We start from the raw sequence: 72,089 nt of genomic DNA on the forward strand, positions 1-72,089 counted from the left end.
TTCAAAAAACTTCAAAATTTCAATGTAAATTTATGTGCAATAAACTGAAATCAGCTGCGTTTAGAATCTTTTTAAGCATGTTTGGATTGACTTAAAAAAAATGATTTTTTGAAAATTGTCGTTGTAAATCAGGGGTGCTCAAAGTTTTTGAATGGCGGGCCAAATTTGAAGTTCACATAAGCTTGCGGGCTACATGAGAAAAAAATGATTTTTAAAATTTAAATCTATAAAACTAAAAAAAAGTGTTAGAAAACGAAAAAATAAACAGTTTTGTACAAGAAAGCCAGCAATCAATTGGAATTTTTTTTATTAAAATCTGAAGATCAAAAAAAAATACCAGCAAAAACATTATTCATCTGCTTCTCATTGCAACTTTCATTACATTAGTGAAAACACGATTGTTGAAATCGTGATTTCACAAATTTAATGAAAATTTTAAAGTTCTATTTAAATTGATTTTTTTATTTATTTTTTATATATGGGTAATTCTCTACCAACTCACACGAAATCGGAATAAGTTGCCTCGACCCCTCTTCGATTTGCGCGAAACTTTGTTCTAAAGGGAAACTTTGGTCCCTGATCACGAATCCGAGGTCCGTTTTTTGATATCTCGTGATGGAGGGGTGGTACGACCCCTTCCACTTTTGAACATGCGAAAAAAGAGGTGTTTTTCAACAATTTGCAGCCTGAAACGGTGATGAGATAGAAATTTGGTGTCAAAGGGACTTTTATGTAAAATTCGATTCGTGATCAGGGACAAAAGTTACTCCTTAGGACAAAGTTTCACGAAAATCGAAGAGGGGTCGGGGCAACTGCTGTGTGAGTTGGCGGAGAATTACCCATATATTTAAGAAGAGGTGACACAAATTTTGTAAAAGTGTGTCATTTATTTTTTAAATTTTGTGCAATCTTAATTATAAATATTTTTTTAAGGATTTTTCGAAAATGATTCCTCCAATTGTAATAAAATTTCAATAGATATTTGATGCAAATTTTGACATAATTTACTCTTTTTAACCACATTTAAACCTGTTACGAAACGTGTTTAAATAGGCATAAACTTAACTTTAATTTCCAGGAATTATAAAATTACTTAAAGTGAAGACTTCCATCATTGCCATGATTTTTCGTTCAAAGATATAAATTTTGCGTCCCTATCAATATTTTGACAAAATTCCTTCTACTAGTTGTTTAGAGTAGTGCCCTACACATGCTGATTCCTTTTGGTAACGATTATCCTTGCAAAGTTATGTAAATCGTCATTAATCAATGATTGCCAACTAGGACGTCAGTGATTGTAGTACAACACTATATTTTTTAAATTAAATTTTGTTTGAAAACAATATTTTCAAAACATTTAAATCAAGACTAAGATTTGAAAAGGGCCAAACATTCAATATTACGCCCTTTTTAAATGTTTGTCTTGTTTTAAAAAATTCGAAATTATTTTTTTCGAAAAGATAGGAAAATTTCACGAATGTTTCATACTTAAACATTGTAAATTGAATCATTAGTTGCTGAGATATCGACATTAGAAAATGGTGGGTTGTTTGGGTGAGACTTAGAAAACATCAATTTTCCTGTTTTTAAACCATTGCATGGCAATATCTCAGCAACTTAGGATCGTATCAACAAAGTTCAAAAATGCAAAATATAGAGAATTTTCTCAGTTTTTCAAAAATATTGTTTTCAAAACTGGGCAAACATTTGCAGTAATTTAAAAAATTAAAAACTGAAACTATTCTCAAAAAATTCACATAGAAATAGATTTAACTTGAAAACGGTGCACTTTATCAAAATTTTACTGAAGTACTTTTTGATTGCAAATTTGATATTAAATCGAAAATTGAAGTTGTAAAATTTTGGCGATCTACATTTCGATTTTATGAAAAAATCAGTATTGATTCAAAAATTCATAACTTTTTCAAGGGTTTTTTGCACAACCTGAAATTTCTGAAAAGTTGGCATTTTATGTCCTCTAAACATATCAAAAAACAAAAAAAAATAAAAAATAGTGTTCTTTTGCAAATCAAGTTTTAGTGACAAAAAGTTAAATAAAAAATCACCAATTTTTTTTACCGTGTATCATATTTTTTCTGTGTAGTCTATATCCATACCTACAACTTTGCCGAATACACTAAATCGATCAAAAATTATTTCAAAAGATACAGATTTTTGAATTTCCATACATCATTTTTGGATGGACAGCTGCCAAATTTGTATGGAAAATTAAATGGACAAACTAATGATGCAAAATGGCTTCTTTGGGCAAACCGAAGGCACCAAAAAAGTTTCAGTCGGATTAAAAAATACAAAAATTAAAATTCTAAAAAAAGATCGATTTCGTAGAGAATTGCTCAAATGCATTTTAAAACACTGTTTCCATTCAAATGTTGAAACTAAGGCTTGTTTATATTTTTTTTGCCTCCCCCCCCCCTCGACCCCGGACAGAGCCGAGGGACAAAAACTTTGAAAAATATTTGCATCGGCCTAATGGCCTGAATAAAGAAAATTTTCCCAGAACCATCATGGCCAAACAGTGAAACTCGAGTAGCACTTTTCTAGCACCATTAAAATGATGTTATCCAACTGTCTAAACTTCTTGATCAGGCATAATTTGTCTTTCCCCTCTGAATGTCTCGGAGTGAGATCCCTATCATCTGTCCAAATTAAATATACATTGTATAACCTTAAGATGGAAGAACCTGGAACCAGTTCCAAACTTACGAAAATGACGACCATAAAGCAGCAAAAAATAAAACAAATTTGCCACAAAACAGCTTCTGGTTTCGCTCAGAACATCCCAACCGGACATGGTCGGGTCAGACCCTGCGAAAATAAAGGTCACAAACAGTAGCCCTCCAAGTTGTGACGATTACAAGCAGTCCGACGAGACGCAAATCTTCCCAGAATTTGGGATCTCGTAGCTCTGACCGAAAGCGACCTTCCCCATTAATCAAGACCTTAAAAGCCTTGTTACATCACTCCCGGAAAGGAGAGGAGCAACAACTTCAACACCACTCTGACGAGCTGCAAGACTGACTGAACCTGAAGGGGTTTCGATTTCCCAATTATATGATTAAATTGTCATTACGGGCAGTTCTAGTGGGGAGACAAAAAGTGCCGAGGGGACAACTCAACTGCGTTTAATTAGCGTGTTCCTGAAGAGTGTGGAGGCCAATTATTTCGCCTTTTCACGAGTTCAATTCAACCCTTTCGGCCAATTTGTTAATGGCAAAGGCTGTGGTGGAGCGACTGGAGGTTGGCGGCATTTGAACTCAACAACAATCATCAATGGGCTTGGGCACATGTTCCAATCATTAATGCATGGTTGCACCCCAATGCTGGTTGTAATTGTCCTGGTCGGTTAATTGGGTTGTGTAAGGCAAAATCATAAGGTTAATTCGATTTAAGCTGAAGCTCTTACGCTTATTCAATAAACAATGCAACACTTTAAAAAATCCGAAGATGATAAAATGATAATAACCTGGGCAGACGGTAATAACAAAATTAATAATATTTCAATAACAAATCCTGTTAAAATAACAAAAAGTGTTATTATTTTATCCTGAAGTTCAACTTCAAGAAGAAAAAATAATAACAGTTTCTGATAAAATAACAAAATTTGGTATTGAAGTGATATTATATTGAAAATGTTTAATAACACGCTAATAAGAGGAAATGTTAAACATTTCAAAAACTCTCTTAATAACAAAATTTGTTATTCGTTCGGTATACTGACTTAGAAATAAAATTACCATAAATCGCACAAATGGAAAAGTTTGTAAGTGTCCATAACAGAATCTGTTATTATTTTTTCTTTTGTTAAATATGATCTTTGGGATAATTATGTCTTATTTCGTCGGGGTCATTATTTTGGCCATGAAATGGGGTCCTTCAGCTAAAATTATTCTAAAAAGTTGAAATTTTGGAAGTTGATTTTTTTTATTATTTGATATACCCCCTAAGGGACTTTGCTAAAATTGGCTAGAACTATGGGATAATTTTGACCAATTTCGTCGGGATCATTATTTTGCCCATGAAATGGAGTCCTTAAGCTGAAATTATTCTGAAAAGTTGAAATTTTGAAAGTTTATTTTTTTAATTATTTGATGTACCCCCTAAAGTATTTTGTTTAAAATTGTTAGAACTATGTTATAGTTTTGACCAATTTCGTCAGGGTCATTATTTTGGCCATGAAATGGGGTCCTTAAGCTAAAATTATTCTAAAAAGTTGAAATTTTGAAAGTTAATTTTTTTAATTATTCGATATACCCCCTAAGGGATTTTACTAAAACTGGCTAGATCTATGAGATAATTTTGACCAATTTCATCGGGGTCATTTATTTCACCATGAAATGGGGTTTCAAGCTAAAATTAATCCGATAAAATTAACTTTTGAGAGTTCATTTTTTTAAATTTTTTTATATTCCCTAACGGAATTGATTTATTTATTGAGAATTTTTAAAGTGTGAATAACAAAAACTGTTATTATTTTCACAGAGCCAGGAAGTCGCAGCTGACATTGAAGTTCGAGATGGAGTAAGACCTCGGAAACTGCATCGGATTCAGCAAATTTTCAGCAACTTTCACTTGGAGTCGGAATCTGTGAAGTCTGGTATTTTTGGAGAGCTGAAGTCGTCGTTGACGTCATATCCTGCATCCAGAGTCGGAGTTGTCTTCAAAGTATGGATTCAAAGTCGCTTGGAGGTACCCGACTCTGCAACCCTGACTAGTACAGAGGAGTTATGGCAACTGCAGGTTTATTTGCAAATTACAAATAAACCAAAACAATAACTTTTTTTTGTTATGGAGACATACTAGTTCAATAACATTTTTTGTTATTATGCTGCTCTACCTCTCCGCACAAAATAACAAATCTTGTTATTCCTTCATGATTCCTTCTGTGTTATTGGTTTGTTATTGCAAAAACAACATAATAACAGTTTAAGTTATTCTTCGAACAAATCTTTGTTATTGATTTTTGTTATTTTAACAACTAATCCGATCATCCCAATAACATATTTTGATCTTCTCATAATATCAAAAACTGACCTTCCCAAGTTATTTCCGTCTGCTCGGGCAGTTAAAATTTTTGGTCAAAAAAGCAAATTAAAAAAAATCTTTCAGCCGTCAAAAACTGAAAAACAACCTTAAACAGCATCTCACGGAATAAATCACAACCATGTCGTAAAGTTTATTGCGTGCTAATAAAGTTCCAATTTCCCAACCAAAGCAGCTACCGAGAACTCCCTCCCGAATGGAAATAAAACCACTCATCAAACGTTTAGCAGAACCCAAAACCGCTTCCAAAGAGTGGGGTAGAACGGGAACGTGTAAAATTTCACCTTAAAACCTCTCCGGAAAGATCCAAAGAGCTCGAGATAAGTGCTGCCACACTGCCAGTTGTGCCATAATCAACTTCACAACACCCCACTTTGCCAAAAACAACGAACCAACCAACTCGAAGGGGGTGGGAGTAATCTCCCCCTCTTCCAGCTTCCCGCACCCACCCTTGAGCTTGGGTGGAGTCATAAATTTTGTGCCGTTTTTTGGTATGTAAATTAAAATTCAAATCGGAGTGAAACCAGAAGCCACCGTCCTACCGTTCGTCGGTTGGTTGGAGTTCGGGTCTTCCCGGAGAACGTGCCTTATCGCGGTGGCCACTTTTGCACGCCACAACATTTGGAACCTCACCCCTCCCTCACATTCCCCATCCAACGTAGGGCACGGGTTTGGCAGCACGAGAACCTGGCAACACTGGCCCCTGCTAGCAGGATTATCCTTAACGACCTCCCCGGGGCATGTCCCCGTTGATGAAGGGGTAATAATTAGTTGTTGGGTTGGGGTGATTGTGTGGGGATCCAGGTTTGGCCACTATAAAATAATACCATTAAGAGATGCTAATCGGGTTCGCTAAAAGGGGTTGAAAATAGGGGGTGGCGTTGTGAAAATTGATTGTTTTATTACCACCTCTGGGTTGGTTTAAAAGTTAAGGGAATAGAGATGGAAGGATTCGTGCTATTTTGAAAGTTTATTCTTCTCATTGGATTTATAAATTATTGTAAATGTTTTCGAAAAAATAAGAATACTCTAAATTGCACAAATATTTACTACAAGTTTAACTTTCAATTCAAAACCAATCAAACACTCCCTCTAATGAAGCAAAAACAAACTTTTCCACGCTAAATTGAAATATAACCGTTTTTCGCTCTACCAGGGATCTACACGCCACTGCAGATGATCTCTCTTTTACGATCTCCCTTATAGTTCAGTCACAAGTTCCTTCCCAAAGAGGTGGGTACGACCGCTTTTACGACCGATTCGTTCAACTGTTGTGAGCATTCCTGGCTGTGCCAACCCCAAAGAAGAAACGCCATCAATTGAAAGGCAATAAAATTTTAATATCAAAATCATAATCAAATCACGTTTAGCACATAAAACCCTGGTCTTCTCTTCTTCAACTAAAATTATTTCTCCCCGCGGGCGAAAGCGAAATGTCAGATGTCAATGATTCAATTTCGATTTTTCCTCCCGCGGCCACGAAATGCAACCCATCAGCGAAATGTGCAACGAGTTGAAACTAATATTTTTATTATATCGTTTTTGCCCGGGTCGATTCACCTTAACCGGTTCAGCGCATGAACCTTTGCCGGGCGGGACAAATTGGAATGTTTTCCAATAAATTTTCGTGCCACAAATGAAAAACGTGCTGCTCGAATGGTGAACGATTTATTTGTCCGAGGATTGTTGGTTTATCAATTGTGGCGACCGTAATTTAAGTGACTTATTTCGTTCCGAGGTTTATCAGCAGGAAATCAACTAAACTATACAAATGAACTAACTATCTGCACCGATTTCTAGAAACTGACTAAGCGCAAAAATTAGAATTCCATCGACTCCTGAAAAATGCACAAATTTAGGCATCACAAACACACCCAAAAATGTCCACGTGAAGCAGCTAACAATTAGATGAACACAAAAACCAAGATCTGGTGCGATGAAACCCGCACATGACTTTATCGTTGAGTTTGCATCTCCAGGCTGAATCATTCTCTTGCGAAGCTATTTAACCCTTGAATGCAGTTACATTATTTATTTTCGAAGCATGAATTTAAATTTAATGAATTTTCAAATTCAATGTATCCTTATTCCTATAAGAATACTTTTTTCGGTTAACCACATATTTCAAATTAAATCAAAAATTTCAAATAACTTCATATATTTATTTTTTAATTATATTTCATCTAAAATTAATAATTGAATTTCATCGTTATTTTTACCACGTGATTTTGCTCGAATAAAAAAAATCCAAGGCAATCCTAATTTGGTCCTGCGCCTTCTCAAATCTGATAAAACGTGGTAAAGGGACCAATGCTGATTTGTCAATATTTTTATGCAACAGTAAGAAAAGATTAAAAACCATTTCTGATCACTTTTGTTTGTTTTAATGCCAAAATAAAAACAAAATGGACAAGAACATTTTACGACCAACTTGGAACAAGAAGTCAATAGTATGAGTTCTGTCGAGAAGGGCCGCCTACTCGCCCCCCTTCTAATGTATCCTCGTTGTTTATGGATAGCTCCTTAAGAAGAATATTCTATATTTTCTCCGTATATGAATACTATCTCTAAATTTTTTGCAAGGTTAATTTTTATTGTTTTTTGCCTTCCTCACGTTACTGAGGAAAGGCTATAAAATCACTCGAAAAATGAACTTCTCAATTAGACCTCCTAGACCCACCTTCATGTATACCTATCGACTCAGAATCAAATTCTGAGCAAATGTCTGTGTGTGTGGTGGGATGTTGATCAAAAAATTGTCACTCGATTATCTCAAGACTGGCTAATCCAATTTTGTCCGTTTTGGCCTCATTCGATCCGCCCTGGGGTCCCATAAGTCGCTATTAAAAATTATGGAGTTTAGTTAAGTACTTTAAAAGTTATACTTAAAAACGATTTTAAAAAAAGTTCGGAAGATTGTAAAAAGGGTGGTTTTTGTAGTAAAACCCGTCATGCTATACATTTTTAGAAAGGTATTTAAAAGACCTTTCCAACGCGCCTAAGACATTGAAGATCTGACAATTCTATCAAAAGTTATAAGCACTTAAGTGTTATTTATACGCTTTTTGGAGGCCGGATCTCAGATATGTTGATGAAAACGTTGTCCGGATCTCTCATGCAACCTATCGTTGGATAGGTATTCAAAAGACCTTTCTAACGCGTCCAAAACATTGAAGATCTGACAACCCTATCAAAAGTTATAAGCACTTAAGTGTTATTTACGCACCTTTTGCATTTTGGATAGCACCCTTTAAATGTGAGGAAGGCGCCAACCACCTAAGGGTGGATTAAGTAACGTTTTTTTACTATTTTCATATAACTTTAGAAAAACATGTTTCACTTTGAAAATTTAAGGCTGGACCAATTGTTAAAAAAAGAAAGCTTATTAGATTCCTTCCGAGTTTATGTCCCTGGCCTCTGACGAAAGTCGAGGTTTAAGGAATGCTATAACCATCAAAGTTGGGATAAAACTGTTCATACAAAAACGTCTGCTCTAATAACTCGTCAGGGTTAACTCGGATCGTTTGTCATAAAATTTTACATAAAAATCTTACATTTGACAATGATCCGACACATTTAACGCCACTTTTTGGTGGAATTTGTAAATATTTGGTTTTCCCCATAAATTTTGTCGATTTTTTTCCATTCAAACTTTCACGATAAATAGTAGCTCGAAATTGGCACAGTTACTTATTTTTACCTAAGGCCAGATAAAGATTTTCAAAAATTTCAATTTTTCTTGTCACTCTATTGCTTGTCTAGTCCATATAAAATTGATTTTTTTTATTTTATTTTTTTTTTATTTTTCAACATTCAAATAGTCCTCGCCAAGACGAGATATTTGCAATTTAGTGACCAAAAGTTCTAACCCTTTTCAAAGTTGTTTTTTTATTTAACATCGATTTGAGCAAAACTATGGCTACTATTTTTACAAACGGGAAGGCGTATTCTTTGGTTATTTTTGTTTTGCTGGTTTCAAACAGATATTTTAAAAACAAAAAAATCAAATTATTCGTTCTACAGCATTGTCTTGGCGTTCTCGATTGCGAGATTCCTACTCGAAACTAGGTGTCCGAAGGTTTGGTTGTTGAGGCAACTGCAAACTTCTTTTTACACCTTAGTTTCCATCCACCTCGGGATTCGAACTGACGGCCTTTGGATTGTTAGTCCAACTGCCTACCAGTGACTTCACCGAGGCAGGACCCAGGGAGACGATTCCTTTACCTGGACTGAGCTAACGACCTAACCTTTTTAGGATAGTCCGGGGCCAACATTTACTTCCCCATCCGACGGAAGGTGTGGTCAGACAAATCTCATCTCGAAAAATATTTTTATAACATTTTATGTAAAAAAAAAACATTTTTTTCATTGTGACGTAAATGCCAAAGACATTTATACAGCTTTTTAAACATTTACAAATAACGCTCAAGATGATCAATGTTTTTGAAACAATAGTTTTTTTCACGAATGAATTTTCAAGGATTTCTTTTTTTTGCACGCACTTGATCAAATAATCTTTATGATTAATTGATGTTTAAGTCACATTTCGAAAAATATTCGAGTGAATTTTATGAATAATACGCTTCCTCTTTTCCTTTTCACCGATGAAATTTGAACAACTCATTTCAAACAAACATTACATTTGCTCACCCTTTCAGGCCTGATATATGACCCAAAAATCAAATTTTCCAAAACTAGCCTATATTTTTTGTATTACCATAAGAATCATTTTTCCATCATTAACTTAAAAAAATATTTTCACAAAAAATCAGGCTTGAAAGGGTTAAACAATGTTATCATGTATTCTTTAAAATATTGGATGGTTATCTTTGGAATTATTTCTCATGTTGATGGTTTTGGAATTTTTTCGATGTAAATAAACTTGTGGGGTGAATGAATTTATCAAAAAATGAACTACTTTTTAGAAAAAATTATAACGCTACTCAGTCAAACAATTTTTAAACTGAATTTCTGCAGATGTAGGTGTTCGTATTTAATTTCCAATATTTTTCCAAAGGCAAAGTTGTAGTAATACACAATTATAAAAATAAAATGTTTCAAAATTATTTGCACCCTTGAGGGTTAAATACACCTCAGCGTCCCAGAGGCTGGGGCGCAAAAATGTTCTGGAGCAGAAACTGGACATCACAGGTTAAGAATCAGGAGGGGTATCTTGGGGAAGGAGGTCCAATTCTTCCCAGCCAGCGCGGTTCGCGCAGCAGTCGCTCGATCCTTTTATTCATGCACACAAACACAGCCTCAAACGCGAAAACATCACCATTAGCAGGCAGTCAGCAGCATCAGAGTGGCGGAGAAAATGAAAATGTAAAAGAAACAAATTCGAGAAGGAGTGATTCTCCTAAAAGGGTTGAAGAGCGAAATTGTCAACATATTTCTTCATGGCAAAACTATTTTTACTTCAATAAATATTTGAATTAAATCATGAATATTTTGAATTTTTCAATTTTTAACAAGTTACAATACTTTTTCAAAAAGTTTAAAAAAAACTCGTCACTCTCCTCCCGGGGGCTGCCGCGGTGATGCCGTCCAAAAAGAGGCAAAATTGTGTATCGGAAAAATTTTGATTGTGAACATAACTCAGGGAAAAATTTCTCAACTTGGGTGGTCCGATCTTGTTGCTGTTGCTGTTGCTGTTGGGGGCTCTTTGGAGTAGTGGTCTTTGACTCTGACCCGTGCGGCACGAAACAGCATCATTTGGCAGTGGCGGAGAATGAAGAAGTTGGGGAGTCGAAGTTGGTTGAAGTTTGGAGTGTTCTTCTCACAGTCTTCGCCAGCAGCAGAGAGAGAGCTTTGTGTCACTTATCTTGTGGGGCTTTTGCTCTTGCAGTTTATGGTCTTATTTTTGGTGAGATTTGGTGGAGCGAGTGCATGCAGCTAACTAGAGGGATCTTAGATGGCTTTTAAGGTTCACAGAAAAAAATAATGTAAATTTGGAAGCTATAATTTTGGAAGGTTGAATATTACCTCTTTTATGATATAATTTTACCTCAATTTAGACTGGAAAAGTGACATTACACCAGAAAAGTGGTAAAATTACACATTTCCAGAGGTAAAATTACACCTTTTTTTCTGACATAAAAGATGTACCCCTTCCCAGATGTAATATTACCATGATTTTTTTTTCTGTGTTCATTTAAGTAATTAAAAACTGTAGAAATTGATATAAACAGCACAGATTTTCGAAGATACCCATTCATATTTTTTGTGACAAATTTTTATGGCGACTTATATGAACGAAACTCTAGAAAATGTGTGTTATACAAATTAAATAAACTAAAAAAAAATGTAAAATAAAACCAATAAATCTAGAAGTCACCCCCTAACAATCGCAACAAAAGCCGCGGGTAAACCTGGTAGGACGAAAAATAATCTCTTTTTCAACAAGCGAATATGTTCACAATGCTAATAGATGGGATCTTTGGGGCCATTCAAAGACCTTCCCCGGGTAACAAATTACGGCAAACGTGTATTATGAGCTCCCACCGAATTCAGCTCCGATTACCCGATATCAATCTCTTTTTTCAGGATTGTTGGATGGTTGTATTTCTTCGGAAAAAGCTTTTTCTTTTTCTTCTTCATCCAAAACCAAGCAAGCGTAGGAGAACTAATGATCAAAGCCAGCGTTGAACTTAACGAATAAATTATGCATTCATCTCCCTTCTGCTCATGGCTTGCTGCCGTTCACGCAAATATGATCATCAGCCGAGTCTCCGTTTCTCAATCCGTGAAGTGGTGGTCATTTTTCAAAAAGGCAAGCTCCACGCTGGTGGGGATCACGTTCTAGCTAGATGAAAAATTGACCAACTGTTAAGTCTCTGTCCTCTTATGATCCCTTATTAGCTGGTGCGCGTGACAGGTCTCTTCATAGAACTTCCCCAACTCCGTTTAGCTTAAGCCGCCTAATTGATCATAATTTTGATCGTTCCATTTGTCTGGCTAATAGTGATCATTTTTTTTTTCTTCGAAGGTATCGTTTACACACGTGTGTGTCCCCCAAGCAGAAAAGGGTTTCGAATTTATCGGTGCCAGATCAAATGGCTCGGCAGAGGTTGGACAAATGTGATCAATCTCTATCACGGTCCACGTAAAGTCACAGCTTTTGACAGGTTTGGATTTGATCGGGGTAAGGCGATAGACGACGAAGCTGTGAAATCCTAAAATGTGTGACATTGATGATTGCGTCCAGATCAAGATTGGTTGTAATGGATGATGTGTGTAATCACTTGAGTTTGATCGTTGGTGGCACAATAAAATAAAACTCCACTTTGTTAAATTTGTCGTTAGAAAATTTCAAAAAACATTTTTTGCAATTACTTTGTAAAACTGCTTTTACAGATGAATTTCCAGATCAATTTTCAGTTTCAATGTTAACTGGAATTTAATCATTCTGCTCACCTTATAATCAATATCAGAAGAAAAAAATCAAAATCACATCAAAATTACTAACCAAACTCATCGCCAGCAATCCCGCTAAGCACCATAATTCGCCTCAGCAACGGTTCGAGCATTTCACCAGCATGACTAACAGCCACGATCGATCTCTGAACGTGTAGAGTTTGTTGCCTGTGCATAACCCATTATAATTTATAGCTTTATTCAGCCGCGCGCGAGTTCGCTCATAAATAAATGCAAACAAAACACGTTCACAGTTTCTTCGCCAGCCATGGTCCTGGTGGATGTTCCGCGTGATACCGCACATCAGAAGGGTCGATTGGATATAATTTTTGCAATTTCTGGCCTGGCCTGGCTTGTCGGCATGACCGGCTGCTAAATGGTTTGCTGAAAAGTGGCGAAAAGGTATTTCAAGTCCCCGTCGTCGTCGTAGTCGTTGTCTTAGTTGGGTAAAGTCCCTGTTCGATAGGTGCGCATATTTTCGTGATGAAATGCTGTGGCGGTAGCAGCAACTCCCAATGGGGGAAAATCTCTGCAAAGTTAAAATAACTAAAAACATAAAACATAAAACATAAAACATAAAACATAAAACATAAAACATAAAACATAAAACATAAAACATAAAACATAAAACATAAAACATAAAACATAAAACATAAAACATAAAACATAAAACATAAAACATAAAACATAAAACATAAAACATAAAACATAAAACATAAAACATAAAACATAAAACATAAAACATAAAACATAAAACATAAAACATAAAACATAAAACATAAAACATAAAACATAAAACATAAAACATAAAACATAAAACATAAAACATAAAACTTAAAACATAAAACATAAAACATAAAACATAAAACATAAAACATAAAACATAAAACATAAAACATAAAACATAAAACATAAAACATAAAACATAAAACATAAACATAAAACATAAAACATAAACATAAACATAAAACATAAAACATAAAACATAAAACATAAAACATAAAACATAAAACATAAAACATAAAACATAAAACATAAAACATAAAACATAAAACATAAAACATAAAACATAAAACATAAAACATAAAACATAAAACATAAAACATAAAACATAAGACATAAACATAAAACATAAAACATAAAACATAAAACATAAAACATAAAACATAAAACATAAAACATAAAACATAAAACATAAACATAAAACATAAAACATAAAACATAAACATAAAACATAAAACATAAACATAAAACATAAAACATAAAACATAAAACATAAAACATAAACATAAAACATAAAACATAAAACATAAAACATAAAACATAAAACATAAAACATAAAACATAAAACATAAAACATAAAACATAAAACATAAAACATAAAACATAAAACATAAAACATAAAACATAAAACATAAAACATAAAACATAAAACATAAAACATAAAACAAAAACATAAAACATAAAACATAAAACATAAAACATAAAACATAAAACATAAAACATAAAACATAAAACATAAAACATAAAACATAAAACATAAAACATAAGACATAAAACATAAAACATAAAACATAAAACATAAACATAAAACATAAAACATAAAACATAAAACATAAAACATAAAACATAAAACATAAAACATAAAACATAAAACATAAAACATAAAACATAAAACATAAAACATAAGACATAAACATAAAACATAAACATAAAACATAAAACATAAAACATAAAACATAAAACATAAAACATAAAACATAAAACATAAAACATAAAACATAAAACATAAAACATAAAACATAAAACATAAACATAAAACATAAAACATAAAACATAAAACATAAAACATAAAACATAAAACATAAAACATAAAACATAAAACATAAAACATAAAACATAAAACATAAAACATAAAACATAAAACATAAAACATAAAACATAAAACATAAAACATAAAACATAAAACATAAAACATAAAACATAAAACATAAAACATAAAACATAAAACATAAAACATAAAACATAAAACATAAAACATAAAACATAAAACATAAAACATAAAACATAAAACATAAAACATAAAACATAAAACATAAAACATAAAACATAAAACATAAAACATAAAACATAAAATTCTAACCAACTGCTTCCAAGATATCAGCTTTAAAAAATATTTCTTTATAAAATGCTTTTTCATAAATATTTACAAAATTGCAAAACATTTTTGAAAAAATAATCTTGAAAACTGTGCACTTTACCAGAAAAAACTTAAGTCAATTTCGAATGAAATTTTGGCCGTGTAACTTTTAAGAATTCTACTTCTTGTTATGAAATGTCAAATTAATATCAAGATTTTTTTTTGTGTTACTATTTTTTGAAAGGAAAAATCGTTTATAAAAAATATGTATTTTTGGGATTCAACTTCAAGTGTTAACAAGTCATATGAAAATTGAGAATTTTTTTCTATACAAATATTTTTTCATAAAACTTTGCTCACGACACCAAAGAGATAAGAAAAGATTTTCAAGAAAGATTTCAAATATTCACAAGCCCATTTTGTATGATCAACCAGTGAACTACTCATGCAAATGGCTTCTTTTGACATATGGAATGCATAAAATTTGTTTGTTCAAATAAATAAAAATAAGATTCAAACAACGCTAGAGGAATGTTAAACTCCAAAGTTTTTTTTCAAGCCAAAAACAATTAAAAAAAACAAGTGATTGAACTTGTATGCTTCATTTGATGAAATAATAAATCTGGAGTTTTTTTTTGAAAAGGTCCAATAACCAAAATTTCAGTTTTTGCTTTTTGGGTGTTTTTAAAAACCCCTGACTCAAAGCGGTTTCAAAAACACCCAAAAAGTAAAAACTGGAAATTCGGTTTATTTGACCTTTTCAAAAAAACTTCAGAAATAATGATTTACTGAGGTAAATCATGATGATTTATTTTTCTTTGTTTAGATCAAGCAGATTTGATTATGAAAAAAATAGAAATAATATTTAATGACAGTTTCCAAATTCCAAACAGCTTAATTTCGCAGAGAACTAATTACTGATAACTAATTTTAGTAATAATTTTTCATTTTTTTTGCATTCGAAAGAAATCTTGAAAGAAAAGCACTCCTGAAAAAAATAATCTCACAAAAATTCAATTGACGATATCCCAGAAACTATTGGTATGATTTTCAATGTTTAAAAATGAAAAAAAATGCAAAATTTTCTTATCTTTTTACATAAAAAAAATAAAAAAAATAATAATTTGTTCTAAACTTTGAAATAATGAAATTTATCTATTTGTAGACCTTTCAAAAAGTAAAGATGGATTAAAAAAGTTCAAATTATTTTTATTGAAAAAATTATCAATTAAACTTATATTCCCGAAATACGTAAACTATTGGTTCTATTTCCAATGTAAAAAAATTAAGCTTTAGAAATTTCCCGAATTGCTTAAGTTTATTTTTTTACATTGGAAATAGGATCAATAGTTTACGAATTTTGGGAATTTAACTTTAACTGATAATTTTTTTCCGAGTCCCTTTTTTTTCCTAACAGTTATAACCATAACATACAACTTTGCTGAATAAATCGTGTTTGATAAGGAATAGTTGAAAACACTATAAAAGCGATTTTCCAAAGACCTCCCCAAGAGGTGAGTAGTTCGCATTTGCGTTGGGTGTTCGGTGGTGGGCTTCTGATCAACTTCCTAAAAGTGGCTGACATCAGGAATGCAAATATGTAACTTGGCCAGTTTTTAGCATTTTGGTCGACAACGGCCGATGATGATGACCTGAAATGAAGGTGTGAATTTAATTGCTTTTCTTATTTTGGTGCAGTTTCAAGCTCGAAGAATTCGGAATTCGTTGGAGGTCTCCAAGAAAGGACGCAGTCAAAATAGCATTCGTCGATTCGTCGAACGAGATAATTAACATAAATTCATGTCGGAGATGGAGATGGAGTTGCACGGTGCATTGTTCTGCGGGGCTCATAAAATATTCCAAGACTCCCGACGAGGGCACATAAATTCAGCTCGACCTCGACGACGGTGGAATTGTTCTGGTTGCTCACGACGACCCCGACTGCCACCAGGAGCAGTCCAAAAGGCAAATTCCAAAAAAGGGAATTTTCTCTTCGTACGCGATAATTCCCACTTTTAATGGCTTTTTATTCCAGGCTAGTAGCAGAAGCAGTGGCAAAACAACAGCCATTTCGACACCCTTGCTACTGCTGCTGCTGCTACCTCTAAAGCCAGGGAGGTCGACAGCATTTGCACACGTGGAAGAGATATGGTGAGTGTTGTTCGCGCTAATGTTTTGCCTCTATGGTCCGTGGCGATAAGACAATTTTCCATAGTAAACATTTCGTTGTAAGGGCTACCGCTAGAGAGAGGGGTCGTGGATCGTCCAGGAATTCCGACGGGGAAGGCAGGGCTGAAATTCAAGAAAAATATCTTTGACAATTTTTGAGCAACAGACTCTGAAAAATTGCTTAATTTAGCAAAAACAATATTTCAAAAAAAGCGAAACAAAAATTTTGACTCTTTTGAGTCACTCTGGATATGAATTTCCAAGCTCAACCCTGATCCAACTTCAAATGTTGAACACCGCAGTCCCATGTTTATTTATTCATCCAACTAGAGGTGCTGGTGCAAAAGTCAGCAGCGGAAATCGCGGAAAAGCTCAGCCGCGCGTTTTTGATTGTCGTGATTCTCTTCGCTCGAAGGATGGAAGCAAATAAATTTTGCATTCCTGCATTCATTCTTAGGCGGGGAAGTGAAAAGTGCCTCGTTTGCTTGCTGAGCCTCGGAAAATACTTTTATAACACACTGCAGTCGCGATAACAAGTCGGGTTCTTTCCAAATGTATGCACGTCAGGTGAAAATTTATGCATGAATTTATTTGTTTTAACTGGCTTGGGAGGAAAGTTTGCGTTACTGTGAAAAGTCTTCCTCGGAGGGAAAACCATGCATGTTTGGTCTATTAATATTAAAGTTTCAATCTGTGATAAGCCACTTCTTCGCTTCAAAGATATCTTTTACGCAGGAATACGAAATCACTCTTCGAAATAGACCGTCTGAACCAGGAAAAAAATGTAGGTTGAATTCTGTTTTCTTGTCTGCTCTCTCTTGGGGAAGCAATTTTTCATCATGTCCTAACAGCCATGTTTGAGCTAATAAATCAAGTGCCCTACTACTCGACAGGAGCACCGACAAACAGACAGGCGAAAGAGGTTGAAACGTGTCTCTTGAGTTTCTGTTTTATGTATGTAGGTAGCTTGAACGAGAATCAGGACATTACCTTGAAAGGACCCGTAAGTCAAGGACGTGGAATGTTGGTGATAAAAATAGATAATTTTAAAAGTTTTTTTTTCGTAACAAATTGAATTAAAAAATATAAATTAATAAAAATAGTTTTATTTTGCATTTTTAAAATTTTAATGTCTCATCATTTTTCATCACAATATTATCACATTTCCTGTTAAATTATTGCCACAATAAGCATAGAAAAAAAACTCATGAGTCCCGGGAAAACGAAACGAAACTATTGGCACTACGCCCCCCGGGGCATGGCCTTCCTCTAACGTGGGATTTCTGCTCCAGCGCCTCTGACGAGACAGGAGAAACCGGGACCGACGTTTTTACTTCACCATCCGATAGAAGCTCAGTGGATAAGGCGGGAATCGAACCCGCGTCTCATAGCATCATCGGGATCGGCAGCCGAAGCCGCTACCCCTGCGCCATGAGTCCCGGGAATTCCCGGGAAATGGCCAAATTCAACTCTCGATTCCGGGAAAATTGAAAGTCTCGAGAATCGTCACGTCTAATTGGAATCCAGAGTTTCTTATTTGTATTTTTCTCCATTGACTTGACACATTAAAATTGGAACGTTAAAAATCTAAAAAAAATAATATAATATCCTAAAGTATAAAAGGTAATAAGATGCCAGTTCCACAGTTACAAAAAATCATATTCAAAATTGTATTTTGATAATAAGTAACTTAAAGATTTTAAAAATGTACCTACAATTTACGTATTTTTTTTTTCGAAGAAAATATTACACATAAAAATATTGTGATGTTTTATCGTAAAACTTATAGTGAAGAGTTTGGTGTTTGATCACTTTTTATATCCTTTAGAACTCTGGCTCAATTTATCCACGTTTCTTAACTTTAAGTAATTACTTGCTAAGGTAGAAATGAATTAATGTTTTAATAACAGTTTTTTTTTTAGGTTGTGAGACCCTTTCAGTATTTTGTGGAAATGTTACAAACCATATTTCTTATTAACCCCCACCTGTCCAATTGTTTTCAAAAGAGTTGCTCTAAAAAAACTGTAGGGGAGTGTGGGGTAATTCGGACACCCTAAGGAAATTGCTCTGTCACGGGCTGTATGGATATTTTAAAGGAATGTGTATGACACCAGAGGATAATAGAGACCATATTTGATGGAAAAATGTCATTTATATCGATAAATTTTGATGAAAACCCCATTTTTATCGCAAAAATTAAAAGGTGTCCAAATTACCCCCACATTTTTGTGTGGGGGTAATATGAACACCCCTATGGGGTAATTTGGACATACCTTGTGGGGTAATTTGGACATGCCTTGTGGGGTAATATGGACATACCTTGTGGGGTAATATGAACACCTTTTGAGGGGTAATTTGGACACATGTTGAAGAATAAGTTTAACATTAGATTTTTTGAGCATGTTTTTTATCCTTCAACCTGGTTTTGTAATTGCTTTATATTTTGAAGTGTTGTTTTGCTCACAATATTTCATCAAAGGTTTAAATAATGATTTTGTGATAGAACTATAATTCAATAGGAAGATAACAAATAGTTCAGTGTAGTATACATAATTTAATCATTAATACTGAAATGATTTAAACATTGATTCTGGATTAGGCACAAGTATAGTTTTTAGTGATTAAGGTATCGTTTATGTTTATATAAATCAATCTTTATACAGAATTTATTAGCCTGAAAAACATTTTTTTTTAATTTTACATTCTGTAGCCCTTCAAATTTAAATATTATTGTAAACCAGCATAGAAATTAGAAATGTCAAAGAAATTAATTAAAAGCAATTAACATTAGAGTCTTGTTGAACGCCAAATGTACAGTAATCAGATTTTCATCAATTCGAATATTGGAATAAATTTATCTAAATTAAAAAATAGGGGTTTTGTGAAAGTTCTCAATGCTCACATTCCGTTTTGATTGTTTTGACATATTAAATCCCTCTAAATTTATCTAAATCGCTTTAAAAACTCATCCAACCATGAAAGTTACTTTTTTGTTGCCTGACAGGTAGACTTTCAGGTATGTCCAAATTACCCCACAAGCCATGTCCAAATTACCCCCATAGCATGTTCTATCATAAATTGCAATTTTTGATGATAAAAATGGATAAAATGCACAATTTTTATAAGTACATATCTCAGGCATCGTCCAAGAAACCCCCTTAAACATAAAATGTCCACTTTTTTTGCCATATAACCCCTGCAAAACCTTATTTCCTAGCCTTCAAATATTAGAATTTAAGGCAGTGCCAACCGGCCTTTGGAAACTTTTACATATTACACCAAAACTACTTAACCTATTCCAACTTTTTTGGTTTGTCCATACTACTAGGCCATTACTAGTACTAGCCTTATCACTTAAATTGCCGTTTTCACTTTATATCCGAAGAAAACGTGATTTTTAAAGGGGTGTCCAAATTACCCTCCCTGTCCATATTACCCCAAACTCCCCTACTTATCTTATTTTATTTTTCCATGAATTTTCAATAGGGTAATTCTCTAGCAACTCTCACGAAATCGGAAAAAGTTGCCCCGACCCCTCTTCGATTTGCGTAAAATTATGTCCTAAGGGGTAACTTTTGTCCCTGATCAAGAATCCGAGGTCCGTTTTTTGATATCTCGTGACGGAGGGGTGGTACGACCCCTTCCATTTTTGAACATGCGAAAAAAGAGGTGTTTTTCAATAATTTGCAGCCTGAAACGGTGATGAGATAGAAATTTGGTGTCAAAGGGTCTTTTATGTAAAATTAGACGCCCGATTTGATGGAGTACTCAGAATTCTGAAAAAAACGTATTTTTCATCAATAAAAACACTTAAAAAGTTTTAAAAACTCTCCCATTTTCCGTTACTTGACTGTAAAAAGTTTTGGAACATGTCATTTTATGGGAAATTTAGTGTACTTTTCGAATCTACATTGATCCAGAAGGGTCATTTTTTCATTTAGAACAAAATTTTTCAATTTAAAATTTCGTGTTTTTTCTAACTTTGCAGGGTTATATTTTAGAGTGTAACAATGTTCTACAAAGTTGTAGAGCGGACAATTACAAAAATTTTGATATATAGACATAAGGGGTTTGCTTGTAAACATCACGAGTCATCGTGATTTTACGAAAAAAAGTTTTGAAAAAGTTGGTCGTCATCGATCATGGCCGTTCATGGTCAACTGTGACAGACACGGACGACGAAACAAAGAGAAACGCAAAAAGTAACTCTTTCTAAACTTTTTTTCGTAAAATCGCGTTTACTCGTGATGTTTATAAACAAACTCCTTATGTCTATTTTTTTGTAATTGTCTGCTCTACAACTTTGTAGAACATTGTTACACTCTTAAAAATAACCCTGCAAAGTTAGAAAAAACACGAAATTTTAAAATGAAAAATTTTGTTCTAAATGAAAAAATGACCCTTCTGAGTCAATATAGATTCGAAAAGTACATTAAATTTCCCATGAAATGACATGTTCCATAATTTTTTACAGTCGAGTAACGGAAAATGGGAGAATTTTTAAAACTTTTTTAGTGTTTTTTTCGATGAATAATACGTTTTTTCGGAATTCTGAGTACGCCATCAAATCGGGCGTCTAATTTTACATAAAAGTCCCTTTGACACCAAATTTCTATCTCATCACCGTTTCAGGCTGAAAATTATTGAAAAGCACCTATTTTTTCGCATGTTCAAAAATGGAAGGGGTCGTACCGGACCTCGGATTCGTGATCAGGGACAAAAGTTACCCCTTAAGACAAAGTTTCAAATCGAAGAGGGGTCGGGGCAACTTTTCCGATTTCGTGTGAGTTGGTAGAGAATTACCCTTATATCAAAAAAAATGTTTTTAAAATAAATTCTTTGACTGAATTTTTAGTATTCAGGAAATAGTCTTGCGTGACGTCACGGTCTCACGGACCCCCCTCTCCCCCTTGTCACACTTTGTCACGCTTGCGACCAACCCCCATTCCCCCCCCCCCTAGAGCGTGACGTACTTTATGGATGACGCCTTAGCTGTTTTTAATAATTTTCCAGCCTTTATTGTACAATCGAGTGTTTTCCATATTTTATTCAAACTTAAATCACATTAATGGCTTGTTGCAACAAAGTTTGTCAAAATTATACCTATACAAGAACATGAAAAATCTTAGCTTGCTTATTTTTTTTCTAAATAAGCGGAGTTCAACTTTCCAATGTTTTTTTTATTCTTTATTATAGAGTTTTTCAGGCCTTTCCAATGCTTGTTGAATATTAAAAATTAATTAAAATATGGAAGCGGGGTTGAGTCTAAAAAGGATGAACAATTTATTAAATCACAAGCTCTTTAAACAATTCACAAAAAAAAATGAATTTATGAAAATATGAAAAGGTTGTGTCTGAAATTTAGCAACAAATAAAATATTAGTTTAAGACAAATTGACAAATTGAAGGAATATTTTTATGAAAACCTAAATAAATTGATCAAAATTTTTAAAATGATACTAATTCAATGTGATTTGATGGTTTAATTAAAAAAACACATTGTTCTACCAAAAGGTACACCGCAACCATGGAAGTTGTTATCTTCTTATTCCAATATTGTAGAACTTACAGACTAAACCCTTCAAAAAATGGTTTAAAAATGACAATTTGTGTTGTGATTCCTCTAGATTGTAGCTTTGGGGATGAATAAGAAAAATATTGCGATATTTCCCGTAGTTTCAAAGATGAGCAATTCTCTACGGAATCGGCCGATTTCGACAATTTTTTTTTTGTATTTTTTGATTTGGCTGAAACTTTGTGGGGGCCTTCCCTATGACCAAAGAAGCTATTTTTTGTCATTGGTTCATCCATTCAAGTCTCCATGCAATTTCGGCAGCTGTCCATACAAAATGGTGCGTAAATATTCAACTTTTAACTTTTTTTTAACAAAACACAATTTCCCAAAATACATATTTTTTGATTTTCGAGATTTTTTGTTGACAAAAACCCGCAACTTTTGAGCCATAGGAGAGTATGGTCGAAAAATCTCCCGCCAAGTTATGATTTTTTGAAAAAATAGTGATTTTTGAAAAAAATCGAAGTAGTATACAAAAAAGTTTACAAAAAAAATACTTTATTTTTTAATGTAAAATTGAATTTACAATGAAAAAGTGTTATTTTTTATTGATTTTTTTTGTATCAATCGAAAATATCACTGTTCCAGTAATAGCTGAATTTCAATATTCTCTCGAACGGGGTTTTCACGCAACATTGAAAGAAAATCTCTCTTATCATCACTTTCCTCGGCGTAATAAATCTTTCAGCTCGCCCAACAGCAACCCGTCGAGGGCAAATGAACAGCCTGCGTGCGATGACAGTGCAGGTCGTTTTCATTCCAGCAGAAAAAAACCCGAGCTTTTCCCCCCACAAACCAGAAGAGAGCGTCATTTGGTGCAAATTGAATTAGATTGTACTTTTTACGACGATGACGACGACGAGGGGTGGCTCGATGGTTCGGTTCTGATAACGCAGCAACTCTGCCCAAGAGAGGAGTAAACTCGAGCAAATGAAAATGGCAGACTGGAAAGCGATTCTCCCGCTGCCACCACCCACAACCACCCGCTTCAACTCAAATTGGAAGGGTGGCAGCACATGGCGAAAATCATGAGGGTGAAAATTGGATTCCACCATCAAACGTCGTCGAGGGGGTGGGTGGAAGTAGTACTATCAGCCATTATGATTCCGCCCCCTCGGTTTCCTTCCTGCCAACGTCGGGGCATTGGGTGGTGATGATATGCTCGTTGAAATTCGCTGCAGTGCAGTTCCACTCAACTTCTCCGTTCGGTTGTTGAGAGGGTGGTGGAATAAATGGTGAGTGGATTATATAAAGTAGCAGCAAATTGATTGTTTGGTTAAGAGATTATACCACACTTCCATAGAGGAAGAGGAGTGGATGTGGGGAAGTGTTAAGAGCCAAGTTTCCTTTTTTATGTGTTTTCACTGCCAACCCCAAGCGAGCGCGAGGAACAATAATGGTTTGTTTTATGGTTGCAGCATTTTTTGAGATTTACTTGAAGATTGGCAGCACTTCGGGTGCAGCAAATTGTCTTTGTTGGGATGAGGGGAGAATAGCTGGAAACAAGATTAAAAAGTAGTATAAATTTGAGTACATGAACTGTTTTATTATTAAAATAATCCTCTATTTGTCAATTTTCAAAGCACATGAATTATAATAATTTACGCAGATCTTTGAATAATAAAAAATCATTATACGTAGTTTTTTTTTTTTTCATGGCGATGAAGATTCGGGCTACATTTTGAAAAATGACTTCCAAAATGTAGCCAAAATTTATATACTTTTGAAGAAATTAAAAACAAACAAACTTGGATTTAAAATGGAAAATTAAACGATAGAAAACGTAGTTTTAGCAATTAATACAGATGAAACAGACATAATTTAAACTTTTTTCCCTGAAATTTACATGCATGTCTTCAAATTTGTTTTATTTTATAGTGTCAAATTTGTTTTATTTTATTATGTCCTTTTGTTGGCTTTGACCAAATTTTAGAATAAGTCCAGAATCTTACGTTGTCATATTTTTTCTTAGCTTTTGAACTTATGTGTAACAAAGAGACAATTTTATTTTTGTTTATGAAACTTTTCAAAATCCTAGAAAACTTTCCAAAATAATTGGTAAATTTTCTGAGTTTTTAATTTATTTAATGCATGCGTGAAGTATTTAAAAAATATATATTTATATAGCAATACAAAATATATTTTTTAGTAAAATTTGTAGTTGTTAAAGTTCAAAGTTGCCAACATTGCGTTTAAATGTTCATGTCAAGTTATCGGTAATGAAATTAATTGAAAACACGATAATAGGCAAAAAAGGATTTATTATTGTGGAATATCTACCCATTCCTACAAAAAGCATCTACAATGAAACAATATAATGATACTTATCGATTTCCTATTTTGATCAATGTTAAGATACAACAGCATAATAAACAAACCAAATACCTAAGAAATAAACACAAAATTCTTTAAGCATGGTTATAGCAATACTTCAGTCATTTAATAAATTTCAGAGCATTTAGGATCATGTTATTCTTGATCAATGTTTCAAAATAGAAATTTTTATGTTGAATTTACATGATTTTTAAATAAATTTGACTAATTATAAGGTTGTCGCACACATGCAAAATTCGTCAGAAAAATTTTAGGGAGAAAAAGTTTTATCAATAAACTGATTAATTTCTATGCATTAGTAATCATTGTAAGCTGAATCAAACCATTTTAAAAATATTTTAAATTTTATGAAATTTTCCACAACATATAACTAGGATTTTTTACTGTTGTGCAATGCATTTTACAAAACTTTTTCCATTGACATGTTGCTTCTATAGCTTGTAACCTCAATTTTCTTTATTTATTTTTGCCCTTCTACCACGCCTTCGTTCAGAGCCGATTAACTTCAACAAAATATTTGCAATCGTCTTATTTGAACTTAATTCAAAATTTAATAATTTTTTGTAATTACCATATATTTTACCATACCATATATATTTTACCATAATTTAATTTATCTTCAAAATATTTCAAAACGAGCTTTAAAATTAAACATAACATGTTTTAAGCTGAATGAAATCATAATTTCTTTATTCATATTTGGTAGCTCCATTGTAAAAAAGATCAGTTCCAAACAATTAGGAAAATGTTTAAGTCAGGGGTGCCCAACCATTTGGCCCTGATTTTCTGAAGCAGTGGCGGGCCGGAACTAACATTTGATAAAAGTTGAAAAAAGTAAAAATTATATCTTGATTTTAAGAATAAAGCACACAGATAACTTTCAATTAAAATATGTCTGATAAACAACAGGTTTTACTTATTGTTTGTTTCGAATTGTATAGTTATTATTTTTGACGATTGCAATCAAATACCTCGATATTATTTAAAAAAAAAATCAAAGGTCGTTGCCATTTGTTTTAAGTTTAATTTCCTCAACACTACAACATAAAAAAAATCAATGAGACATGATAAAATTTATTCAAACAAAATTTTGATTCGATTATCTTTTACAAAAAAAAAAAAACCTTATTGTATACACCTTTATTCAAATATTTTGAAAAATAAAATTAATAATGATTTTAAACACAGAAAATTTAAAAGTGTAAAATGTGTGTCTGTATTAAATCATTTTCAATTGATTTGCTCTTTAATTTCTTGACTCATTTTGCTTTTTTAAGCTTTTTTTTAAAAAAAAACTTTATCACAGAAATATCGAAAAAAATACATTAATTTTTTTTAGTCATTTATAAAAAAAAATAATATAGAAAAAAAACTTCAATGTGTTAAAACTGAAAGAGGTTTAAATTTATAGTCATTTTGTACATTTTTAGACAACAATTCGAGTTTTTTTTCTTCATAAATTTCACAATTTTAAGAAGTGGATGATATTGTTTTGTTGCACCATTTTTCAGTTTAAAAATATCAATATAAAAATTAGTAGTATTAAATTCAAACAATGTTGTTGTTATATTATGCTAAAATCAAGCTTACTTTTTTTAACTCAGACAATCAATAAATTTAAAGCCGTCGCGGGCCGGTTGAAATGGCTTCACGGGCCGGACGTTGGGCAGGCCTGGTTTAAGTCATGACAAGAAATGCTTTACCGATTTCCTTCTGTAAAAATCTCATAAATTTCAATAAATTCATGAATATAAATATTATTCAGACTTTTAGTCTAAAAATGCATATTTTTAATGCTTAAAAGTGCTCAATTTGAATAATAGAAATGCAGATTTAAAAGTTATTTTTGCTCCCTGATTTATAAGATAAGTATGGGGACAGAAACTTTAATTATAATTTGCATTGGCCTAATTTGTTGATGTTTTTGGGTCTATTGATGAAATTTTCTCCTTAACTCTCAACAAGGAGACAGAAAAGTGAAAAAAAAACTGTGAAATAGTTTAACAAGTTTAATTTGGTTTTAAATTAGCATTCCTTTCAGTTTCATATAAATATCGAATTAATAATGCTTAAACATCGCAAAATTGTTACTTATGATGCACTACTTATTTCATAATATCTTCAAAACGATGCTCTAATTTGCGACTTCCGTCGCTGGAGCATGGAATCTCATGTTCCTAATTATTGCGTGCGTGTTTGTTATTCATACCAGAGATCACTCCATCCCCATTGAAAACCGAACGGGAAACCACATCACCTTATTATACCTTCGGAAAACCACTGATTAAAGGGAGCAAACAGGTGGTGTCCAGGCCTCATCAGCATACGACGACGACGACTACGACCATCAAGACCCGAGTTCGAGTCTTGTTCTGGGCGCTTCTTACCAGTTATTTTTTTCTTCCTTTCATACTCAGGTTGATGTTTCCACCGAGCAAACCAACCAACCAACCCAGGCAAACATAATTAGTGTAATTTTTTAAGCTGTTTACAATTCTGCCAAATGAAAATGACTATACGTCGTTTTGCCTCCCCGCTCTCTTCGTGTTGGACCGATTCGCACAAACCTCGGACCGACCTGCAGTCTGTGGACTGTGGCGAGAGTGCATTAATTTTCCACCGCAATCGTTTTTCTTACCCCCAACTTCCCCTCCACTTCCGAGGAGACCTTCCAGACTGTCTGACTGTAGACCATGTGTTGAGGCCACGTTCACCGGGTGAGGACGGACTCGGAGAGAAAGAGTACGCTGGAAGGCGCAAAAACAAACTAAACATCATCACCGTTTTGTTTGCAATTTTTCTTCTTGCTGCTGCCGCGTCTCAGACGACCCCAAGTTCCAGGCCCGGCAGTGTGTTTTTATTAGTTCTTGATCCTCTCCGGAGCTGGTTTAAGCGCAGGGTAATTTCTACCATTGCACTCCCCCCAAACACCCCCTTGAGAGTGCATCATTTACGCTGCACTGCACGTACGAGCGATGAGCTTAAACAGATCGAGCTGCAAAAATTTGCAGACCAGCGCCATTTGTTCACAGCTACGTGGTGGACACTGAGGGAAATTGGTTGTTTGTTTTAAAATGCTATGCTAATGCTATGCTAATGCTATGCTAATGCTATGCTAATGCTATGCTAATGCTATGCTAATGCTATGCTAATGCTATGCTAATGCTATGCTAATGCTATGCTAATGCTATGCTAATGCTATGCTAATGCTATGCTAATGCTATGCTAATGCTATGCTAATGCTATGCTAATGCTATGCTAATGCTATGCTAATGCTATGCTAATGCTATGCTAATGCTATGCTAATGCTATGCTAATGCTATGCTAATGCTATGCTAATGCTATGCTAATGCTATGCTAATGCTATGCTAATGCTATGCTAATGCTATGCTAATGCTATGCTAATGCTATGCTAATGCTATGCTAATGCTATGCTAATGCTATGCTAATGCTATGCTAATGCTATGCTAATGCTATGCTAATGCTATGCTAATGCTATGCTAATGCTATGCTAATGCTATGCTAATGCTATGCTAATGCTATGCTAATGCTATGCTAATGCTATGCTAATGCTATGCTAATGCTATGCTAATGCTATGCTAATGCTATGCTAATGCTATGCTAATGCTATGCTAATGCTATGCTAATGCTATGCTAATTAATGGTTTGACCGCGCACCAAAGACAAGGAAAGGGATTTTGAAGGCGGAAACTGTTGATGCACCACTTTTCTTAAGAGGATAAGGGAAAATCTCCACGGTATCCTCAAACAAGTTTTGCTTGGAGATTGGCGGTTTTTTGGACAAAAAATATTATAAAAAGTTTGGGGATATTTTTTGATGATCAAAATTTAGAATAATCATTAACATTTTTTATTTTATTAATGTTAACATTCACTTTAATTTTTTGATAAGTTGTTTATTAATTTTTGGGAAAGACAATCTTATAATTAGTTGCTTTTCCCAGAGTGTCAACATGAACCGTTTCGTACAACTTTGCGAGGAGCGGACGGTCCCACAAATCCCACGTACACACAATTCATCTTCAAAGGCAGACCATCACCAAACTCCCCAGCCTCAACCTCGAGGGTCATCAGCAGCAGCCACCATAAACTGCGCTTTTCTCTCTCTCTCTTGTGCGAGCACTCTGATTGCATATTAATTAATTATAAACATAAACATAAATTAAACAAACAAATGGAAAATAAATTAGCGGGCATCGCACCAGGGCCTGAGAAAAAGAAACATGCCACGAAGAGTCGAGTGTTTATGGTCGTGATAATTTGTTGATGCCCTTCTTGTTGGGAAATTGCGCGGAAACTCACGCGGCTTGAACATTGTTGGTCAGCAATTTTCCACCCGTCGTCGGAGGCGGATTATCTCGCCGGGAGTGGATAAGTGGAAAGGTGATTATGCATCGCCGTGCGTCTTCACTCCTGACCGTGGTGCAACCAGTAGACAAACGAGATGCTAACGTTAGAGTTTGAGAGAAAAAATGGTTCCATCGGCCCCAGGGCAAGGATGATAAAGTACATCTAATTAGGGACGCAAATAGATACTAATTACCTGGAGTCTGCGTCATCCGCAACACGTACAGTATGGTGAAAGGATTTGGCTGGTGTTTGTGCGTTTAGCGTTATTTATTTAACGAATGATATGATGATTAAATGGAATTACATGTTGACGTTATTAATCATTACAAATGTTAAAGAATTATCTAACAACACATATTTGCACAAAATTTAATTTCAATTTAATCATGGTAAATAAAATTAGCAAATTAAAAAAACATTTAAAGAAGTTAAACATTATTATTTGTTAAATTGCGTTAACAATTATAAAAAACTTTTTCAAAACAACCAATCCCGAGCATGGGTAAATAACAAGGGAAATGCGTAATAATACCTTTCTCTGGTATCGATACCAAATTTTGGTATTCCTGGACCCTTTAAAATTTGTCTTAAGGATTATGCAAAAGCAAAATGTGGTATCATACCAATTTAAGGTATTGTTTTGATATTGCAAAATTACAGCCTTTGTCAATGGTCGAACACCACATTTTGGTATTCTTTTGGTATTACAGTATTTTATCAAATTCCTCTGCAACTATGGGAAAATTTTGACCAATTTTGACAAAATAATTAATTTTGCGCTATAATGATGTATCAAAGCGAATGCTTTCATTCAAAACCGGAAATTTCAAACTTGATTTTAAACATTTTTGATATACCCCATACAGAAATGACTTGAAATTGTGGAAAATTTTCTAAGTCAGGATGGCACATTTTGGTATTATTTGAATATTGAAAGGTTTCATCAATTTTCTCTGAAACTATGGGAAATTTGTTTAAAAAAATTTACGAGTTAATTAATTTTGCGCTAAAATGACTTGAAACCCAAAAATGTTAAAGATGATTTTAAAAATTAGTGTGATATACCCACTAATATTTTTTCAAAAACGTTGAAATATCTCTAAGTCGGGATAACCAAATACTTTGAAAAACGAGTCAATCGACAGATTAATGAATTTTGGTGAATTTCAATTCAGTTTCATTTTAATAATACTTATTTTTCAATCTTGTTATTTTTCAGAAGCTTCAAAAATTTCAAGCACAGGCCGTTCATCAATGACAAATGCATTCGGTGTGGTGAAGAATATCACTAATAACAACATGGAATCATCAGGTGAGTAGATTTGGCTGTTGCATATGGATCATTTCCGTTTTTTTCACTAACTGAAACTGCTGCACTAAAAATGGTATGAAAATACCAAATTTTGGTATTACTTGTGCAAATATCAGCGACCAAAATGTGATCTTGGTTGCCCAGTAATAGACGGTAAAATACCATCAAATCATACCAAAATCATGTATGTGAAAGACCACAGGAATACCAAAATATGATTTTCCAAAGGCGCGGGAATACCTAAAATTAAAACCATGGCAATACCAAGTTTTGGTATTCAAGCAATGTTCAAAAATCCAGAAGACCTCAACTTGGTATTGAAATGGTTTTATTTTGAGGTATTATTTTACCCTTGGAATAACATGGTTTGGTATTGTTGTGCCCTTCCACATACAAGACTTTGGTATGATTTCATGGTATTTTAACATCTATTACTGGGCAACCAAGGGCACAATTTGGTCGCTGTTATTTGCCCAAGTAATACCAAAATTTGGTATTCCCGTGTTATTTACCCCTGCTCGGGATGCGCCATGGTTTTCCTATGTACATAGGACCTTTTGAAAAAAATAAGCGGGAATTGTTTTTCTAATATTTAATAATAAGCCTAAACAAAATTATGAAGACCGGAAGCACAATGATTACAGAAAGAAATTATGATTTTTAAAATTGCTCAAACATTTATTTTAACAAACTTGAATATATGAGCAACTCTCTACGAAATCGGCCGATTTCGACCATTTTTATTTTTTGTATTTTTTTATTTGACTTAAACTTTGTAGGGGCCTTCCCTATGACCAAATAAGCTATTTTGCGTCATTGGTTCGCCCATTCAAGTCTCCATACAACTTTGGCTGCTGTCCATACAAAAATGGTATGTAAATATTCAAACAGCTGTAACTTTTGAGTGAATTTTCTGATCAATTTGGTGTCTTCGGCAAAGTTGTAGGTATTGTTGAGGACTTTTGAGAAAAAAATAGGTACACGGAAAAAAAATTTGCAGATTTTTTAATCAACTTTTTTTTCACTAAAACTCAGTTTCCCAAATTACGTATTTTTGATTTTCGAGATTTTTCGATATGTTTTAAGGGACAAAAATCCGCAACTTTTGAGCCATAGAGAAACATGGTCAAAAAATCTGCCGCCGAGTTATGAACTTTTGAAAAAATAGTGATTTTTGGAAAAAATCGATGTTTTATGCAAAAACAAGTTTGACATTATTTTTGAATGCAAAATTGAATTTGCAATCGAAAAATATTCTACAGATTTTTTGATAAAGAGCTCCGTTTTCAAGATATAGCCACCGAAAGTTTGATTTTAGCGAAATATTTGTGACCATTTCTAAAAATATATTTTTTGAAAAGTTCAGAAAATTTGCTATAAAATTGTGTCAATGTCTCGAAGATTGGACCTCGGGTTGCTGATAAAGAGCCGCTTTAAGAAAAAGAAACACGAAAATTGAAGTTTTCTTAATCTCACCAAAATAACCCACCATTTTCTAATGACGATATCTCACCAAATAATGGTCCGATTTTCAATGTTAAAACATGAAACATTCGTGAAATTTCCGATCTTTTCGAATTTTTTTTTTGAAATTTTTTAAATCAGGACTAACATTTTAAAAGGGCCAAATATTGAATATTACGCCCATTTAAAATGCTAGTCTTGATTTAAAAAAAATCAAAATATTTTTTTCGAAAAGATCGGAAAATTTCACGAATTTTTCATGTTTTAACATTGAAAATCGGACCATTATTTGGTGAGATATGGTCATTTGAAAATTGTGGGTTGTTTTGGTGAAATTGAGAAAACTTCAATTTTCGTGTTTCTTTTTCTTAAAGCAGCTCTATCTCAGCAATCCGAGGTCCAATCTTCAATGTCTCTTAGACAATTTTATAGCAAATTTTCTGAACATTTAAATTTTTTTTTTTAGAAATGGTTACTTATGGTCACTATTTTTAAAAATTGAAAAACTGCAAATATTTCGCTAAAATCAAATTTTCGGTGGCTATATCTTGAAAACGGAGCCCTTTATCGAAAAAATCTGTAAAGTACTTTTCGATTGAAAATTCAATTTTGCATTGAAATAATGTCAAACTTGTTTTTGCATAAAACTTCGATTTTTTCCAAAAATCACTATTTTTCAAAAGTTCATAACTCGGCGGCAGATTTTTTGACCATGTTTCTCTATGGCTCAAAAGTTGCGGATTTTTGTCCCCTAAAACATATCAAAAAATCTCGAAAATCAAAAAATACGTGTTGTGGGAAATTGAGTTTTAGAGAAAAAAAAGTTGATTAAAAAATCTGCAATTTTTTTTTCTCAAAAGTCCTCAACAATACCTACAACTTTGCCGAAGACAGAAAATTCACTCAAAAGTTACAGCTTTTCGAATATTTACATACCATTTTTGTATGGACAGCTGCCAAAATTGTATGGAGACTTGTATGGATGAACCAATCACACAAAATAGTTTGTTTGGTCATAGGGAAGGCCCCCACAATGTTTGAGCCAAATAAAAAAATACAAATAAAATCCATTTCTGGTCTTGGTAGATAATTGCTCGTATGTAGTATAAAGCATGTCTACAGAAATTCGATAAACAGTATAAACGTTGAAAATCTTATTTTGATTTTATATGGAATCCTATTAAAGAATAAATTGAATCGTAAAATTGACAATTTAACATCTTATTTCTTTTTCAAAATATTTTTCTAGAAATTGGAATAAAATTTACAAACCTTGATAAATAAAGATTGAGTTCAAATATCTAACCGAATAAAACAAAAATCAGTTGAAACACACATTTTTTTTTTGTAATTGAAAATCGGTTGAAAACAAAGTTAATTAAGTTGTTGATCTTATTCGGATATCAAAATTTTAAAGAGAGATCTGGGCTCAAACCTTCCTTATTTTGCAAATCGCTTCACGCCTTTTGAACAACCAAATTGCGTGTTCTTTTTTAAATTTTCTCAACTTAAATTAGAACTTCGTTAAATGGGAAGAACTTCGTTGTATGCAAAGTAGTTCTTAAGAATATCGCATAAAAACTGTTTTACATTTTTGTATTTTTGATTTGAATGAAACTTCATCCATCGATTCCTTAGGTCCAAATACGTCATTTAGTATAATTGGTTTCTCCATTCAAGTCTTTGTCTTGAATAGTCCGAAAATATTTATCTTGAGAAGGGATTTTCTATTATTCGGGAAAAAATAGGTACATGGAACTCATTTTCTATTCAATTGCAATTACAAAAACTTGATTTTGACAAACTTTTAAAATTTGACAAAATCAAATAAAAACCCCTTTTAACCCGCCGGCAGTCGCGTACGTGTACTTTGTAAACAGTTTGTAAGGGCACTTGTAAGATAAGCGAAAACATTAATTTTATAATATTTTACAGTAGATAAGAAGAGGCAAGTATCTTTCACCAAGCTATGAATTTTTTGAAAAAAAAAATGTGATTTTGGTAAGTATTGGAAATTTTCACGTATAAAATTCCATCGAATTCCGTCCATTCCAAAAACTCCCGGGATAAAATTTTCGGGATTTTTTTTAAAACCAGGAATTTCTGAATACCGGGAATTTTTGAATTTTGTTGCGAGAATTCCTTAAATAAAGAAAAAATCAAGTCCCGGTCAGGAAATTCAGATTTGCTTATGGAAATAGAGGAAAAGTTAAAAACTTAGTATTCATCGATAAGAATTTTAAAGCGTTTTACAGTCGACTCTCTGGCTGTCGATCTTCTCGATATCAATATTGCTCCATCCATCTATGAATTCTTCATTCTCTTCAAACTGCATTCTTCGATTGGCTCTATTCCTCGATATTTTCTCTTGCTTGAAGGATCTTTTCCTCGACGGTGTCAATATTGTCACTATCTCATGGCTTGCATAGACATTTTTCTTTGCGAAACGAAGGGTGTGTGACATTAGTTTGTTTTTGTTTGCTGGACGTTGCCATGATTCTCTCCCATAGCTGGGTACCAAAAAAATCATATTTCAATCGAGTCTTCATTTTGCATCGTTCTGTGAACTGATGATTCTCTTCCTTGACGGTCCCTTGGATACTGACAACCAGAGAGTCAACTGTAATTTGTATTCGTCTTACATCAAAATTATTAAAATTTTTGGTTTACTGATCCACGAAATGTCCAGCGCTTTGAATATTTTTTATTTATTTTATTTTATATATTTAAAAAAAATGAATCGGTAGTATATGTAAAATACGTTTATAAATAAACATGAATTTTTAACTTATCTACAATTTCACATTGAATGATATAATTTTATTTGATTTATTTTATGCAGCTTTAAATTTTCATTTGGAATTGGATTTAAGATTGTGGTTCATTTAAAATCCAAAGCACAACAAGGAACAAAAAAGCTATTTTTGATTTCCTTCAAGCTATATAAAAACTTCTGTTTAGGTTGGAGTGTAGATTATCACCAATAAGAAGTATCGAACTAATTGTATGATTTTAAGCCTGAAAACATAAAAAATATAAATAAAACATAAATTTAATCACTGTTTAAAAATTTACCGGGATCCGAAAATTCCCGGGAATAATTAAAAAAAATTCTCGTATCCCAGGAAATTCAAAACCCGAGATAATTGGACGCCCTAGCGACGAGACCCTGCTAGAAAAAGGTTGGAATCACTTTAAATATTTTTGGACATCAAATTTAGTTATTGTTTGAACATCACACTTTGTGAAACTTAAGTATAGATTTAAATATAATGAATATAAAAATTTGTTTCGCAAAGTTTGTGTTGTAAAAACAGAATTAAATTAAAAGCATCAGTATAGCAGCTTGAAAAACAATCACAGTCCCATTTACATTTCCGATAATACAAATAAAACTTAGGGGAAATATACTCATTATGCTCACGAGGCTAAGTGACCTTTTTATCAGCCTGTTTTCTTCAATTTGGCATTATCAAATTTATATAATTGTTATATTTAAATTAATTTGTTAATTTGAAATTGATGTTTGACTTTTTTCCAATTGGTTACAATTAATCTATTTACTTAACTTATAACAAGAAAAAATATACCGGGCTCTAACACAGTGAGGAAATATACGAAATTCCATCAATATTCACCCCATCCAAATTAAAAAGTGTAAACGACTAAACACATAAACAGATTATCAAATATCTCGCTACCAACGCATCCTTCCTCCACATTCTCGAAAACAAGCTTTCCTTTCCTGTTCACTTCCCACACAATAACCAAAAGAAGTAAAAATAAAAGTTCTACAAAACCCCCGAAAAAAACGAAACAACTCGCGTCCAAAACTTCATCCTTTACGACCAGACTGCGCGCCCCAGCAGAAGAGCAGCAGCTCCTGCTCCGGCAGCAGCCGCTCAAAAACGGGCCTTAAACGTTATAAAATGCCCTCAACAAGCCGCTGGCCGCCACCATCGACTCGCGCCTTCGTCCACGACTTCAACACACGCCAACCGAGAGAAAAAGGACCACACACGTCGAATTCCCAGGCCGTGGTCGCAGCCGCAGGAGGAAAAGCCGAGAAACGAACCGTGCCGGCCGGCGCGTTGTAATCTTAACAACATGCATACCGCGGGGACCTCTCCCGTCCTCCCAGGTCCTCGCAGCAGCTCAGCAGAGTGTCAAGACACGCAACCACGGGAACAGACTTGGGCTCGGGCAGAAGGCAAAGAAATGCCAACACAAGAACCGGACCGCGGCGGCGCGTGAAGACGAATGAGGTAAAACAGGCACATTATATCTAAATAGCCCCTGGAATCCCCACGGAGAGACGGAGTGAAAGAGATAGAAGGAAGAAACGCCGCACGGCGAAGTGACCAAAGGAAGGATGGTTAGGGTAAGTGGACTTAGGTTGAACCTATGAAAACAAATATTTCAAATCATTCCCGTTCTTTGGGAAGTATCAACGAAAACTTTCCAGAATCTTCAGTTGTTTCAATGTTGTTTTCAATGATTTGTAATTCGAAAACTTTAAAAAATACAAATTTGGTGTCAAAAGAACTTTTGTGCAAAGTTGGACGCCAGATAAGATGGTTTATTAAAAATTCCGAAAAAAAATATTTTTCATCCAAAAAGGGGGATATGTTACACATGACCAATATGACAAAGAGCTTTGTATTTTTTTTTATTGTATTTTATTAAATTTTTAACATTTTATTAGGGATTGTCAGTTTGTGGCCACCACAACCAAAATTTCTATTTTCAAATCCATTATCGAGAACTCATACCCGTACCTAAACAGAGGAGTAAATTTATAGAAAAAATGAGTTTTTTTTCATTTGCATGGTTTTTGTATTAGAGAGTAACAATGTTCCATAAAGTTGCAGACAGACGAAAACTAAAAATGTTTGAGAAGGGCCTAATATTATTTTTCTGTCCTTGTTGTAACGTCTCCTTTAAAAATGAAAATTTCTCAGAAAGCTAACCTACCTTCATGTGTACCTACACAAAAAAATATTTCCGAATGTTACATCATTTATGATGTAACACTTTTGCACGTCATTAAACATTTAAATTTAAATGCAATTTGATGTAAATTTGCAACAAATTATACGTAAAAACATGATTTTACGTGTGATTCAACCGTTTACGTCGAATCTCAAGTTTACATGAACTGAGTTCACATGTGATTCATTTTTTCCGTGTCGAGTAAATTCACATATTTTTTTCTGTGTATGAACTCAAATTTTAAAACAAAACAAATGTCTGTGAGTAAGTGACCAATAATGTCTCTCAGTTTTCTCAGCTCTAACTGAACCGATTTTGACAAAACTAATCGCATTCGACTTGGTGTGGATGTTTCTTCATATTTGAATGGCTTTATCTCAGGAACGAATAGACCACTCTTTAATGTTTTTGGACAAATTCACAGGAAATTGATGTCAGCTTTTTGAAAGAAAAAAAACTGCAATGGACATTTATAAGCTCCATAAATTGTCGTTTCAATAAATCATAAAACAGTTGAAATATGCCTTTTTAATACCTTACAACAAATTCAAATATTTCTTTAATAAAAAATACGGATTCAGAGATTTTATTTTAATTTTATTTTTTTGGTGATAAATAGTATATTAAGTATTTTTTGTCGTTATTGGTGACCTACACCATATTCAGATGGTCTACAAAAAAAAACAATATTTGAACTAATTTTAGTTCTCTTTGACGCAGTTTTTTAAAGGGTCTGGGAATCGTGTAAGGCCGATGCCAAGATTTTTTTTTTAATTTACGGCATAAACTTTGAAAAATATTTGCAACGACCTGACTTCAAAATTATATTGAAAATATAAATCTTACACAACTTGACAATTTTAAAAAAGCAAAAATCAAATTTTTCGCTCTACAGCATTGCCTTGGCGTTCTCGATTACGAGATTCCTACTCGAAACTAGGTGTCCGAAGGCTTGATTGTTGAGGCAATTGCAAACCTCTTTTTACACCTTAGCTTCGACCTTTGGATTGTAAGTCCAACTGCCTACCAGCGACTCCACCGAGGCAGGACCCAGGGAGACGACTCCTACACCTGGACTGAGCTTACGACCTGGGATCGAACCCAGGCCGACTTACCTCACGCTTACCTCTACACCACGGTCCCGGCTCAATTTTGAAGTAAATGTCAATAAACGCTACAGTTTCGTCAAGGTATGATAGATTTGGGCACCTTGACTTTGCAATCAAAAGAATTGAATTTTAATTAATTTTCTGGCAATAAATGAAATTGAAAATGTCTGACAAAAAAACGTTTTGGGACAAAGATTTTCATTAAAAATTTCATGGCCAAAATAATGTCTTTGATCAAATTGGTCAAAATTATCACATAGTTCTGGCCATATTTTGCAAAATAAAAAATAATAACAAATTGGGTAATGGAAAATTGGTAAAATTTTCCGTATAGTTGCGCGCGTGTGTGTGTGTGTGTGTGTGTGTGTGTGTGTGTGTGTGTGTGTGTGTGTGTGTGTGTGTGTGTGTGTGTGTGTGTGTGTGTGTGCAACCAACCAAACGGGACCACGCGGTCGCTTCTTACAAATTGAGTTGTTTCCATGTATTTTTAGATCTACATTCTATACATGCAAATAACTCGCATAGGCATTTGGAAGGTGCTCTGGCGAGCTTCGGTGACCCATTTCTACGCTGGCTAGCCGAGCGCGAGGTCCCTCAGCTTTTATCGACAAGCCCCGCCCTGAAGAACGTTTGCACCAATCGGGTTCAAACGTTATTTAGAACTTCCGAACCCTTGTCAAATGGACAAGGACCCAGCGCGTATATAGTTTGACAGTAACAGTATTCCTAATTCCAGACGTCGCTCACCAAGCTGTTCGATTCCCGCCTTATCCACTGAGCTTCTATCGGATGGTGAAGTAAAACGTCGGTCCCGGTTTCTCCTGTCTCGTCAGAGGCGCTGGAGCAGAAATCCCACGTTAGAGGAAGGCCATGCCCCGGGGGGCGTAGTGCCAATAGTTTCGTTTTTTCACCAAGCTGTGATGGCCTAGTGGTTAGCATTTTTGCTTACCAATCCAAAGGACGGGGGATCGAACCCCGACTCGGGCGACTTTGATTTTTCGTTCATGTTCAGAGTTTCAAGATTAATATTTCCTATACTTTCTCGTTGGGAGCAGATGAGAATCGAACCCAGGACCATTCGCTTAGAAAGCGAACACCGTAACCAGTCAGCCATGGCCGCTCCTGTTGGTAAAATTTTCCGTATAGTTAAATTAAAATTCAACAATAAAAAATAATAACAAATTCGGTTATGACTGATGATTTTTTTAAATTTGAAATATCACATGATCAACGCGTGATCATTAATGTAATGATTTACCATATTCCATACTTTGTGCTTAATTGTTTAATTGTTTATTTACATTCATCTGACAATGTTTGTCTTAATGAATAAAAGTTTGAGTACGGTTGATTTTATCACGTGTTGTTATTTTTCTTACTCTTTAATAAAAATTTCTTAACTAAGTATTGGGGATGTTATTATTTTTTATTCTCATTATCGATGATCATGACTTTCTGATAACAAAATTCTATATTTCAACAGGACTTGTTATGAAATTGACCTCCGTTTTGTTATTCCCACCTTCCCGGGTTACGAAACTGAAGCGTTTACTTGCAAAATCAAAAAATCAAATCAAATTATTCGCTCTACAGCATTGCCTTGGCGTTCTCGATTGCGAGATTCCTACTCAAAACTAGGTGTTCGAAAGCTTGATTGTTGAGGCAATTGCAAACCTCTTTTTACACATTAGCTTCCATCCACCCCGGGATTCGAACTGACGACCTTTGGATTGTGAGTCCAACTGTCTACCAGCGACTCCACCGAGGCAGGACCCAGGGAGACGACTCCTACACCTGGACTGAGCTAACGACCTAACCTTTTTTAGGTTAGTCCGGGACCAACATTTACTTCCCCGTCCGACGGAAAGCGTGATCAGACAAATCTCGTCTCGAAAAATGCCACCGGGGCCGTCTGGGATCGAACCCAGGCCGACTGGGTGAGAGGCAATCACGCTTACCCCTACATTTTCAAATATTTTCGGAAATTTCAACCCGAAAAATAAAGGATTTTTTTTTTACAAATTAAAAAATTAAAATTTCAAAGGAAAAAGACGTGCAACTGAATGAAAACTATTCAACATGCAATTTCCTGTGTTAATAATCATTTTAGCCTGATTTATTAAGTCTAAAAATATGTAGAATTATTGTGAAATTTCAATGTAGTTTTATACTGGTCTGGTACTAGTATGCAATGCAATTAACAACACTTTTTCCGTTGATACGTCGAATTCAAGCTTGCCATTTTAATATTCCTTTTTCAATTTTTTTAAATAAGTTCAAGGTAAACCTTCTACGCATTGTGATTCTTGAGATTTCGCAGTTTGAAAATGCAGGTCTTTCACAAATTTCTCCAAAACGGTGAAACATTGGGGTGATGATAAAATGGAGGGGGTCAGGGTTGCCTGATTGCCAGATAAATCTGGGAATGCCAGATTTTTCAAGTGTCAGCCAAAATAAAGATTCATTCTTCTCAGTGCCAGATTTTGACAGATTTTGCCAGATTTTTCACTTCATCACTATTTTGAACAATTTTTTGATTAAAATTAAAGAATTTAATTGAAAATAAAACAAAAATAGACTGAGTTTTTCCTAGAGAGAATGTTAATTTAACATTTTTGAGGTCATAAAATCAATTAAACCACCTTAATTCTACAAATTTTTGAATTCATTCACATCCTCCCTCACCTTCACCATTGAGAATGGTTAGATTTTCGTTTGCCAGATTTTTCCAGATTTTTGATCGATACTTTGCCAGATTTTTCCAATTTTGACCTGGTAACCCTGGAGAAGGTCGTTCAATTTAGATAAAAATTAGGATTCTAGTTTTTTAAGGTATCATCAGTCTCACCCACTTTAAGTTTGATCAGAAATACAGAAAATTTTGATGTTGAGGTGGAATGGCCTGTTTTACCTGATTTCTTTGAATTTCTTCCTTAAATTTTTTTAAATGATAAACATAATATTTTTCAGTACCTTTATCGATTCAATAAAGACGCATTTATCCTGTCAAAAAAAAAACATAACTCTAAAAGAGCACGAAGGAAAACAACCACGATGATGACGCTTCTCCAACTTACGACAACGATGATGATGATAAGGCTCACGGAATGATCATGATCGTGAGCGCTTTGGATTCACTTTGATTTCCATATTGCTGTTCGTGATGAATTCGAATTTCTAAGCATGCTGCAGATGCAACGCAGTAGGATTTTGAAACAAACTTGGCTTTCATCTGATGGTTTGGCATTAAGTTCATAATTGTACTTAATTTGTTTGCTTTATTTTCAAGTCACGTTATATCGCTCTGTGATTAGTTAGTATACTGCAAGACTGCATCCTGCTAATTTTCGTATTGCTCGTGCAAGAGCATCTTGGGACTACTGATGTTGAAGCAGTTTTAAGTGTTGAAAAAACATTAGTGACTCATTGTTGATAATGTTTTGCAACATTAGTTTTATGTTGATGAATTATCAGATGTTCCGATAATATTGAAATATTTTGCAATATGTTTTCCTTGTCTTTTTAAAATTGGATAGAATCCCCACGAACTCCACAATTTTCCTTGTAAGGTGCATTTAAGTGAAAGAGATACTCTCTTGTTCACAAAAGTTATGTATCCTTTTGAAATGTTCTGCGCAGACGAATTAAAAAAAAATCATGAGGAGTCAAATGGAATATCCTATCTCGAGATTAACTAATACTGAATATTTTCAATTTTCCAGTGAAAAACCAAATAAATACTTGGTCACATGAATCCATTACGCCTCATATATTTAAGATCCTCTAAATTTACTACGCACTTCAAGTTATTGTGGTGACCAAGATCGTAAATAATAATTCTCAAACTATAGTTCACACACAAAAATTCGGCTGACTTCAAAAAACAACATTTAATATTTGACACAAAACGAAAGCTTCACTTCTTAAACACCATATTTAAGTTACGAGCCGCGAACAAGGAAAGTCCATTCCGAAGCTGTAATGTCCACCGAACAGCTTCGATGCCAGCAGCGGCATTCCTTTCAGTGCGTAAAGTTCCCAAAAGCGCTCCAACAACACTCCGACCACCGACCGGCCCGATTCCAGACGACCCCAAGTTGCGTTATGACCACGGACCGCGGATCTCACGCAGGGATAATTCCAACTTTTATATGCACACGCGCGCTTAAACCGAGTCTTGTACGCAACTTTTACGCGGAGAGACCTCATAAAAACCAAAGAGATATAAGAGTTGGAACGGTCCCGGCGTTGTCGCAGTTGGCTGCCGGTCGGGAGGACCCTCCGGGTGAGATAGTGGCCACTTATCTGCCGGGACCGACTTAAGGCGGCGGCGGCGTGGTTTGGACCCGATAATCGCGTGGAGCAGAGTAAACACAAAAGAAAGAAGGTGTAGAGCAGGACTTGAACGACCGACGACAACACTGTAGAAGAGAAGTGACGACGAAATGGATGAACATAAAACGTTGCTTCTAGAAAAGATAACAAAACACACTGTCTTGTGGTCACCGCTTCTCCTCCGGTCACCAACAACAATAAAAGCAGACTAGGTGGAATAAAGGGAGAAGGAATCGAAGGAATTTAAGGCACTTTTGAAGGCAAGCGGCGGCGTTGACGGCGGCTGGTTGGTTAATATAGTGTAATCTTTATGGTTTTTATGGTCGCCGCGAGTTATGGTGGTGGATCAATGTCGTTTTAAAGAAACGGCCTGAACGCCATTTGGGACGCGGTCAGTGGTCCTAGCGGGTGATTCAAACGTGACACTTCTTACGCATCTAGAATGGAAGATTTGGTAACAAATTTCAGGTATAAAAAAATGTATAAAAACGCCTTATTGAAAAAAAAAAATGGTGCTTCGTGTTGCGTATTAGAAAAATTTATGTCAGCAATCCAAACATCGAGAAATCACATTTTTTTAAATATTGCTTAATAAAATATTATTTAGTGAAAAGCATCATGAAATGACGATTTTTTTTCAATCTCTCAAATAATGTAGTTAAGTGATAACATCGCATTTAATGCTGCAAATTTGGTTTCAAATTCTTATTAAAAGTAACCGACATTTTAAATTTTGTTTGAAGTTTTTAAGAACTGAACCTATTTTTTTAAGTTTTATTTAAATACCGTAAACTGGGGTCAATCGGGATACATGGAGCGAATTGAGACAGCAGTTTCAACCATGTTGCGGCAAATTATTTTGATTTTTCTGGTTGGTTTCGGTTAGAACAGACTCAGACCAACAAAATGTGTACATACATTTCCAAATTTAAAAGTTTTAAGTGCTCTAAAAACTGCTGTCCCTATTCAGACTGAAGGCCCGATTCGCCCCAGATTACGGTAGAGGATTTTTCTTGCCTTAAAAATATAGCATGAACTCAAGTGTGAGCTGAGCATACTTTAAAAATATGATCAGATAAAAAATATTTGGAAAACATAATGCAACAATTCCCTGAAACTACAAATAACGATATCATTTTTTATTTTTTTTATTGGATGAAACCATGCTTTTTTCTATGACCAAAACGTCATTAGCATCACTAGGGGAAATTCTCGTATGTTTTGCAGGTTAAGCACTCCCTCCTGACTCCATCCAATTTGCTGATTTTCACTATTTAAACAATTTATTTACTTATTTTGCAAAACTTTTGCTAGCTCACATCTTATTGAGCTATTTATCACTCGATTCCAGTTGAAAAAGCTTTTAATGAGCTGTAATTGAATGTCAAAGTGCTGATATGGCAACATTATAGACACGCTGGAATTAGATGCTGTTCCCCTAGTTCGGCCAGCTATTTTGAAGCTGTTCATAGAAAAAGGAAATCAAAATAAAAAAAACATGTCTTCGGCAAAGTTAAAGGTATTGCATAGCACTGCTAAGAAAAAGTAAAACTCTTAAATTTCCTATTTATTAAATTGAATTTTTCAAACAAATCAAATAATTTACGCAAAACATCTTAAAAAAAAAAAAAATATTTGGATATATTTAAGATGACAACAAATGAAATCCTTTGAGTTGTGGCACATGTTTGTCAAAATTGATTTGACAGTGATGCCAACCCTTGAAAGAAAATAAAATAGCAATCGAAAAGTACAGTCATGCCCCGGTTTTGCAACTATAATTACATGAAAATTTTCACATAATTCCTGTATTTTGAAAATGCAATGTTTGTCGGAAAATAATACTCAAAATGATTGTTGTTGCAATATGGGTATCAAATGATCGGGATTTTTTCATACATTTCGAAAGTACAGTCGACTCTCTGGTTGTCAATATCAAAGGGACCGTCAAGGAAGAGAATCATCAGTTTACAGAACGATGTAAAATGAATACTCGATTGAAAATATTTTTTTCTTGATACCCAGCTATGGGAAAGAATCATGGCAACGTCCATCAAACAAAAACAACCTTATGTCAAACACCCTTCAAAGCTTCGTTTTGCCAAGAAAAATGTCTATGCAAGCCATGAGAAAGTGAAATTATTGACAACCGGAAGAGATTTTTAAAGCAAACAGAATCCAAGGGACCGTCGAGGAAAAGATCCTTCAAGCAAGAGAAAATATTGAGGAATAAAGACACAATTTTTAAAATAATCAAATTTTTCACAAAACTACGTATTTTCGAAAAAAAATACAAAAAATTTAAGATTTTACAATATGGGTATCAAATGATCAGGATTTTTCAAACATTTCTATAATTATAATATTTTTTAAAGAAATACTCACATTTTTCACAAAACTGTGCATTTTCGAAAATAACTAAATAAATCTTTTTTTTACAATACAGCCATTTTACGTCAAACAGGAAGTCTCCAAGGGTGGGTCTCGTGGCGCAGGGGTAGCGGCTTCGGCTGCCGATCCCGATGATGCTATGAGACGCGGGTTCGATTCCCGCCTTATCCACTGAGCTTCTATCGGATGGTGAAGTAAAACGTCGGTCCCGGTTTCTCCTGTCTCGTCAGAGGCGCTGGAGCAGAAATCCCACGTTAGAGGAAGGCCATGCCCCGGGGGGCGTAGTGCCAATAGTTTCGTTTTCGTTTTCAGGAAGTCTCCAAATCAAACAAACAAAATATTACAAGGAATCAGGGAAAAATATTTTCAGACATAGGCTCTTTCGTCCCAAGACCTTGAAATCGACAAATGAAATATTCATAGGACCTTTTCAAATATTCAGCTAGTTTTTTTGGACCTCAACATATTTTTACTTAAAAACCCAACTTATAAACTTTCTTTCGAATTGTGGTGCTCCAAAATTGGTTCAGCCGTTCCGGAGATATGATTTTATGAAAAATGTGTTTTTTGCGTAAATCGACGAAAAACTCATTTTTTTGGATCACCCTATTTCGGATAGGACCACCCTAATCGCCAAACAAAAAAATACGGGTCTAATTATTTGGGCCAAAGAACCCCCACTCCAAATTTGAGCCAAATCGGAGCAGTTTTGATTTGGAGACTTCCTGTTTGACGTGGAATGGCTGAATATAGGCATCAAATGATCGTGATTTAATAATACATTTCGATTTAGTCATGAAACATTGTATTGAATACTAAAATTTTTCACAAAACTACGTATTTTCAAAAAAAAATACTGAAAATTTAAGTTTTCTGCAATATGGGTATCAAATGATCAGGATTTTTCATACGTTTTGATAGTTATAATCTTTTTAAAGATATACTCAATTTTTTCAGAAAAGTACGTGTTTTCGAAAAAAAAAATCCATTTTTAACAGTATGAGTATCAAATTATGTGGATTTTTTAAATACATTTTTATAAATTTTTTAAATGCTAAAGTTTTTGCAAAACCAAATCTTTTTTAGAAAATACTAAGTTTTGTGAAAATTTAGAAAATTTAAAAACATTTTATTCTATCTAAATGCATGCTTGAGCTGTGAAACTAGAATAAGAAGCATCTTCTTTCCTCTAACTATCCCCCACCTATTAGATATTTCGAAGGTTATTTTGTAACTTTGTAAATGTATGCAAAATTCTCGATCATTAGAAATCCTTATTATAATTTTTTTTAATTTTTGTGGTTTTTTTTGTATTTTCAAAACAAAATATTATTGCTATGGAAATGTATGAAAAATCCGGATCATTTGATACCCATATTGCAAAAAAAAAACAAATTTTGAGCTTTTTTTAAATTGTAAAAAAATTAAATACTCTAACAAAAGTATGAAAACTTTCCAAGGTTATGCAACATTTCCGATAATTTGGTACTAAAAAACTTTATAAAACTGAATTTTTGAGTATTTTATTGTGATTATTTTGAGTGTAAAAAGTACCATCTTAATGTATGAACAATTTCTGATCACTTGATCTCCATTCTGTAAAAAATCCGTAGTTTTGAGAAAATGTAGAGATTTAAAAAAAAAATACTCGTAGCTAACGAAATGTTTGCAAAATTTGCTATCATTTGATACCCAAATGTTTTATTTTCTGCTATATTCGTGACTTTTAATACCTGTAGAAGTCATGACCAAGCTTGACCATCACCAACAACGCCTGATGAAACTATCTTTAGCAACACCTACAACTTTGCCGAAACACCATAACCATCAGAAACTCCGTTCTCAAAATTCAGATTAAGGAATATTGTAATAGCTTTTTGTATAGACAGCTGCCAAAATGGTTATGAAAACTTGTACGGACGAACTAATAAAGCAACATGTCTCCTTTGGTCAAAGAAACAAGTACACACAAAGGTTCATCTAAATAAAGAAAAAAAAACAAAAATTTCCAATCAATTTTTAAGCTATTTAAACTTTTTTGCAGACCTGTCCTTGGCTACATGTAATGGCATTCTGGCATTTTAATCTTTTGTCAATTTGTTTTGAACAAAAAAACAGGGTTTTTATCAGGCATTTATTAAAAAATTAAATAAAAAAATGTTTATTGTGCCTTTATCGACCAGCTAAACTGATAATTTTAACTCAAAGAGTAATGTTTTGCCTTAAAATTTACAAACATGATTTGGTAAAATTATATTGTTAGAAAATTTTTGAAAAACAGTATCCTGTTCGGTATAACTATTCATGAATCTCAGGATCTTTTATATCTGGTAAAAGTCTTCCGTCATGGACTGTCCGTTTATTAGATTATCTCCGAGGAACACCAACATGTTTGCATTTCCTGTGAATTAACTTTTCAATCCCGTACTAATGGTAAGATTTTCATTAGAGCAAACCCCCAAACACACAAAATCCCTTTAACTTTTACCTTTCTCTAACATTCTTTAAGCTCAACATCCGATTTTCTGTTCCTTCAAGGCTGACCAACCTGTGAAGCCTTCGGACCAAGGTCCGGTCACGCCGGCCCAGAATCCGATTAAAAAGTCAAAATATTGTCCGGTTCTGTTTTGGCAACATCTTTTCCAGCCTGCTCCAGCCACCATGACGAAATCTCCTTAAAAGAAGCGAGCGAGAATTCCTTGTAAAATATTTACACACTTTGCTCCGTCTCGCACTCTCGTAGAGAACACTCTCGAAGGCCGAGCCGGATTGACTGTCCTGTCCCAGGATAAGCCACTTTAGCCAAATGATCCGCAACGGATACGTCCAAATTGGATAACAAGAGTGACTGACGGACCGGGGAGTGACAGAATTCCCCCGTACAAGGCAGGCAGGATTGACCTCGACGACGTCGAAGGTGAGGCCAATTTCGGGATTTCATGGTTGTCGCAGTTTTTGGCAATTTGCAGCTTGGACCTTTACAGGGTTGGTCACCGGTCCAGGTAGCCGGAGGTTCGGAGACATTCGAAGGATAATAAATTTTGAGGAAGCAGCGAAAAAAAATGCAAGAGCTGGGAACAGGTTCCTCTCCTGCTGGCTGGATGGAGGCCAAACAAAGGCAATTATCAATGGTCTGCTGCCGGCTGAGCGAGGCTGTGGACGCTGGAGAGAGGAAATAAATTTGCCTGACAGGTTCAATTTTCGGTTTTATGTGTCCAACGCCGAAAACACTTTCGATGAATATTTATCAACCGCAGCAGAAGTGGCAGTCGGGAAGAGGAGCGCAGGTCGACCTGGAAGGTTCAGGAATGCAGAGCGAAAGCTGCTACCTGAGATTGGAAATTGGGTGTCGTTAATTTCACCCATGTTTAATGATATTTTTAACTTCTCAAAAATTACTGATTGCGCAAAGAAGCCTTTTCAAAATTACACATGTTTGCTTAATTTTAAAACCAACAACTCCGCCAAAAGCCGTCCTAATTACCCTTTTCTACGCTAGTATTCCCACACACGGCGAACTTTAGTACCAAGCCATAATGCAAGGCTAATAGCCACACCATTACGCGCCGCCACTGACCATCACTTAAGACGAGCCCCACGTTCAACCGGAAATCGATTAGCCACCTTTGGCCAACCAACAGCCAAGTAATAAGGACCCCCCTCACAACCATAATTAGTACTTTCTGGAAGAATTCACCATCATCATCATCAACCTGGTCGTCGACGGTCTTTGGTCGTGGTCATCAAAAGCGGTTCCTTCCAGCGCAACATGACGAAGTAATTGGCGATAATTAAATGTTAATGCTGGGGCAACCTCACTACCCCACCGTATGGTCGCCATATGCCCACGTGTTCCAACCGTGACAACTTCAAAGAGAGCCCCCTAACCAAGGGGCTCTTCAGCCCAAGATCGGCAATCAAGTGGGTGCAATCTCTTAATCGAGTAATCCCTTCCAAGAGTGCAGCTCTCAAGTCGTCACGTACCTATCAGAAGAACTAGTTTTCGAGGAGTCTCTGAGCGATTAAGGACTGAGGTCGTCTTCAACGAGTATGGTGACGACATGAGTCGCGGTGATGGTTAGCTTGATCGGCGCCGTAGTTATAGGTTTATGAAGTTGGTTCAGCGTAATGTAGCTGTAATGAAATAATTAATACCTTGCGTGGACGGCACATGCGCGTGTAGTGCATGTTGTATCAAGAGTTGATAGTTTAAAAAAAAGCCTTGTCAGAAGTTGACTAGTCAATAAAGACAATTCCGAAGAACCCAAACCAACACGGGAGCAACTCCTGCAGCGCACCAAAACCGCATGGTTGCGGATTCAACCTTAAGATTCTGCGTGGTCTGCATTCAGCCTACTTTGATCCCTTTTCCCCGATCACATGGGGCGCAAGGTGGTTTTGATGGAAGCCGTTTTGCGGACAAAATAAAACCAGGGGGTCACACACCAACTGGGCTTTGTTCCACCTTCCTTTCAAAACATCGGACACTTCTTCTAGTTCTGGCCATTGGTTTGCGCAGGAGTCGTCCGAAAAGCAGTTCGCAGCACGCAGAGCGGGCCAAATCATGCGGTGAAGATCTCTAAATATTGTGGTGGAAGCACAATACGACCGAGGAGAATGTTTAATTTATGGTAGAACCAACTTTTTATATACACATTTTTTTCTCCCTGGGTTTACCTTTATTTGCTGCACCTTTTTTTCGGGTTCCTCCTGAGCTGCGCTGGTCAGTTTGAGGGAGAAATAAATGGCGTTCTAGAAGATTGGGCGGATGGCGTGTTTTGCAGCTGGCAGCACTGCTGCTGCGGCGCGTAACGAAATTGGGCTGCGGGAAACAGTTGGTACACCTTAATTTTGCCGTCTCATTTTCGGACGAAACAAAAAAAAACCTCCATCGCCAAGATTTATTGTTTCTGATTCCTCCTCACCAAACAATCGACCGGTGGAAAACACCAAAATCAGACACACTGGAAAATGGTTCATCCGCTGCGGTAGCAATTCTTTAGTTTGGAAAAGCATCCAAGAATCGCTGAATAATTGAAACCACCTTGGGGCGGCCCGGGCGACTGTCCGGTCGGGTGGGCTCCGTGATTAGATCACGGAAGGTTCCGGACCCGGTACAAAGTAAATATTTGCTTATGGGTAATTCTCCGCCAACTCACACAGCAGTTGCCCCGACCCCTCTTCGATTTGCGTGAAACTTTGTCCTAAGGGGTAACTTTTGTCCCTGATCACGAATCCGAGGTCCGTTTTTTGATATCTCGTGACGGAGGCACGACCCTTCCATTTTGCACATGCGAAAAGGGTTTCAATAATTTGCAGCCTGAAACGGTGATGAGATAGAAATTTGGTGTCAAAGGGACTTTTATGTAAAATTAGACGCCCGATTTGATGGCGTAATCAGAATTCGAAAAAACGTATTTTCATCGAAAAAAACACTAAAAAGTTTTAAAAATTCTCCATTTCCGTTACTCGACTGTAAAATTTTGGAACATGTCATTTTATGGGAAATTTAATGTACTTTGATCTACATTGTCCCAGAAGGGTCATTTTCATTTAGAACAAAATTTTCATTTAAAATTCGTGTTTTTCTAACTTTGCAGGGTTATTTTTAGAGTGTAACAATGTTCTACAAAGTTGTAGAGACAATTACAAAAATTTTGATATATACATAGGGGTTTGCTTATAAACATCACAAGTTATCACGATTTTACGAAAAAAGTTTTAAAAAGTTGGTCGTCATCGATCATGGCCGTTCATGGTCACCCGCGACAGACACGGACGACGAAACAAAGAAACGCAAAAAGTAACTTTTTCAAAACTTTTTTCGTGCGCGATAACTTGTGATGTTTATAAGCAAACCCCTTATGTATATATATCAAAATTTTTGTAATCTGCTCTACCTTTGTAGGCATTGTTACACTCTAAAATAACCCTGCAAAGTTAGAAAAACACGAAATTTTAAAATGAAAAATTTTGTTCTATGTGACCCTTCTGGGACAATGTAGATTCGAAGATAAATTTCCCATAAATGACATGTTCCAAAATTTTACAGTCGAGTAACGGAAAATGAGAATTTAAAACTTTATTGTTTTCGAAAAATACGTTTTTCGAATTCTGAGTACGTCAGGCGTCTAATTTTACATAAAAGTCCCTTTGATGCCAAATTTCTATCTCATCACCGTTTCAGGCTGCAAATTATTGAAAAACACCTCTTTCGCATGTTCAAAAATGGAAGGGTCGTACCGCCCCTCCGTCACGAGATATCAAAAACGGACCTCGGATTCGTGATCAGGGACAAAAGTTACCCCTTAGGACAAAGTTTCACGCAAATCGAAGAGGGGTCGGGGCAACTTTTCCCGATTTCGTGTGAGTTGGTAGAGAATTACCCTTATAAAAGTTGCATTAGACTGACCGGCTTAATCCAAATCACGACACTGCGGTCACGCAACGGTCGGTCGAGCTTTTTGTGGGGCCACATGTGTGCGGTGGGTATTGTGCTGTTCAGAAAGAGGTAATAATTGAGTAAATTATGCCTAAATTGGATGTTGGAACGTGCATTGAACATGGAAATTGAAAATATATGAAGAGTTTGGAAATTATATCCTAAATTTGAAGGAATTCAAGCAATTTCAGACCAATTAATTTTTTTTTCAAATTCTTTAGATATAAGGCACAGTATTATATCAGCAATATCATATGTAACTCAATTCTAAAAATGGGCTCAAATAATTAGTAATGCCTAAAACCGCAAACTCTTGCTGAGAAAAATTCCGTAGACTTTGCCGACACCATGGTATAGTAAAAACTGTTAAGGAATTGTTTAGATAAATTTGAAATTGGGACTTTTAAATATAAAACTGTGTCGTATTTTACAAAAATTTACAACTTTAACTTTATTTTCAGAGTGGTTATGATTTGCGCATTCTAATAACACTCTCAAAATAAACCGTGATTTGCTGAATCAATTCTTTATGTTCTTCTATTTTTTTGTTAACCCTCTACTGCCCAATTTTTTTTTCGAAAATATTTAATTTTCCCGTGTTCAGGAGATCTCTTGTTTTATGTTTTTCTTGTTTCATTTTTAGTATTTGAATTTGCATTTATCTTAATTTGTTTATGTTTGTTTTTGATAGTATTTGGCCTATTCTACCACATCATATCATAACATTTTGGCTATCTTATTTTTTCATGTTTTTACAGTCACTTTTTTAATTTTTTGCTTGTCTTTCACATTTTTTGCTAAAAAATGGCACCAGTATCATTTAAATTGTAAAACAATGCGTAGAGGCATAGTCCAAGACTTTAGAAAAATTACTGCATACTTCTTTTTACAAAAATGTTAGTAAAAAATACAATCCAAGTTGACCCCTAAAAAATAACATTTTTAAAAACATTCAACCCATAAATTTTCTTAAATTTTAGGAGTTCTTCTTATCAATGCTTTTTAAAGATCAAAAATTGTTTAAATTTCAAGTATGTTTCATATTTTGACATTGAAAATCAGATCAATAGTTGCTGAGGAGCAACTCTCTACGAAATCGGCCGATTTCGACCATTTTTATTTTTTTATTTTTTTATTTGACTTAAACTTTGTGGGGGCCTTTCATATGACAAAATTTTGCGTCATTGGTTCACCCATACAAGTCTCCATACAATTTTGGCTGCTGTCCATACAAAAATTGTATGTAAATATTCAAACAACTGTAACTTTTGAGTGAATTTTCTGATCAATTTGGTGTCTTCGGCAAAGTTGTAGGTATTGTTGAGGACTTTTGAGGAAAAAAAGGTACACGGAAAATGCCGATTTTTTTATCAACTTTATTTTTTACTAAAACTCAATTTCCCAAAATCGGAAAATGCTACGAATGTTTCATGTATTAACATTGAAAATCGGCCCATTAGATGCTGAGATATCGTCATTAGAAAATGGTGGGTTGTTTTGGTGAGATTTAGAAAACTTCAATTTTCGTGTTTCTTTTTCTTAAAGCGGCTGTATCTCAGCAACTAGAATTTTCTAGACTTAAAAAAATGTTTTTAGAAATGGCCACTCATGGTCACTATTTTAAAAAATCGAAAACCTGCAAATATTTCGCTAAAATCAAACTTTCGGTGGCTATCTTGAAAACGGAGCCCTTTATCAAAAAATCTGCAATGTTCTTTTTGATTGCAAATTCAATTTTGCATTAAAAAATAATGTCAAATTTGTTTTTTGCATGAAATTTAATTTTTTTTTCCAAGAATCACTATTTTTTCAAAAATTCATAACTTGGTGGCAGATGTTTTGACTATGTTTCTCTATGGTTCAAAAGTTGCGGATTTTTTTCCCCTAAAACATATCAAAAAATCTCGAAAATCAAAAAATACGTATTTTGGAAAATTGAGCTTTAGTAAAAAAAAAAGTTGATAAAAAAATCCTCAAATTTTTTTTTCCGCGTACCTATTTTTTCTCAAAAGTCCTCAACAATACCTACAACTTTGCCGAAGACACCAAATTGATCAAAAAATTCACTCAAAAGTTACAGCTGTTTGAATATTTACATACCATTTTTGTATGGACAGCTGCCAAAATTGTATGGAGACTTGTATGGGTGAACCAATGACACAAAATAGCATATTTGGTCATAGGGAAGGCCCCCGCAAAGTTTGAGCCAAATAAAAAAATACAAATAAAATCCATTTCCGGTTTTGGTAGAGAAATGTTTTGAGATATTGACATTAGAAAATGGTGGGTGAGACTTTGAAAACATCAATTTTCCTGTTTTGTGGCAAAATCTCAGCAACTTAGGGTCATATGAACAAAGTTCAAAAAAGCAAAATATGAAGAATTTTCTCAGCTTTTTAAAAATATTTTTTTTTTCAAAAGTGAGCAAACATGTGCACTAGTTTTAAAAAATGAAAAACTGCGACTATTTTAAGAAAAGTCACCTGAAAAAGGATTTAACTTGAAAACGGTGCACTTTATCAAAATTTCACTACAGTACATTTTGATTGCAAATTTGATTATACATCAAAAAATTAAGTTGAAAAATTTTTGCGACCGATTTTTCGGTTTTTTGAAAAAATCAGTATTGATTCAAAAATTCAAAGATTTTTTGCACAGCCTAGAAATTTCTGAAAAGTTTGCATTTGATGTCCCCTAAAACATCAAAAAAATAAAAATATAGTTTTTTTTGCAAATCACGTTTTAGTGACAAAAAGTTAAATTAATAAACATCATTTTTACCGTGTATCATTTTCTCAGTGTAGTCCTTATCCATACCTACTTTGCCTAAGACACCAAATCGATCAAAAAATTCCTTCAAAAGATACAGCATTTTGAATTTTCGTACATCATATTTGTATTGACAGCTGCCAAATTTGCATGGAAAATTATTTGGACAAAATAATGATGCAAAAGCAAAATATAAATAAAACGTTGAATTTGCAAAATTGTATTGCTCAAGCAGCAAACAAAAAACGGAGTTTATTTTCTTAGATTTTAATAAATATCTCGATCTTTACAATCAACTGAAAACAATTTAAAATACATGATTGAACCAGTTAAAACATATTTTGAACTTTTTTGAAATTTGGAAGTACAGAGCAAAAAAAAAACTTTTTTTTTTCAACAGCACTAAGATTTTTTGAAAACTTTTTATTGTAAAACAACTGCACTTGTATACAATGCATTTAACAACACATCAGTAATGTTGAAACCATAAACATTAATTTTTACATTTAATTTTTTTAATTTGTTTGTCTCTTTTTCTTCTTTTGAAATGGTTCACATTTGTATGACCCAATATCACTGCCCAGGCTCAATGTCACCTCTTATGACGGAAATAGATAAAAAAAAATCCATTAAAAAAAAATAAATATCAAGCTAAATTTTCTACTGAAATTGTTATTTTTAGCTTTGATCTTGTGTATCTAAATAATTTTGTTTATCTTCGTAAAGATATGAAATTTGACTTTTTCCTTTTTGTTTCCTTTTTACCAAAATTGGCAGAATTCTTATAATCTTACAAGATTGTATGAATCTCGTCCCTTTTTGACATGCTTTAAGATGTAAAACCAAGTTGTAAACTACCCTTCAATTTAAATACAATGTTTCACTGAATCAATACCTGCCCCCTTCCTTCGCTTAAATGATTGTTTCTCAAGTGTATTCGCCAAAATATCACCAGTCATTCCACCAGCAGAGCAGAGACAGAGCAAGATCCGCTGATGATGTTTCATTAATTCCAACAAGCCCGGGTGCGCACCTAAATTGGCAAACGGTAGCGCGGGTTCCGTTCACCCGATGAACGAGACTTGCCTTATTCAGCCGGGAGTCGGCGTATAATAACATTCACATGACATACTAATAATCGATAATTTATTTGTCAAATGATTGTCTGTTCCCGGTTAATAATACATAATGCCCTCCTCCGCCATCCCCTTCCCTTCCCTCTTGGGGAGGCTAGTGAGGGTGGATGAGAGGAAAAAGGATGTATTATTGAGACCCCCCTCTCAATAAGAGTAGGAGGAGGAAGAAGAGACCCCTTCAAGTCGACAGTCAGACAATGTTCGAGCGCACTTCTTGTGCTGGAAGCTGGCGGACCTCTTAAGTTAAGTGAATGCCTACGCGGTTGAACTGCAACGGTTTTGCGAGTCTCCAAGACATTCAATTGTAATATGCCCTTATGGTCTGATGGTCCGATGGGAGTTCAATTGAATTGCTTGAAAGGGGAGGTTTGGAGGGACGAGGGTAAAGTCGAACAAAAAGCGACACAATACAATTGGCTACATGTCAATCATTGGGGTCTGCCGTAAGTCAAGATCGAAAGATGGAAGATTTTTGCTGCGGTTTCGGAGTGTTTCTTCGACGCGAGAGTGCGGGTAAATTGATTGGCGAGATTTAACTTGTGTTTTCTTTGTCTTCAGCTATGATGAACCTCAAATTATTGAACCTTTTCAAACCAACCTGTCATCTAATATATCATTCCACAAAAGAATTAACTTTTCGTCGCCGACATGTTCTTTTCTTTTCAAATTTCAAAATTCAACCTTCTTATGCTATAAATTAATAACACAAAAAGAACAGCAGGTCCCGAAGGTTCTCATCAGCGAATAGGAATGCTCTCTGATGGTCGCCGCCAAACCAGCCAGCGAAGGTCATAACATAAATATGGTGGAATGAAAGGTCCAGAAAATAAAACTCCAAACGGGAACATCATTCCACCTGAGATGACCTGGATGAAGAACGCCCTTTCCGGACCTGCGTAAGTTCTTCTCTCGCGAGTTTCTAGTTCAGTTCTGGAAGAAGGTAGCCATTTTGGTTCTCTGGAAATGTTTTTGTGATAATAAAAGTCATTTTTGTCTTTTGACTATTTTTCACAAAAACAGTTAACAAAAAAGTATTCGCGGTGTTTCAAAATCGCTCTTATAATGAAAAAAAAAGATTATTAATAATAATTTAATAAGGATATATAAGAAAGGGTTTTGTTTTTATACATTTTTTTTAAATGATCTGGCAACCCTGCCCAAAGATATGAGCGTTTACATAAAAAAACATAAGTTAAAACAAATGATGCCGCGGTTTCGAAAAAAAGCAATTCTCTCAGATTTCGGTCATTCGATTTTTTTTGTATTTTTAATCAGGCTGAAACTTTTTTGGTGCCTTCGGTATGCCCAAAGAAGCCAATTTGCATCATTAGTTTGTCCATATAATTTTCCATACAAATTTGGCAGCTGTCCTTACAAAAATGATGTATGAAAATTCAAAATTCTGTATCTTTCGAAGGAATTTTTGATCGATTTGGTGTCTTCGGCAAAGTTGTAGGTATGGATAAGGACTACACTGGAAAAAAATGATACACGGTAAAAAATAGTGATTTTTAATTTAACTTTTTGTGACTAAAATTGATTTGCAAAAAACACTATTTTTTTTTATTTTTTGATATGTTTAAGGGAACAACTTTTCAGAAATTTCTAGATTCTGCCAAAAATCTTTGTCTGAGTTATGAATTTTTGAATCAATACTGATTTTGATATATTGATCGCAAAATTTTTTCAACTTCATTTTTCGATGTAAAATCAAATTTGCACTTTATCAAAATTCCACTAAAGTACTTTTTGATTTTCAATTTAAAGCCATTGTTAGGTAACTATTTTGAAAATACTCGCAGTTTTTCATTTTTTTTTTTAAATTGTTCACATGTTTGCCCACGTTTGAAAAAATATTTTTGAAAAACTGAGAAAACTCTCTATTTTGAATTTTTGAACCTTGTTGATACGACCTTTAGTTGCTGAGATATTGCCATGCAAGTGTTTAAAAACAGAAAATTAAATTCGAAGTCTCACCCAAACAACCCACCATTTTCTAATGTCGATATCTTAGCAACTAATGGTCCGATTTGCAATGTTAAAATATGAAACATTCGTGAAATTTTCTGATCTTTTCAAAAACAATATTTTCAAATCAAGAAAAACATTTCAAAAGGGCCAAACATTGAATATTACGCCCATTTGAAATGTTAGTCTTGATTTAAATTTTTTAAAGTATTGTTTTCGAAAGATCGGAAAATTTCACGAATGTTTCATATTATAACATTGCAAATCATTGCATTTCAACTGAATGTAAGGGCTTACAGATATAAGCTTAATTACATTGCTTATAACTGAAAATAGTAAATTTTTTTCAGTGTGGTAGAAACCAGGATAGTAAATTTGATAACGTAAATATAAAAACGACATAAATCAAAAAGCTGTCAAAGGCAAACTTATGGGAAATTGCACGAGTTTTCCGATAAAAATATTTACGAGACTGAAAAACCAAGTCTATCATATAGAAATTGCCAAAAACCACAAAAAAACCCGTTTTTTCAACATTTTCATTTTTAGAACTTCTGTATTAGCGTGGCTCACGGATATATGAAAAAGAAAAAAGTGTTCAATTTCGAACGCCTCAACCGGAATTTTGTAGCAATATGGCCCCAAAACATAGCCTGAAATTTTGAGCGCATTTGGTTAAGGTTTAGAACTTCCACCATTGACCTGAAGTTATAAAGAAATTTCAATAAATTTAATTTATTTATTTTCAACTTTTAACTCTTCTTCGAGTATTTTTCCTATGCCCTATGATTTTTCTCAAAGTAGTGGTTTCTTATAGGTTTCGATCGGGAACAACTTTGTAGAACACACAAAGCGCTAGGAATTAATCCCGGAAAGATACAGGCAAATTTTTAGAGCACGTTAAAAAAAAATTCCTAGCTCCAAAAAATATCCTGTATCTTTTCAGGATCAATTCCTAGCGCTTTGCGATGTTGTACAAAGTTGTTCCCCGGATCAAAACCTATAAGAAACTTGAGAATAAGAAAATTTGATTGGGTTTTGGGAAACTTTATCTAAGAAGAGGTTAAAAGTGAAAATTTCCCATAGTAAATCTTTAAAAGTTCCATACTAACTTCAGGTCAATGGTGGAAGTACTAAACCTTAACCAAATGCGCTCAAAGTTTCAGGCTATGTTCTGGGGCCATATTGCTACAAAAATCCGGTTGAGGCGTTTGGAATTGAACACTTTTGTCTTTTTCATATATCCGTGAGCCACGCTATTCTGTATCTTCCCAAGGACATAGGACAATGGTCAATATGGAGACTTTTATGTAAAATTGTCTGGAAAATCGATTCCCACTACCGGTTTTCAAAAATTTTGACGTTTAGACTACTTTTCAAAAAACAGTTTTAGTAAATGATTTTTGTATTTTTTTAAAAGAGACATACCATCCTACATTTTTCGTCAGCCTTTTGGTTTTATTTTAGGCTATTTCCTCAAAAATTTTGAACGAAAAAAATCACCTTTAAATTTAAGTTTTAGACTTAAAAGTCAAAAAATCTCATGGAAGTGTTGAGTTTTTTTCTTTCAGTGTATTTTTTTCAGAAAGCCCGCCCAATTTCCTACAAGTTTGTCTTTGACCACTTTTTGATACGACGCAACGGCTTCGAGATGCAGTTATTTTTAAATTACAAATTACAAAAATATTTAAATACCTTACGCCCTTCTCAAATGTTATTTTCGTGTACTATTGGCTCCATATACACAAAAATGACTTATATAGGCCTAGGATAACATGTCAACAAAGTTTCATTGAAATCGGAGAGGGTCGGGTACAAAATTACCAGCATAATTCCTGATTTGAGCTGGAATTGCTCTGAAGTACTTTTTGATTGCAAATTTGATTTTACATCGAAAAATGAAGTTGAAAAATTTTGCGACCGATATTAAGATTTTTTGAAAAAATCAGTATTGATTCAAAAATTCATAACTCGGTCAAAGATTTTTTGCCCATTCTGGAAATTTCTGAACAGTTGGCATTTGATGTTCCCTTAAAACATAAAAATATTAAAATATAGTTTTTTTTTGCAAATCAAGTTTAAGTGACAAAAAGTTTAATTAAAAACCAATTTTTTTTACCGTGTATCACTTTTTTCAGTGTAGTTCTTATCCATAATTACAACATTGCCGAAGACACCAAATCGATCAAAAAATACAGCATTTGGAATTTTCATTTATCATTTTTGTAAGGACAGCTGCCAAATTTGTATAGAATATTATATGGACAAACTAATGATGCAAAATGGCCTCTTTGAGCATACCGAAAGCATCATTAAAGTTTCAGCCGGATCAAAAAAATACAAAAAATAAAATTCAAAAAAAAGTTCAGTTTCGTAGAGAACTGCTTTAAAAGTTACTCACCAGGATTATTTAATTCTTGCATGAGACATAAAATTAAAGATTTGGGAACACTGTCAAAAAGCTCTTAAGTGAATTAAAAATAAATGTTCAAGCTCAGCTGTTCCACTTTTTTTTTGAGTGGCAAATTTATTTATAAAATGATACAGTAAATTAATTCAAATTCCAAACAGTAATTCAAGGGGGGGGGGGGGGCAAAAAAAAATTTAAATAACAAGCCATAGTCTTCACATTTAAGTGAAAAAAGTGTTTTAAAATGCATTTTACACTAGTTCAGTTGTTTTGCAATCATTAGTTTTCAAAAAATCTAAGATCTGACAAAAACAAAAATTGAATCGAAAAAAAAGATTTTGCATCGAATATTTTCAAGATTAAGATTTTTTAATAAACCCAAACATGCTAAAAATTATTTTCAACGCAGGAGAATGTATTTTAATTTGATTTCAGCTGGTTGCACTTGAATTTTCATTGAAATTTTGAAGTTTATTGTAAATTTTTTTTTGCCCCCTGATTTTTCGGGCCAATTTTGAAGGGGGTGACAAAAACTTTTAAAAATATTTGTGCCAGCCTAAGTTATGAATAAAAAATAAATGCAATTCAGGCAAAAAACTATTTTTATGAATTTAAAACAATAACAATTAAATTAAACAAGACCAAAGCAAAATAAAAATAATACGTTGAATTTGCAAAATTGTATTGCTCAAGCAGCAAATAATCAACTAAGTGTATCTTATTAGATTTTAATAAAGAGAAATTTTGAACTAAATTTGAACATACGAAGAATTCCAGCAAAGAAATGGAAGAAACTACAAAAGAAAACAAAATGTTTCAAGAATAAAAATAATAATTAATTCCAAAATAGTTACAGCTGTCAAAACGCTTATGCGTCCATTTCAAATGTTTCTCCAGAAGGGCAAAGTAAACAACAATTTCAAACTCCAGATGCGTTTTTAATTAAAAATTTGTGGTAGAAAATAAGATTCTATATGTATGACATCTTAATTCCATAAATTCATTAAATTTTAAGCAAAAAATGCTAGCTTTTTACTTCCAATTTTGATTAAACTAAAAAATACAAATTCTTACAGATTGAAAAAATCTTCATGCTAACCTTAATTGCCATCCTTCAAACCGTCTCCTGTAGTCAAATATTTATTTTCGCCAGAAGCCCAACTGCTGCTCAACTGATTACAGGGCATATCCTGCGTCCAAAGCCGCCCCACTTCGAGCCAAAAATTGACATCACAAGGGCGGTGTCTGTGTACATATATTTTCCAGAAAAGCCCTTTGGGGATCATCTCCAACCAAGTTTGCAGTGAAGCAGGTGGATTAAATCCTGCCACCAAAAAAAAAAACCCCAACCCAAAACCAATCCCACTAATGATAGGGTGTTGCACACTGGCTCGAGCATCTTGCCGCCATTTTCCGCGAGAGACCTCAAGGCCTGGCACCAGCGACATTTCTCACACATTTGAGCGAGCGATCGTGCAAAAATGATCAGCACTCGTCGGGCGCAAGTCAACCCGCAGAGTCAGAGATAGCGAATCTCCGCGACGACCATATTGGCCGGTAATCAATTTGTACCACCAACTCCAAAGAAGGGCTTTTTTTCTGTTGAGGGGGTTCGTATCTTGATCGGGGGACAGGTCTCCACAGGATGGTTGATGAGCTTCTGCGCGCACACACACACAGTTTTAGTGTCACTTCCCGGCTATATCTAAATCGATCATAACTTCTTCGTGGCCCGCGCTGGTCTTCTGGGTTGTGGTGTCTTGGAAGGTTGGGCCTGGGTTGTTTTTATCTGCCGTTGATGGGCTTAATTTTCTCGGAAGAACACTTACCGGGAATTCATCATCGCGGTGAAGTGCGTTTTGAGTGGTTGGCAGGGTGGAATTTTGGGGAATTCTGGTTCTGTTGGGTTCTTCACATAATTTCATATTATAAACAATAACTTTTGTTGAATATTTATCCTTGCTTTCATTTATTTCAAATAGATTGGAAGGGGCATTTCTACAGTAAAATTTTCAAAAATTCTAATGGATTTTTTAATTTGAAAAACATCATAAATTTAATTAATTTTACACACAATAAAAAAAATCACCTTTATCATCCCAATTCCATCCCTGTCCACCGTGTCCCCTCATTAAGACCTACCCGCCGAGGCAACGGTGGCCCCGGGGGCCCTCAACCGACCGCACCAGGGACAGCATTCAATCATACACACATTCCAGCGCGGCGGAACGTCGTCGGTCGTTTCCCGCGAGGCGAGGCACACACTCACGAGGTCTTCAAAAGGTGTCACTGGCTGCTGAAGCGAGCTTTCAAGGAGCCCCCCCTCCAGGAAAAGTCCTCCAAGTCGAAGGAGATTGTCACGTCGAAGGGGGGGTAAAAATCTCCGACTCGTTGGTTGGACGTATTTATTTTATGTTTTTTTTTTTTTGTTTTCCCAAGAGTTGCTCTCCTCAAGTGAGGCGATAATAAAAGTTAATTAATGTGCTTTCTGGTCCCCTCAGCAATGCGGTTGGTCATTAGAGAGATCAGTGAGACTTATAAACTCATCATTAAATCAATTATAATTACCCCGACTGCTGGTGGAGCTCCAGACTTTGGGACCCCTTGAAGACTGTCGGTTGAGGTACAAAACCTTGGAAATTTTGCGCTGCCTCGGCCCGAGAGGTAATGATAATGACCATATATTATATCATTATCGTGATTGATAATTGCAAACATTTCTTTCTCCACGGCGTCCTCAGCGGGGTTTGCGCAAAAGTGATTTAGTTCTGCCACTCTCCATCAGCTGAAAACTTAAGGGAAGTCTCTGGCCGCCCCTAAATGAAATGACTACCTGCAGTGTGCGAAGATCTGCGGTGATTTCCAGCTGTGCAATCTGGCACATTCCTCCGGGTAGGTTCCACCGGTGGGAATTCACCGCCCAGCAAATGGCGTCCGATTCTTAGACAAACATTTGCTCTAAAGTGTTGGCCGGTTGGCTACTAATTAAAGCACGAAAGCCGCTCTAATTTAGCTTTATTTGCTCAAAAAATCCAGCAATTTCAAATCACTCCACCAGATTCGGGGGGAATCGGTTATTTCGAACAAATAAAGAAAAGATGGCCGGATTTGCGCGGTAGGCGGCGGCTCAGCGATAATTAGAGACCACCGGCGCGGCTTAAATCCACATTGGTTGCGCAGCTAATCTTTAATTTTGGACGTTTGCCGACGCCATTTAGGAGCCCAGTCAGCATGGAGTTTCCGACCAAAATTGCCTTTCCGAGCGCCATTTCGGAAGTTGGGTACAGGTGGTTGAGCTTTGATTGCGAAATTTATTGCGAAGCCGGCCTTTAATCTAGAACGGAAATAAGTTTGCGGAAAATTTGTAGTAATTCAAGCTAATGGTTGCTTTGCTTAATTGCGGTGAAATTTTAGAATTCACTTTTGCACAAGAATCGATTGCATCAAACCTTAAATAGAGAAAAATGAATATTCAATAAAATCATAAAATCATAAAATCACAAAATCATAAAATCATAAAATCATAAAATCATAAAATCATAAAATCATAAAATCATAAAATCATAAAATCATAAAATCATAAAATCATAAAATCATAAAATCATAAAATCATAAAATCATAAAATCATAAAATCATAAAATCATAAAATCATAAAATCATAAAATCATAAAATCATAAAATCATAAAATCATAAAATCATAAAATCATAAAATCATAAAATCATAAAATCATAAAATCATAAAATCATAAAATCATAAAATCATAAAATCATAAAATCATAAAATCATAAAATCATAAAATCATAAAATCATAAAATCATAAAATCATAAAATCATAAAATCATAAAATCATAAAATCATAAAATCATAAAATCATAAAATCATAAAATCATAAAATCATAAAATCATAAAATCATAAAATCATAAAATCATAAAATCATAAAATCATAAAATCATAAAATCATAAAATCATAAAATCATAAAATCATAAAATCATAAAATCATAAAATCATAAAATCATAAAATCATAAAATCATAAAATCATAAAATCATAAAATCATAAAATCATAAAATCATAAAATCATAAAATCATAAAATCATAAAATCATAAAATCATAAAATCATAAAATCATAAAATCATAAAATCATAAAATCATAAAATCATAAAACCATAAAAAATTCCCCAAAAAAATATCCCCAAACCAGGGGGCAAACAAAATATTGTCAGAAATTAAAATTAAAAAAATAATTACGTTTTAGGCCGCTGCAAATATTATGTCCCTCGACTCTGAACAAAATCGAGAGGATAAAAAAGTGAAAAAATAAATAAATTACAGGCCACGGTTCATTATTTAAATGAAAAAGTGTTTAAATAGTAGTTTATGCAACAAGTTGCAAAAAGAGGATTTGTTCAGCACGAGTCGTACATTTATCCAACGAGGTAATGCCTTCCTTTCGATCAACTCGTTGATAGAGACAGAAAATTTATTACAAAGGTGTTTTTATTTTTGCTTTTGAAAGAAATATCTGTACAAATAGCTGCAATAATTGCATGGAAATTATCATAATCCAAAAAAATTAAAAAAATGTTTCCACATGGTTTCAGCCAAATAAAAAACACAAATGACAATAAAAAGCTCTTTAAAAATACTCAATATCAATTAAATTTCACCCAACTACTTCTTCAAAACAGGAATACCACTTTCCATACAGAAAAAACAAATCCAACCTCTTAACAATCTTTCCCCTCGATATCACCGCTCAACCACTCAAATGCCTCCATTATTTTAATCTCCCGGCTCATTAGCGTTATCGCAGATTTTCCCCCGCGTCCATCTTTCAGCTTGGAAAACAGAGATGTGCTCGAACAACTTGAGAAACAAATCCCAATGCTATAGCCAAAGCTGGGAAAGGAAAAAAAAGTGGTCCCAGAGGAGATCGCTCTCTGTCATCATCATGCTCCTCCGATTAATGCTTTATGGTGCGATCCTCGGCTAGAAAATGTGTAACGTCTTCCACTCCAACACAACACAAAACTATACAAACCTCAAGAAGGAACCCCGATGTGGTACCCTCTTTTTATTTCTCCAAATAACAAGTTATCTTGTTAGTTGTCATTATACGCAATGAAATAAAATATAATAAATTGTTCTCTTAATTCAATTTATGTATAAATTTATTTTTCGTCCCTCTGCTTCCCTGAGCTACCTTTTCGACGATCCCTCGTATATATACAAAAGTCTGTAGCTTTTTGCTCCGAGGCGCATGAAGTTGGCAATATCTCAACCGTCCGACCGACGGGGCTAAAAACGCACAACTTTGAAATCGAAACATAACGATCCCGCTCGCCTGTCCCCGGTAGACCATGTAGAAGCAGTAGGCTAAGAAACTGCTGGAACGACGGCAGCAGCACCGACAACAAGACTTGTGGGTGATATGTGGCTTGCTTGGATGCTTTATGACCAGGACGACGACGACGACGATCCGTCGGAGTTGGCCATGGTTGCCCGCGATCGCATTTCAGATGACTCTGTTTGAAGTCGCGATGCACGGAAAGTTGGACCTGGGAAGACTTCGCGAGGTGTTCCGCAAAGTTGGAGCGCGCTTTCCGTTGAAGCACGAGAGGGACGCCGAGGAAGCTCGCGCTCGCGGACACTTGAAAGAGAGACAAGGCAAGAACCAGATCGCGCTGAACCGACCAGCTCCGTGTGTTCTCTCTTATTAAAATGGCAATGACAAAACAAAACATACATTAGTACACGCATTTCGCTCAAATAAGCCAACCCCGACGGGGGCTTGAACGGACGGACGGACCTGGATGGTCGCGGAGCAGTCGTAAATTGTCATGTTATGGATCGCTCGTAAAAGGGCTTCCCCTTTTGAGCGGTCATTGGTTGGGGCGAGATGCACGGCTGAACGGGTCGAGCATGCAGATATTATTTAATCATGTCTAGTTTGCTTCGGCTAATGCATGGTCTATGTAATGAGCGGTTGACATACTCACCGTGAAGTGAAAGGAGACTACTTGTTATGTTTAAGTTAATTGATTGCTTTTTATGTCGAAGCTTCTGTCGCATAATAATTGGAAATAATTAGTAAATATCTAGATCTGAAGATTCAGTTATAATACCAAATGAACAAATCGGTATTATCGACAATTTTAAAAAGAATTTTTTTCAGTAAGAATCTCATATTAAGATGGTTAACCGAGTTGAATAAATATATAGCAACAATCAATGTGCAAATAACATGTTTTGCAATTGAGCAATTCGGAACGTTTTCACTTTGTATGCATTTTTTTAATTTTTATAATACTTTGTGTATTCATTCCTAAGGTCTAAATCAACCATTTACATCATTGGTTTTCCATAGCGCATTTTAGATAATGTTGAAAAAGAATTTTCTGGTCGACTTGGTGTTTTCTGTAAAGTTGTAGGTTATAAGGCTGGTACAAATATTTTTAAAAGTTTTTGTCACCCCCCCCCCCCCTTTCAAAATTGGCCCGAAAAATCAGGGGGCAAAAAAAATATTTTTACTATAAACTTCAAAATTTCAATGAAAATTCAAGTGCAACCAGCTGAAATCAAATTAAAATACATTCTTCTGCGTTTAAAATCATTTTTAGCTTGTTTGGGTTTATTAAAAAATCTTAAGATTTTTTGAAAAATTTCGATGCAAAACCTTTTTTTTTCGATACAATTTTTGTTTTTGTTAGATCTTAGATTTTTTGAAAACTAATGATTGCAAAACAACTGAACTAGTGTAAAATGCATTTTAAAACACTTTTTTCATTTAAATGTGAAGACTATGGCTTGTTATTTAAATTTTTATATTTTTTTATTTTTTTGCCCCCTTGACCTCGGCCAGGCCGAGGGACAAAACTTTTTTTAATATTTGCATCGGCCTAATACCTACTAAAATCGATTTATTTGGCCCTTTCGAAATGTATGTCTTGATTTTAAATCTAAAAATATTTTGTTCAAGAGATTGAGAAAAATTCACACGTGTTTTACTTTTGAACATTAAAAATCGAACTAATAAATTCCACGATATAATCGATTGAAAATTGAAAGCCGAATGGGTCGCACTTAAAAACCACAATGTCAAAAAAAATGTTGAGGAGAATTTTCACAGCTATTCAAATATTTTTTCAAAGGTTAATGAGAGCGGACACTTTTTCATACAAATAAAAAAGACAATTTTTCTGAAAATGTCAATCTGAACAAGGTTTTAACTTGAGAACGGGGCTTTTCCATTAAAAAAAAGGCACCAGTAAATTTTGGTTCAAAATTCAATTATTTATCCAAAAAATAATTTTTAAAACTCTTTCGGGGGAATTTTCAAAACTTTCCAAAACCCACTATTTCCAACATTTTATTAGAAGTTTTAATCCCTCGGTGACGGTTAACGGTGCAGGTGCAAACTTAATTGCATTTTATTGAATGTAATGGAACTACAAAATAATTTTCAAAATGAATTCTATGAATTAATGAAAAAAGTTTTTTTTTTTAAATTTCATACCTTTTTCAAGCCTTTTTCATTGAAAATACAAAACCAAAGCTTATGCAATGCATTTAAAACACAATGTTAACAATCAAGGGCATAATATTGATAGTTTGGCCCTCTTGAAATGTTAGTCTTGATTAAAAAAAATCAAAATATTGTTTTTGAAAAGATCGGAAAATTTCACGAATATTTCATATTTTAATATTGTAATTCGCACCATTAGTTGCTGAGATATTGACGTTAAAAATTGTTTGGGTGAGACTTAGAAAACATCAATTTTCCTGCTTTTAAGCATCTGCATGGCAATATCTCAGCAACTAAAGGCCGTATCAACAAAGTTATGAAAGGAAAAATGTAGAGAATTTTCTCAACTTTTCAAAAATATTTTTTCAAAAGTGGGCAAACATGTGCATTAATTTAAAAAAATGGAAAACTTCGACTATTTTCAAAAAAGTTACAAAAAATGGCTATAACTTGAAAACGGTGCTCTTTATGAGAATTTCACTAAAGTACTTTTGATTGCAAATTTGATTTTACATCAAAAATGAAGTTGACTTTTTTGCGAAGAAAAATTTTGATTTTTGAAAAATCAGTATAAGGCTTTCTAGGTCAAGTGAAAAAAATATAATTTAACTCAAAAATGACGAACTCCTCGTCACAGTGTCCTGATGCAAACAATGATCGAGCTGTAGTTGTCACAGCCCTGCGAAGTATGTTGGCTGACATATCGGGCAGTCAGTCAAAAAAACCAGCTAGAAGTCGCCTGACAAAAAACTTTTGCTAGAAAGAGATAGGAAACCTGATGCAAACAAACGTCCAGCTGTCATGTAAACATACTTTGAATGTGTTGGTAAATTTCTGACTAGAAAGCCTTATTGATTAAAAAAATCATAACTCGGTCAGTGATTTTTTGCACAACCTGGAAATTTCTGAAAAGTTGGCATTTGATGTCCTCTAAAACATACAATAAAAAAAATAATGTTTTATTTTGAAATCAAGTTTTAGTGACAAAAAGTTAAATTGAAAATCACATTTTTTTACCGTGTATCTTTTTTTCAGTGTAGTCCATATCCATACCTACAACTTTGCCAAATACACCAAATCGATAAAAAAATCTAACAAACGAAACAGATTTTTGAATTTTCATATATCAATTTTGTATGGACAGTTGTCAAATTTGTACAGAAATTTATAAAGACAAACTAATGATGAAAAATGGCTTCTTTGGGCATACCGAAGGCACCAAAAAAGTTTCAGCCGAATTAAAAAATACAAAAAAATCTAATTACTGAAATCTGAGAGAATTCCTCAAATGGGAAAAGGAGTAAAAACTTGCTAAAATGCTCCGTATTTAGTTAAATGTAGCGATTTTAAATTAGATTAAATTAGATGTCAGTTGTACCCTTATTTAAGACCCTGAAGTAATTTTTGATCTGAATAAGTGTGTCTCAAAAGTTATATAATTTTGTGATGCAATCAAGTCAATGATCACAAGTTGACAATCATTAATGATGATTTTTAATTACTTTACAAGAGGAAGAGGAAAATCGTTACTAAGAAAGAACAAAACGTGCACGATACTATTCTTAATAACTTGTAGACTGAATTTTGTAAAAAAATTCGTCTAACGAAAAATTGTGGCCATGATTGAAGTCGTCACCTTAAATCCTTTCGTAGGCAAGACTTTAAATATGTGGATAGTTTCCGTAGCCTAGATAAGCGATTTTTTGGAATAAAATAGTGAAAGAGACATTCTTTGAATGAAATTATTGAAAGTTAACATGACTGTTTTTTTTTTTGAAATTGTATCAATGGTTTTTGAAATAGATGATTTTATGTTACATATAAAAATCTCTCTCTGGTTTGTGTTTTATTTCAGTATTCGCCAAAAATATTTACCTTATAATGCTTGCAAAGCAGAAAATTAAAGAAGGCGTTTGTTTCTTGAAACAGTCTCTATAGTCGTTCCGACGTCATATAAAAACTACTTTAAACGGCTATAGTTCAAATTTCAAACAGATAATTCAGTTCAAAAGCAAAATGATAGCATGAAAATGTGTGACTTGATATCACTAAACAGAATCATTAAAAAATGTTATTTTGCGCTTAGTTAAAATTAGGTGGTTCAAAATCTATAAGAAAATACTTACTTCAATTTTTTTCTTATGTAATATTTTCTTTATAACATTTTCTGATAGAATCTCATCAATGTTTTCATAAACTCACTGGGAAGAAATGCTACAGTCCATGTAGCTGTAGAAAAAATTTACTCATGAATTCATTTCAGGACAATTTTGAACAAACAGTCTTATTAAACACCACCACCACTAGAAATAAAAAAACGTATGATTGGATTTCCACCTGCTCCAACCTTCCTTCGGATGGGGAAGTAAAACATCGGCCTAGGATGTTGTTAGGCCGTTAAGTCATTCCAAGTGTAGAGTCGTCTCCACGCTATAAGTACTAACAACACACCCAACCAATCCTGCTTCGGTGGAATCGCTGGCGGCGGTTGGACTCGCAATCCAAAGGTCGTCAGTTCGAACCCTGGAGTGGAAGGTTCCTTGGAGTGAAAATAGGTTTGGATGCTCTCCCCATTCAAGCCTTTGGACTCCTAGGTTCGAGCAGAAACTTGCAATAGAGACCACAAAAGACCCGGGGGTCGTGAAAGTGGATGGTTTGATTTTTTTTTGATTGGATTTGATCATTTTATGGTTTTATTTTATTTTAAAGGGATTTTAAGCGGTTTAATCTCTTTCCTCGTAAAATAGATCCTTACCTATTTTTGCCCATCTGTTGAGATTGTTAATGCAAAATTATTCCCCTCGGAACCCCGCAATTGACTCGTTTTGAACCCCGTCATTGCGCAACGCAACTTCAACGCAACTCATCGGCGCAGCAAGCCTCGATCCTGCAGATTGCATCCCCAGCGCAAAAGGCCACACATTTTCACCGCCTGCTGTGCGGCCGTATTTGCGCACCGCCGCCGCCGCCACGCGATTACCGTAATGTAATAATTATGACAAACATGTTTATTATTTAAAAGAAGCCCAACTCAGCGAAGCTCAGCGCAGAAAAAGTTCGTTTCACTGATCTCATCTACTTGCAGCGCGCTTCAGACTTTCAAGATCTATCTCTATATAAATATATTGTGTAGTTGCTTTTTTTTCCTCTCCGTTCGAGCAGCTGTCAAACGACGACGGAGCCACGCGGCGGCGCTTCTAATGAACGAGCAGCCGCCGTCGCCGCGTGCGCTCTGAACAAATATTGCCCCTAACCTCACTTGGACGCGTGAGTGAGTGAGAGGGTTGAGTTCGATCCCTTAAATTATGCTTATGCTGTTCTATGTATTGATTTTATTAGCATGGCGCAGCGTCGGTGTGTTAAACGCCATAAGAAACGCCCTTTGCGAGTGCTTTCCTTGTCTGACTGGTTGAAACTGTAATGCACTCTCTTTTCTTTCAGTTGCTATAAAATAACACAGGAATGAACCCACGATGAACGCACCAACACACTCTCAGCAGTTTTTACCTCTCGTCCGCTTATGTACTCTCCCGATTGGCCTACTTCGTCGTGTAGTGGGGCCTTTGCGTAGCACCTCGGCGCGAGCGAACGAGACGACGAGCTCACGCTCACAAACACGCTCACGCTTTTGTGAGCTGCTCGTTGTATTGGTGCCGGCCATCGGGAGCTCGCTCGCGCGCACACGCTCGCTCTTCAAATTATAAACGAACAATTTTATTAATCCGACGCATATTTTATTGGCAATTTATTCGCCTCAATTGCGAACCGTTTGCGAACCATCGGCAACGAGTGGTGGCGAGCTTCGCTCGCTAGGGGTCCGAGTGGAGAACCGCACTCATTTGCATTCGGGAATAAAAGCGTTCGTTCTCGGCGGCGAGGTTCGGCTTTGCATGAAAATTTGAATTTATGACCGTTCGATAAGAGGAATAAATGTTTTATTGATCAAATTAACCCGAGGACCCTCGCGAGTAAAGTTGCGATGGTGGCAGGAAAAAAATCGGCCTTTATTGAGCCAAAATGTCAGCGTTTTGTCTTACTTAGATGGGGAGTCCCAAATGATGCAAGCTTCGTTTTTTCATAACATCACTGTTATTTTCGGTATTGTCGATAGTAAAGATTCCCACAAGAAACCCACCGCCATTCTTCGCCAAACCGAATAATTGATTATGTTTTCTCGTATAAACCTCTAAGCCGGGCATCAAAAGCTCACAACCTTTCATCAACCGAAAATTTGGGCCCATCGCCGTGCCGAATGGGAGGCCCCTGAAAAGGTTTCCATTGTGGTTCCTCTCTTTTTTCATTATTATTATTTTCATGATGGTTGCCGAAGGTTCCACAAAAAACCTAACCTCCTAATTTAGAGGTTGGAATCGCTGGAACCGTATAAAATTAACCTATTCTGATTCCAATCTGCGCTGTTTTTATTGATGTTTTTTTTTGCTTCTTCTTCGGATGATGGTGGAATAGTTGGGTTTAGTTTCGTATTTCAGAAGTTTTTATTATTATTTTTTTTGCGAAGCCATCAGCGTGTGAATGTATCGAACACATCGTCGAATCAATGATTGAGTTTTTTTTTTCACCGCTGACTTACCGACTGAGTTCGGTTGAGCCGCCTCACACTCACTCTCTGTGTCTCGATACGGTTTGATGAATTAATTTTCGGGCAGCCGCTGCTGATTGCATGTTGTTGTGTGTTGTGAGGTGATTTTGATTGAATTTTTTGCCTTGCGGAGTTACGAATGTGTGATTGAGAGGTGTTTTTTTTGTAATTTTCTGTGAAGTTAATTGCTTTATAACTGGTTGGGAACGGAAAGGGATTGCGGTTGATTTGGGCTGATCTAGTTTGGTGATGGTGGTTTCTCAAGTGGTGGGTATAAAGGCTATTCTAAAATTTCATCGAATTATAATTAGGACTGTGATCTAAATTAAAAAAAAAACTATTTAGAAAACATTTGACGGTTTCTATACCAAATCAACTACTAGAGTTTCGGACCTTTTTCTACCTTAATTAAAATGCAGAATTGTTTGTTCTACTTCCAAAAAACTGTTGTACACTCAGTTGGTTGTGATACAATAAACGATTCAGATTTTAGGAACATTATTGGATTCAAAGTATAGTCCAGACTCGATTTTCTGAAGTTCCGCATAAATTTCACTTCAGA

This window comes from Culex quinquefasciatus, chromosome 2 (assembly GCF_015732765.1).
Source record: "Culex quinquefasciatus strain JHB chromosome 2, VPISU_Cqui_1.0_pri_paternal, whole genome shotgun sequence".
Taxonomy (NCBI): Eukaryota; Metazoa; Arthropoda; class Insecta; order Diptera; family Culicidae; genus Culex; species Culex quinquefasciatus.